The following is a 72,089-nucleotide window of genomic DNA, read 5'->3' as shown; positions in this document are numbered from 1 at the left end:
TTATCAATAAAATGAGGCATTTAACATTCTAAATTCTCCAAATCAAGTTGTCGCTAGGCCTACCTCAGGCACAACGAGGCTCCCAAATTAGGACGCGATTTACATTCTTGCACTATGTGTTTAAATATCGCAACACTTTCTTATAATCCCCACTGACTTGTTACCTTTTTGTTTTTACTTTTTGTTTATTTACTCCCCTCCCCAAAGGTTAGTTTGTGCACTCTGGAATCGTCATCATATTCCACAAGATCAAAGGGCCCTCCGCCCACTCCTCCTCCTAGTCCTATCAGAAGCAGGAACAAAGGAAAGATGGAAGATTTGAACAACACCAGAAAGGAGAACTCAACTGAACGGGTAGAGGTCACTCATGGTGCTCAGGTCTCCAAAGAAAGTGCGTCCCAACTCGAGCAGAAACTGGTGAGATTTCAGGAGGATCTTGATCAGGTTCGGAATCTGGCAAACTTGTCATTTTCACTCACCACTCCAGATATCAATTTTCCAAACGCTCAGAACCCCATGCCTCCACAAAACATCCCAAAATCACAAAACCATCCCGCTCATCACCACCACTGCAATACTTGCCGCACTCCACTACTCATCCCAAAACCTCTGAATTCCACAAATGACCATTTCCACGCCCACCATAACACCCCCATATATATGGATACCATGCCACCCTCCACCCAACCTATCTCAAGCACACCCGAGTCTGATGATAAAAACTCACTCATCAGGAACCTGGTTGCGGAACTCAAGAGATTTACTAGTCGAATTCAAGGTGTCGAAGGAAGTAAGGGGATTGAAGGGTTGAACTACGAAGATCTTTACATACAACCGGATGTCGAACTGCCCGAGGGGTATAACCTCCTAAGTTCGAGATATTTGATGGTACAGGGGATCCGAGAGTCCACTTGAGAACATATTGTGACAAGCTGGTCGGAGTAGGGAAAGACGAAAGGATTCGCATGAAGCTTTTCATGAGGAGTCTGAAGGGAGTTGCTCTGTCTTGGTACATTAGCCAAGACCTGAAGAAATGGTCGAACTGGGTGAGTATGGCGTCCGACTTTATGGACAGGTTCAGGTTCAACACAGAAAAAGCACCACATATGTTCTACATTCAGAACTTAAAGAAGAAGCCCACGGAAACATTCCGCAAGTATGCCACTCGCTGGAGATCAAAAGCTGCTAAGGTCAGACCTGCTTTAGAAGAAGAACAAATGAACAAGTTTTTCGTTCGGGTTCAAGACCCGCAGTACTATGAAAGGCTGATGTTGATTGAGAGCCAGAAATTTTCCGACATCTTCAAGCGGTATGGTTAAGAACTTTGAAGCTTTGCAAGCTACCAATAAGGCTTTACAGTCTGGTGGTACGTCTAAGAAAAGGGACGTAGGTGCCGTAATAGTTGCACAAATAGCCAAATCCCCTATCAAATACCAAGTCTATCCGATACCTCCACTCACATATCAGCCTACCCAGAATTACCAAGCACCCTCACACTCTTACAAGCTCCATCACCTACTTACCAATCACCCCCACCTCCTACATATCAACCTACTTTACCCAGATATTCCCAACCCGCACATGTCTACCAAACCTACAATGCTCAGTTATCCCACTATCAATCACCTCCTACACGTCAAAACTTTCCTAGACCTCGACCAAATTTCAACCGCAGACCCCCCAAATAGTATACCGCCATTGCTGAATCGATCGACCAGCTATACGAAAGGCTCAAAGCTGCTGGTTATGTCACCCTTATCCCTGCTATAACCCCAGAAAACCCTTTTCAGTGGGTCAATACAAATAAATCATGTGCATACCATTTCGGCATGAAGGGACATACCATTGATGAATGCTGCTCTCTGAAAGATAAGATCCATACTCTAATCGATAATAAGATCATTGTAGCAAAGGAGCCTACTCCGATTGTCCGCAACAACCCTCTGCCATACCATGAGGGTGGAAGTGTTCACATGATTGAAATAGAGGATGATTGAGATCCCAAAGGATCGATCGATTTAATCACAGAAGGTGACGAACCAAAGAAGCCAATAGTCACCCTCAATCCGATTGTAGTCCAGACTCAGCCTTTCAGGGATGCCAAGGTAAACATGTTTGTACCACTTGAGTTTGAAGCACCCCCCCCCACACACACACACACAAAGACGCCAAAACCAATTGAGGTCGAATTTGGGGCTCTGGCAAACGCACCTGCACCATTTGAAGTTGTTGTGCTACCTTCCAAAGTACATGTTCCACTCGGAGTAAAAGTGCCCATTCCGGTATCAATGTCAGCCATAACACCATTCCATACAAAGGCTATACCATGGGATTACACAACCGAGGCAAGAAGAAAAGGGAAAGCCAAGTTCGGGAAAACTGTTGCCGTACAGGGTATGACAAGAACCGGTAGGGTATATACCCCGGAATATTTGGCTGAATCAAGAAAGCAGGCCTCTGGACGGCCAACCATCACTGAAACCGGGCCCAATAATCTCTGGCGAAAGATACAAGCCAAGGAGTATTCAGTCACTGACCAGCTGAACAAAACATCAGCACAGATTTCTATCCTAGCTTTGCTGCAGAATTCCGACACACACAAGAATGCCTTGTTAAAGGTACTGAGTGAGGCATATGTACCAAGCAACATCACCGGAGGAAAAATGGCAAACATGGTAGGGCAGGTATTGGAAAGTCACAAGATCACTTTTCATGAAGATGAGCTGCCACCAGGAGGGTTGAGTAACAACAAAGCGTTGCACATCACCGTGCAATACGAAGATTATTTTATCACTAGGGTCCTGATTGATGGAGGGTCCAGCCTCAATATTTGTCCGTTAGTAACACTCAGAATATTGGGAAAGGGTCTGAATGAGATCAAAGACGGGGCCATCAATGTCAAAGCTTTCGACGGTTCCCAAAGATCCACCATTGGGGAAATCAGCCTGTGTTTGCAAATGGGGCCTACTTGGTTCGACGTTGATTTTCAGGTTATAGACGTGCCGACATCTTACAACTTGCTGTTAGGACGGTCGTGGATTCATGTCGCTGGGGTCGTAGCATCAACACTGCATCAGGCGGTGAAATTTGAGTGGAACCACCAAGAGGTGATCATTCACGGCGATGGTAGAAATCCCGTATACAGTCGCCAAACCATCCCAACGATTGGAGGAAGGAGAAAGATAGGCAGGGAAACCTATCACCACATCGAGTGAGTCAACGCCGTTGACAAAGATAAATGGTAGGACAACAAAATTGAAAGCATATTGAACTGGAGTGGATATGAGCCTGGCAAGGGACTTGGCAAGAACCTCCAAGGAATCGCCAAGCCGATCAAACTGAAGAAACATGGCACCACTTTTGGTCTAGGATATGAGTATACTTGGGAGGAATTCAACAATTGGTCGCCACCATGGCGTGGTCCATACTACCCGCTGGAGCAGCCAATACTACATTTGGAGCAGACTTTCCAGCCAGCCGATGTTATCTATGGGTCGGAAGAAGAGGAAGCACTAGCAGCAGTGAGAAATTTGTTCCTAGAAGAAGATGACATGGATTGTTGTATCATTTTCGAGGAGGAGGGGGAGGAAGGTCCTTCCATACAGGCCGTAAGCCGAGGAGCACGCCTCAACAATTGGACTATCAGGACCACTAAAGCTCGGAAAGCAGCGGGGTAGCAAGGCTGAACAAAGCATCATGCACTATCTTTTATTTTTACTAGTTGATTTTCCTTTCGCATTTTTGAATTTTCGCAATAAGATCTTCCAATGTTCAAAACAGTTATGAAATTTATCAAAGCATTTCGGTTTCCTTAAAAATCTTAGTCTTATTATTTTATCTCATTACTTTACTTATATAGCATTAGTATTACCTATCTTGATGAACCAATGGTTGTAACATGCAACGAGACAACGCAACAAACAGACATAGATTCAGAGGAAGATGATATACCAGAAGAGAATGTTAAAGAGGTTGAAAATTTTGATAACATACCTAAGTCCAACCTGGACGAGACCGAGATTATTAACTTGGGAGATGCAGAAAATATCAAAGAAACTCGGATCAACGTTCATTTGTCACCGTCAGAAAAGGAAGAATACATAGAATTTTCGAAGGAATATGAGGACATATTCGCCTGGTCATATGATGACATGATTGGTTTGAGCACATCTATTGTGGCCCACAAACTGCCAACTGATCCGACATGTCCACCGGTAAAACTAAAGCTCAGAAAGTTTAAACCCAACATGAGTTTGAAAATCAAGGAAGAAGTCACTAAGCAGGTCAAGGCTAAGGTCCTCAGGGTAGTAGAATATCTGACATGGTTAGCCAATATTGTGTCGGTGCCGAAGAAGGATGGGAAGGTCAGAGTCTGTTTCGACTATCGAGATCTCAATCGGGCTAGTCCGAAGGACGACTTCCCCTTGCCGAATATACACATCCTGATCGACAATTGCGCCAAGCATGAGTTGCAATCATTTATAGATTACTTCCCTGGATATCATCAGATCTGGATGGACGAAGAAAATGTTGAGAAAACGGCTTTCATTACGCCATGGGGGATGTACTACTACAAGATGATGCCATTCGGGTTAAAGAATGCAAGGGCCACCTACATGAGGGCCATGACTACTATCTTCCATGATATGATACACCAGGAGATTGAGATGTATGTAGATTATGTCATCATAAAGTCCAAGAAAGCCAATGACCACATGAAGATTTGAGGAAGTTCTTCAACAGACTGAGAAAATACAACCTGAAACTGAATCCCGCAAAATGTGCATTTGGGGTTCCTGTCGGAGAACTACTTGGGTTCATTGTGAGTCGTCGAGGGATAGAACTGGATCCATCTAAGGTCAAAGCTATTCAAGAACTACCACCGCCAAAGAACAAGAAGGACGTAATGAGCTTTCTAGGAAAACTTAACTACATCAGCCGGTTCATAGCATAATCTACGGTCATCTGTGAGCCGATTTTTAAGATGTTAAAGAAGGACGCCGCTACCACATGGACTTATGATTGCCAAAAAGCTTTCGATATAATCAAGGAATACCTATCAACACTACCAGTCTTAGTTCTGCCTGAGCCGGGTAGACCTCTATTACTCTACCTTGTAGTATTGGATGGAGCGTTCGGTTGTGTTATGGGGCAACATGATAAAACGGGGAGAAAGGAGCAGGCCATCTATTACCTCAGTAAGAAGTTCACCCTGTACGAGGCTCGGTATTCTCTGTTGGAGCGCACGTGTTGTGCTTTGACTTGGGTAGCTCAGAAGTTGAGGCACTACTTTTGTGCATATACTACATATCTCATATCAAGAATGGATCCCTTAAAGTACATCTTTCAAAAGCCCATGCCCCCTAGCAAGCTGGCCAAGTGGCAAATCCTGTTGAGTGAATTTGACATTATCTACGTGACTCAAAAAACAATCAAAGGACAGGCACTAGCAGATCACCTTGCTGAAAATCCCGTGGACGGAGAATACAAACCCCTGAAAACATATTTTCCTGATAAAGAGATATCATTCATAGGAGAAGACATTGCAGAATCCTATGACGGTTGGAGAATGTTTTTCGATGGAGCAGCAAATTTCAAAGGAGTTGGCATAGGAGCAGTCCTAGTATCAGAAATCGGTCAGCATTATCCGGTGTCTGCCAAGCTCAGGTTCCCGTGCACCAACAACATGGCCGAGTATGAAGCCTGCATCTTAGGGCTCAAGATGGCCATTGACATGAACATCCAAGAGTTGCTAGTAATTGGGGATTCAGACTTGCTTATACATCATGTCCGAGAAGAATGGGCGACCAAGAACTCCAAGATACTCCCTTATCTACATCATGTGTAGGAGTTGAGAAAGAGGTTCACAAAGACAGAATTCTAGCATGTTCCCAGGGTCCAGAATGGATTTGCCGATGCATTGGCTACCCTATCATCCATGATACAGCATCCAGATAGGAACTTTATTGATCCCATTCCGGTAAAGATCCATGATCAGCTAGTTTACTATGCTCATATCGAAGAAGAAGCAGACGGAAAGCATTGGTTTCATGATATCAAGGAATCCTTGGCAAAAGAGGAATACCTAGAGCTCGCAAACGTTATTCAGAAGCGCACGCTTCAGAGGTTATCCAACAATTTCTTTCATAGCGGAGGAATCCTGTACAGGAGGACTCCTAATTTGGGATTATTAAGGTATGTTGACGCAAAGGAAGCATCCAAGCTATTAGAGGAAATTCATGCAGGGACATGTGGTCCACATATGAATGGCTTTATTTTAGCAAAGAAAATACTCCGAGCTAGTTACTTTTGGATGACTATGGAAACAGACTGCATCCAGTAAGTCCAAAAGTGCCACCGCTACCAGATACCCACAGACATGATAAAGGTGCCTCCAAATGAGCTTAATGCAACAAGCTCGCCGTGGCCGTTTGCCGCCTGGGGAATGGATGTTATCGGACCAATCGAACCTGCCGCATCAAACGGGCACAGGTTTATCCTAGTAGCAATTGATTATTTCACCAAATGGGTTGAAGCAGCATCTTACAGGGTAGTGACTAAGAAAGTCGCGGTGGATTTCGTCCGCGACCGTATCATGTGTCAGTTCGGAATTCCAGAGTCAATCATTACTGATAATGGCTCTAACCTCAACAGTGATTTGATGAAATCCACGTGTAAAACCTTCAAAATTAAACACAAGAATTCTACAGCTTACAGACCTCAAATGAACGGAGCCGTAGAGGCTGCCAACAATAATATCAAGAAGATACTAAGAAAAATGATAGAGAAGCACAAGTAGTGGTACGAGAAGCTCTCATTTGCTTTATTGGGATACCGCACCACAGTCCGCACATCGACAGGAGCAACCCCCTATATGCTGGTTTACGGTACAGAGGCAGTCATTCCCTCCGAGGTGGAAATTCCCTCATTAAGAATCATACAGGAAGCAAAGCTAGATGATACAGAATGGGTGAAGAATCGTTACGAACAGCTAGCTCTTATAGATGGAAAGATAATGGATGCAGTTTGCCATAGTCAACTTTATCAGAACAGGATGTCCAGAGCCTTCAACAAAAGAGTCAAGCCGAGATAGTTCTCACCGGGGCAGCTGGTGTTAAAGAAAATCTTTCCACATCAAGATGAAGCCAAAGGGAAATTCTCCCCCAATTGGCAGGGTCCGTACATGGTTCACCGGGTTCTAATAGGAGGAGCCCTCATACTCGCAGAAATGGACGGAGAAGTCTGGCCAAAGCCGATCAATTCAGACGTAGTCAAGCGATACTATGTGTAACCTTTATGCTTTCTTTTATGATGTAATTTGAACTACGCCTGACCTGATTCCCGTTTAAGAGGGGATACGGAGGCATCCCTATAGGTACGGTCACAATTCAATAAAATTTTCATTTCCCTCGCTATTAGAAACTGGGGCAGAATTTTGAGGAGGACTCTCAAAATTCCGAAGTCGATTCCAGCCATTTATCATTAACGGCCGTCAGGAGCAGCAACCTAGTAAACTGGGGAAGAATTTTGAGGAGCAAGCGAAGTTGCAATGTCTTGAACCAAGTCGCAGTCGTCGGTTCATCTAAAGAAATTATTCTTAATTGTGCACTTATATTATGCTTTTACTAAATCATGCATGTTCATTAATAAAATTACCTTGTTTAGCAATGCTACCCCAATGATACGTACAGTATCACCAGATCAAAGTCGAGCAGGCCAAGCAAATCTAGCGGGGATATGAACTAACTTTTCCCCCTTTACAAACTCACGATTTTTCTTTGGATACATGCAATTGAGTTGTAAAATCATCAAATGTACTATACGCTCACTCACAAAGTTCAGGAATACAACTCTCCGAACCGTTGCACTTGCTCGCAACTGCTATTCACACAACAGTGTCTCCAGCAGGCACAATATCCCCAACAATCACGATACCGCAATCCGCTATCAGCTAAGAAAACTCTATTGCCATTTTCCATTTTTACTTCATGCATAAGGCTACCATTCTGCCTTTCGATACTAAGCTCTGTCTCCATTTGCATTCTCTGCATTGTATAAGGCTATCATTCTGCCTTCCGAGGTTAAGCTCTACCTCCATCTACATTGCATAAGGCTACCATTCTGCCTTCCGAGGTTAAGCTCTACCTCCATCTGCATTCTTTGCATTGCATAAGGCTACCATTCTGCCTTCCGAGACTAAGCTCTGTCTCCATCTGCATTCTCTGCATTGCATAAGGCTACCATTCTGCCTTCCGAGGTTAAGCTCTACCTCCATCTACATTCTCTACATTGCTACCATTTTGCCTTCCGAGGTTAAGCTCTACCTCCATCTGCATTCTTTGCATTGCATAAGGCTACCATTCTGCCTTCCGAGGTTAAGCTCTACCTCCATCTGCATTCTCTGCATTTCATAAGGCTACCATTTTACCTTCCGAGGTTAAGCTCTACCTCCATCTGCATTCTCTGCATTGCATAAGGCTACCATTCTGCCTTCCGAGACTGAGCACTGTCTCCATCTGCATTTCTTGCATTGCATAAGGCTATTATTCTGCCTTCCAGGACTAAGTATTGTCTCCATCTGCATTGCATAAGGCTACTATTCTGCCTTCCGAGACTAAGCACTGTCTCCATCTACACTTGCATGGCTGAAATATCGCCGTTTTATTTACGTTTTGCATGGCTGAAATATCGCCACTTTATTTACGTTCTGCATGGCTGAAATATCGCCACTTTATTTACGTTCTGCATGACCGAAATATCCACTTTATTTAAGTTCTGCACGGCTGAAATATCGCCACTTTATTTACGTTCTGCATGGTTGAAAGATCGCCACTTTATTTACGTTCTGCATGGCTGAAAGATCCCCACATTATTTAGATTCTGCATCGGCTGAAAGATTGCCACCTTCTGCATATCATGGGCTGAAATATCGCCAAATTGTTCGAAGGCGCCATTGTTCGGAAGCACCATTTTCATAGCCCGAGAACGCCATGCCATGGCCTGAGGACCCCTTTTATCTTTTGCATATCATTATTCAAAGGCATCATAGTTCGGAGGCATCATTCTCATAGCCCGAGAACATCATTTCATGGCCTGCGAATCCTTTACTATATGCTTCATGGCCTAGGACATCATGGTGATGTCATCCTAACCGTCCAAAGACAGTATTCATGGTCCAACGGGAACTTGCATCATGTTTAAATTTCCGCACAATACATATGGTTCATTTGCAGGTAAACTGGCGAGCAATGGCCGTCACAGCAGGAGCAATCCCGCTCCAGTTCCCGCAGCCCTATTAGACTTTAACCATCTATCCTTACCCAAATATCACGTCTGTCTTGGAAAATCTCCATCGGCATATTCCACTGACGGATCCTGGACTACATATGGCCTGATTCCTGTAAGACCAGGGATATGTAGGCAGCTCAGGAGCCAGAGCTCGGTCAAATTCTTCAAACCACTCCGTTCGGTCAAAATTGACCATCATATCTTTACCCGATAACTCTTTCATCCTTCCCTGGTAAAAGGGGCAGCTGTTGATATACAATTTTTCCCTGTATATTTTTATATGCAAAATACTTTCAAAATAACAGGTATATGCATATATAAGCATGTCCCAAGGTTTTACTATTTTTCTCTTAATTTTTATATAGATTTTTAAATCTATTTATTGCCCTATTTTACCAAGAAAAACCCAATAATTATCCCCAAAATTATTATTTTGGGTGATTCACTTATTGGATTCTCATATTTATATTAAAATATAACTGGCATAATTTTTGCATATTTTTACAAATTTGTTTAGCATTTTTAAAGTAAAATTGCATATAATTGCAATTTTAGCCTATTTTAAGATTTAATTGTGTTTATAATTATAAATTTGATTCCAGTATTTTTAATTTAATATTTACATATTATTAGTTGATTTAGTTCCTTTAATTTGTTTCCAGAAATTATTTTAATATTTTTTATAAAATAAAAAGGAAAAAAGTGGCTATTTAAATACTAGCCCTACCTATTTAAATTTTAGCCCAAATCGACCCCCCAATTAACCCCAATTTCAATTTCAAATGGACCGGCCCAATTCCTAAACTACCCGCCCCTGATCCAATTAAGTTTAACTCGTCCGCCCCCCCATTAAATCCAGGCCATTGATCAAAATGATCAACGGCCACAAACCCTCATTTCCTTTTTTAATCTACCAACACCCCTTAACCCTAAATCAGTTCATCTAACCAGCCTCCTCTGAACTCTCAAACTCTCTCGAACATTCCCAAACCCTAACCGCCTCTTACCACCACCTCCACCTTGAAACCCACCAGAATCCATGGCTTTTCAGGCTATGGGAGTCTTATACTCACTTTCTCTTACTCCCACGCGCCTGATACCTAAAGATTCGAGGCCTAACCTCAAAGTTTGCACCCAAACCTCTGTCGATTCAAGGTTCCACGGCCATCTCCGGCTTTACTCCAGCGTACCATGGTGGTTTGAGCCTGATTCCGACCTCTCCGACTCAAATCAGTGACCTTTCAAAGCCTATCTCACTTCTAGGTTTTTTTTGAAACCCTAACCCTTCGAGGTTTTCTCCGATTTCCTTAGATCCGTTGTGTATCTGTGCTCTCCATGAGTTTTCAAACGATTTCCCTAACTTTTCTTTCAAAAATTACTTTCAAAACCACTTCGTTTCCGATCTAGGGTTTTCTGAAAATGTTTAAGTGTTTCTCTGACTTTCTCTCCCTTGTCTTTTATGTTTATTTGCCTCTACTTGTGTTCTTATGTTTTCTTCTACCTTGTATGTTCTTCTACTGAGTTTTTACACCCCGTTCTTGTATGTTCTTTTACTGAGTTTTTGCAATCCGTTCTTGTATGTTCTTCTACTGAGTTTTTACACTCCGTTCTTGTATGTTCTTTTACTGAGTTTTATATACTCCATGCTTGTATGTTCTTCTATCATGTTTTCCATACTATGCTCTCATATGCTTTTCTACTGTGTTCTTATATTTTTGTCTTCTACTATGTTCCAACATGTTTCTCCTACTGTATTTTCCTGCTAAGTTCTTAAGTTTCCTTATTTTCCTTCTATTAAGCCCTGTTTAAGTTTCTTCTGAAAAATCTCTTAAGCATGTTTCTTTTACTATTCCTATCAGTGTTTTTCTTTTGAGTGCTTCTACTGTGTTCCGCATGTTACTTTGCTATCATGTTTTTCTCATGAGTTTCTGTTGATGAAAGAAACATGCAAGAGGACTCTGAAACTATTTCAACTACTTGCCTTCTCATCTCTGTACTTGATTCAATGTGGAAACCCTAGAATTTGGGGGTTCCGCCAAGCTTGATTATGTGATTTGATTGAACTTAGGGTTTATTTCAAAACCCCTAACTCTTTCAGACCCATTCCTTGCTTTCATATGACTCTGACCTTTTGCTAAACTTTTCTATACTAGATTTTCTACTGACTTTACAATGACACTACAGTCTTCCTTCATGCTTAATATGTTCACATGCTCCTTATATATGATAGACTTCCCTTTAAAATAGCTTTTGAATTTGTGATTAATTCCTACTTCCCTCTGAATATGGGTCTAATTGATTCCCTTTCCATTGTTACCTAATTTCCTTAAAGTTAAAAAACCTTTCCCATCTTTGACTCGGTTCATTCATACAAAATCTCAGACCCTTTTAATTTACTGGTTGTTAATTGAGCTTCTTACCTTATTCGCACAAACCGTGTATTTCAAAAACCCTGTCCTTAAATAACTTTTATGTATTCACCCCTAATTGCCTACTTTGCACAAAGTGTTTGATTAATTTCTTTCCTTAATTGGTTTATACCCGTTTGAATCTGAATCCCTTAACTAAAGAGACTCTTGTTCAATTGATTGACAATCAACTCTTTAATTATTTCTTACCTTATTTCTACTTGATTTTTACACTATAAAAGGCATGACCTTTTTCACAAACACAGATTTCAGACTTCACAATTCACTATCTCTTCTGAACTCTCACTCACATAATAGAAATCTCTCTTCTTGTCTGCACTGAGGTTTTTACTAGACTACTGCATTTTTTTCTACTTGTTTCTTTGAAACTGGTATGTCCTAATTTCAAATTTCAGCATCCCGACAATGTGTTTACTTACAACTTTCTGCATATATATTTACTTTACTACTTCTGCAGAGTTAAATACTTAAACTAGCATGTTGATTCCCTTTTGCTTGTTTCTGCTATGAATCCTTATTCCCTATTTCCCTTTATGTGCTTTGAGTTATAGTTTAAAATATGGCAATATACAAGTTATTGTCTATGGATTGAACTTGATCCCTTAGGGGATCCTAACCTCTAAACAATGTATTTCGGTAGGCTTATGGGTGTGCCAGCATCTCCCATTGTTGGGTTATGCCCACTAGCCTGCTTTTTACCTCTTGCAACTCCCCATTCCCTATATCCCTATGTGTGTTGTTTCCCTTTCCCTTTCCCCCTTTCAGAATTCTGCACTTACACTCTCTCATAGTTCCTAAGTTCTGCCCCCCCCCTCTTGTGAGCCTTGCCTTGAGACCTTGAGTTCCCTCTGAACTTGGACACTTGAGGGCTGGCCCTTCCACACTGCACTTTAGCTTAATATGGTGATACATTTGGGTGTAAGCACTGCCCGGAGTTCTTATGAAACTCTTAGGGAACTCTGACACACTCAAGTGGGAGAAAGGCTTTGAAACGTGTTCTTTGGAGTTGGTTTACTTCATACTTTAGACAGGAAGTCTGAATCAGGCTCTCCTTGGTTGTAATTTTCAATTTCTGATGCATTTTTCTTTATTTTATTTGGATTGTAATAACTTGTAATAACTTTTAGGGATGGTTAGTGAAAAGGGAAGGGTAACCATGCATGTAAAAAAGGGTAGATAACCTGCCTATAGGAGTTTATGAACTTCTGCATTCTCATATAGATACCATGTCTATAGGAATCTTGCATTCGCGTCTAGATACCATGTCTATAAGAATTTCTGCATTCTCATTCATAGATAGCATGTCTATAGGAATCTTCTGAATTTCTGCACATCATGTAGGTATCCTGCCTATAGATTCTTTCTGAATCTTGCATATGCATTCCTCATCAGGCAAACATGTTCGTAGGTCTTAAATAACCAACTGCAACTAGATATCATGTTCATAGGCTTTAAACGAAAATCAGCATCTAGATGTCATGCTTATAAGGTTTTTGCATTTTTTTACTATGTTTATAAGAGTGTCCAAAATCGACAACAAATAGAAAGCATGCCTATAGGAGCCTTAACCGAATCTGAATCGTTTCACTCGCTTATAGGTCTAAAACCAGTAACAACGACACATGTTTTTTTGCTAAAACCCGCCTTTCTTTAATAACAGACGATTATCTTAAATCAGTATGTATTCATGTTTGTTTCATCATTTCTGGAATCAGTAAATATCATGCCTATAGGGGTCTTCGTCTAACACTTAGGCAAGCCATAGGACAGTTTATAAACTGAATCAGATTTTATTAACTATAACCAGCAGGCAGGCCTGATTCGGGCTTCTTATTTGAAATATGCAATAAATCAGTCTACCCCCAACTTTTAAATCAAACCCTAATCAGTACGTGTAAGACATGCTAAACTATATGCTTTTCTTTTATTTAAGGAGGTCTGTTTGAGCCCTTTTATTTGTTTATATGCTTCCCCAAACTTGTTATATGTGTTTTTCTTGTCGCCTTAGTATTTTACTTTTTGAAACTACAAATAAGCCCAATACCTCCTCCATTTAGGATTAGTGCCTCCGGGGTTGATAGGATTAGGGCGGTAATAGCATGCAATAAGTAAACGAGACCATTCCGCGCTTTAATACCTTAACAGGGTGGGAAAGGGTAGACATGAATATGATGACCACACGATAACATCACGTGTAGCTCCTCACTGAGGAGTGATTACCGGATGTTGTGTGGGGTGATCCATATTATTAATAAACCTAAGACCCCCCCTTCCCTTTGTTTTCTTTGTTTCTTTTAAATCTTTTTAAACCATTTCTTTTAAGAAAATCAACTCTTTTTAGTTCCTTTTTCTTACTTTTGTTTATTTGTAACCATTACGTGAAAATCCCCTCTTATTTGAAGCCTTTATTTGCCTATGTGTTATTTGCACTAAAGTCACAATAATTGCCTGGCCGGGAACCACACTAGTGGATCCTGAGGGGTGCCTAACACCTTCTCCTTGGGATAATTTCAAGCCCTTACCCAATCTCTGGTTGTTCAAATCAAACCCCTCTTAGTGTCCTAATGCACTTTAATCATTAGGTGGCGACTCTTCAATTCAAAACCCAATTCCCGAACGGGAATGAGTTGTCTCCCAAATGTCATGAACTCGATTTCGCGAAAAAAAGGGGCGCAACACCCCTCTACTCTATTAGCGGTACACCTAGCATAGCCAGCATCACGGTTTTAGCGTAACAATCAAGAATAGCATAATGGGGCGACAACCAGTCCATGCCTAAGATAACATCGAAATCTACCATGCTGAGCAATAATAAATCAACTTTGGTCTCAAAACCACTAAGAACAACCAAACACGACCGATAAACGCGGTCCACAATAAGAGAATACCTTATAGAAGTAGAAACATAAATAGGGGAACTCAAAGAATCTCGAGATACGCCCAAATACGGGGCAAAATAAGAAGACACATAAGAATAAGTGGAGCTTGGATCGAATAGAATCGATGCATCTCTATGACAGACCAGGACAATACCTGTGATGACAGAATCAGAGGCGACAACCTCAGTACGGGCAGGAAGGGCATAATATCTGGCCTGGCCTCCCCTTCTAGGGTAACATCTACCTCCCCGACCTCCACCTCTAGCTGGCTGAGCAGGTGGGGTAGCAACTGGTGCTGGAACCATAGCCTAGGAACTCTGCGGGGCACGCTGTGGCTGAGAAGTCTATGGAGGTGCACCCCTCCTAAGTCTGGGGCAATCCCTCGCCATATGGCATGTGTCACCATACTCAAAACAAGCCCTGGGAGGGTGTGGCGGCTATGACTAGCTCGGGCCAGGTCTGCTGGACTGACCACTGAAAGCACCCCATGCAGGAGGGGCACTAGATACTGGAGGTACATAATAAGGCTCCTGAGGTCTAGGAGGATCTAGAATACCACTGGCTGCTGGAAGAGCTGAATGAACGGGGCGACTCATATAACCCCTACCATAACGAACTGCAGCTGGAGCACGGGCACCAGAAAAATAGCCCGACTCTCGAGACCTCTTGGCCTCCCTCTCATCTCTATCCCGAGCATGCATACCCTCCACTCTCCTAGCAATACTCACTACCTGCTGATAAGAAATATCCATCTCCAACTCACGAGCCATGCTAGATCTGATGCTGCGAATGAGCCCCTCAATAAACCGGCAAACTCTCTCACGAACTGTAGCAACCAAGGCTGGTGCATGCCTAGCCAAGTCAGTTAAATGGACATCATACTCTGAAACAGTCATAGTGCCCTGGCGTAAATGCTCAAACTCTGCACGCCATGCGTCCCTGAGGCTCTGAGGGACAAACTTTCTCAGGAACATATCTGAAAACTGAGTCCAAGTAAGGGATGCTGCCTCAGCTGGACTGTCCAACCTAATAGTATGCCACCACTTGTAGCGGCTCCTCGAAACTGGAAGACAGTAAAGAAACCCCGCTCGATCCTGATACACCCATAGTGTGGAGGATACGGTAACACTCCTCCAGAAATCTCAGGGCATCATCTGATGCTAAACCACTAAATACAGGAGGCTTATACTTCTTGAACCTCTCAAGCCTCCGTTGCTCATCCTTTGAAGTCACTGCCCTATCCTCGGGCTGAACTGGGGCCACCGGCTGTACCGGTATAACCTCTGGGATTTGATCAACCTGGACCCGCTGCTCAGGAGTGCGGGCGACAAGAGCCTGTGCTCCTCCCCCGACCTGGGATATGGCTGCAGCAAGGGGAATCAACCCTTCTTGAGCTAGAGTGGTTTACATGCTCACGAACTGTGCAAGAGTCTACTAAAGAGCTGGAATAGTAGTAGCAGTAGGTGTATCAGGTGCCTGGACTCCGGTTGGAGCTGCTAGTGGCTCCTCTATGGTAGCTCGTGCGGGTGCTCTGCTACACCACGGGCACGTCCTCGGCCTCTACCCCAGCCCCGACCTCTGACAGCTCTAGCAGGGGGCGCAGGTGCTTAGTCATCTCCGATAGCACGTGTCCTCATCATCTGTGAGAGAATAGAAGACAGAAGTTTAGAATTGTGATACCAAAATCTCGCACGACAAGAAAATCAAATGAAGTGGAATTTTCCTAACAGTTACATAGCCTCTCGTAAATAAGTACATACGTCTCTGTACCAATCCGCGAGACTCTAATAAATCAGCTTGTGATTCATGACTCTTATGAACATAGAGCTCTGATACCAACTTGTCACGACCTGAGTTCGCCCTCCATGAACTATTGTGATGGCACCTAGTCTCTATGACTAGGTAAGCCTAACAATTTGCGGAAGAAGGAAACAAAAGATAAAACTAGCCAAAAACTGCGGATAAAACATAAATAAAACGTTTAAGATGCCGCTCCACATATACAAATATAAACTCTCAAACTGAAACAACTCCCAAAACCTGGAATCTCATGAAATCACAAGTTGTTGAATAGCTACAAGTGTTCTAACTCCAGAAGGCCTAAACAAAAGTAAATACAGAAGAGCTAAAGCTAGGGGGAGAATAGAGAGGGACTCCTTGGTCTGCGGATGCGGAAGATATACCTCAAAGTCTTTGAAAATCGCCTCGCCTCACTAATGGTATGGATGAGCCGAAGAACATGGATTTGCACACGAAAAACATATGCAGGAAGGAAATAAGTACACCACAACGGTACTCAGTAAGTGCCAAGCCTAACCTCGGTCGAGTAGTGACGAGATCAGGGCCCTACTGATTATAGATGAAAAACAAGTTAAAACAGTATAAAATACGACAATATAATTAAAATGCTAACAGGCTATAACGAATAAAATCACAGAAAAGAATATAACGCAGTACACAAAAATAACAACAAGGGATCTCCCGGGATATCGTCCCGTAGTCCCAAACGTAAATGTACATAGGATCTCCCGAGATATCATCCCGTAGTCCAAATCATAAATGTCCAAGGGAAACTCCCGGAATACAAATATGTAGTCCCAAAGTAAATATCCAGTACGGGGAATCTGTTGGGTGTTGTCCCATAGTCCCAATCATAAATGTGCAGAGGGATCTATCAGAATGCCGATCCATAGTCCCAAAGTAAACAAGCAGGGGGATCTCCCGGGATATCGTCCTATAGTCCCAAAGTAAACACATCTCAGAAAGTATACAGTTCTATTCAAGAATTAAATAGGAATTTCTACCCTAACATGCTGCACAGAGTACAAAGTAGGTAATTAAGGCAGGTAAGACAATTAAGTCATGCAGGCATGCTTTTTCTAATCTAAACAAGAGGCTTCAAGTACAAGTATTTGTTAAATTACAAGAAAACATAGGTATTAGCTTAATGAAAACGGAATTTTCAACAATTAGCCCGTGTATGCACTCGTCACCTCACATACACGACACTCATATAACAAAAATACCAAACCCTAAGAGGAGTTCTCCCACAAAAGGTTAGACAAGCCACTTACCTCGAACCAGCTCAATCAACTCGAAATCACATTCTTGCCACGAGTACCCAACTCCAAATGGCCCAAATCTATTCAAGGTAATTGCATAATATAAATATAACTTCAAGTAACTAATTCAACTAATTAATTCGAAGCTAACACGTGAAATTAAGAAAATCACCTAAAAAGTCCCCCGGGCCCACATCTTGGAATCGAATAAAATTTGCAAAACTAGAATCCTTACACTCTCACGAGTTCATACATACCAAATACATCAAAATCGGACCACAAACAACCCATTAAATCCTAAATCGATGTCTACAATTTAAAACCCTAAACCCCCAATTTTAACCCTTATTTTCCATAAATTTCTTGCCAAATCAGTAGAATAATACCATAACAACGAGTTTGGGTTCCAAAAATCTTACCTCCTCGAAGCTCCGTTGAATTCCCTCTCAAAAACCTCATAAAAAGCTCAAATTCCGGATGAAAATGGTGAAAGAATGGGCAAAAATCGCGACTGAAACCTTATATAGGTTCTGGCCCAGGGTTTCCGCACCTGCGGCCATTTCCTCGCACCTGCGATCCCCAGTGCGCATCTGCAAAATTCCACTTAAGCACTAGGCCGCACCTGCGCTTCTTTTAGACCGCAAGTACGCTCAACCTCTCGCACCTGCGAATTCTGGTCTCCAAGCACCTGGCCACATCTGCGGCTCCTCTATCGCTTCTGCGATCATTCACCTGCGGTCCCCAAACTGCAGGTGCGGTTATGACAGACTTCAACTACTGAAGCTGCTTAAAAATCTCCCAAATCCTTTCGTCAACCTTCCGAAATCATCCCGAGGCCCCCAGGACCTCAACCCAATATATGAACAAGTCATATACTACTATTCAAACTTGTACCAAACTTCGGAACACTCAAAAAAATATCGAATCATCAAAACACCCTCGGATTCAAGCCTAAGGATTCCAAAACATTCAATTTCCGTTTTCGATCAAAAAGTCTATCAAACCTCGTCCGAATGACCTAAAATTTTGTACACACGTTCCAAATTACACAATGGACCTACTCCAATTTTCGGAATTCCATTCCGACCATGATATCAAAATCTGACTATTGAACCGGAAAATTCAAAAATTCGACTTTCGGCATTTCAAGCCTAATTAAGCTACGGACCTCCAAAACACAATCCGAACACGCCCCTAAGCTCGAAATTACCTAACGGAGCTAACGGAACTGACGGAATTCTATTCCGAGGCTATCTTCATACTGCTCCAACTACGGTCCAAATTCTAAGCTTAAGCTCTCATTGAGGAACTAAGTGTCCCAAAACACTCCGAAACCCAAAACAAATCCTCCCGGCAACTCACAATAGCAGAAACAAACACGGGAAAGGTAGTTAATAGGGGATCGGAGTATTAATTCTTAAAACGACCGACCGGGACGTTACAAACCAATTGTATATATGGATGTCACGACCCAAAATTTAATTAGTCGTGATGGCACCTAACTCAACATGCTAGGTAAGCCCAATAACAGTCAACACAGTTCTAATAAAATAAAAGTGATCAACAAATGATATAACTGAATCTCAAATAATATCCCAAGTACTGGTAGTACAAGTCATGAGCTACTAAGACTAGAGTTTTGCAAAAACTGATATGAAATAAATACAACTTCTGTTTGAAATGTATATAAAAAGAATTCAACTCTAAAACTACCCAAGGACCAGTTGTAGCCAAATCCGGAAGGCAGATATATTTTCAGTGTCAACTCTCATCATCTACCGCTTCTCAGCTCCAAGATCTGCATGCAAGGTGCAGAAGTGTAGTACGAATACAACCGACCCCATGTGCCCAGTAAGTATCTTGACTAACCGGTGAAGTAGTGACGAGACTTTTTAGTTAAAAGATACTCACTGATATAACTTGTGCAGTAGAATTAAAATAGAAACAATACTAGAACGTAATAGAGAGGAGTACAAGAACAAATATGCAAAGCAATAAATGATTACTAAAAGAAATTACGGTCAATATTTCTCAATATCACGAAGCAGTAAATGATTACTAGAAGAAATTATTATCAATATTTCTCAATATCACAACCATTCCTTTCCTTAAAGCGATGACTATCAAACTAGAAAATCCAGAACTTTTATAGTGTAAAAAATGTACTCTGTTAGTTTTAAGGTTTCACGTATTAATATTGATGATAACAAATTAATATAATTATTAATCAAAGAATATTTACTTGTGATAATCTTATTTTTGCATAGGTTTATTCAAAAAAGAAGATGTCGGTAATGATCCAAACAAATACGGGAAAGAGAATATCATGTGATGAATTTATAGAGGAATATTATTTTCAGAGATTCAATCTGCAAACATCATGGAAGGAATAATATTTGAAAGTCATATTTCAAATATTGAATGGTTTACTACAATATCAGAAGAGGACTCTACGGAAATTATGGAAGGAAAGTTCTTAAATATCTTGAAAGGAAGGTTGCTAAAATCATGGAGAAGATCTATTATTTTGTGCACGATACTATATGGAAAAGATACTACAAGATCAAGAAAGGAATATTTCCAATATAAGAAGAATATATTTTCTATGGAAAGAAAATATATTATGGATGTAGTACAATCTATATTACAGAAAGAGATTATTTCTCAAAACCAAGAAAGGAAATTATTTTCATAGTTGTGGAGATAATAAATGGTTATTGGGATCTTCATATTGAAGACAATACTCAAAATCCAAAGTCAAAGGAAGAAGATCTTGAAATTCTCTTGGGTTATCTAAATAAGAGCCAATACTTGTACATATGGAAGAAAAGTTCAAGTGGAAGAATAATAATTCTGACAAAAATATATCACGTAGAAGGAAAAATATATACTTGCTACGAGTGTGGTATGACAGTGCTAGATTTGCTACAAAACTAAGGAAAGGAAGATGTTGAATGAATTACTACAAGCTATATCTTGGAAGCAGTAAATCAAGGGATCGTACTTAAGAATGTGCAGGCAGAGAATCACCAAGCTCTTTCAAGGAAGAAAAATTCAATATATATCGGTGCATGGTTGACAACACTTCAAATGGAAAGCTTTCATTATATGGATATACAATAATATTGTCTATTTCACAAGGAAAGAAATCAAAGCTGGAGCTTAAGGCATGGAATCCAGAATATCAATAAATTGGAAATATATTTGATTCCATTAGCAAGACACATCATCAATCAATAGGTACAAGCTATAAGGAATAAATTTCAATAAATCGGTGATTGGTGGAAGGATTTCAAATTAGTTTGAAGGTGCAAATGGAATTGAGCAAAGGAATTAATAGGAAGTCACGCTGGTATCTACTCAATCAAAGGAGAAAATCTTCTGATTGAATATTATCGAAATCAAGGGGTCAGCAAAATCAAGCCCAACGGTCAAAAGCTATCGAAGACTATAAAAACGAGAGACTGGGAAAGGAGAAGATATGCAACCTTCTATACAATTGTCTACCCAACTACAAGTTCTTTGTTCTACTCTTAACAAGCATTATAATTTACTTTTAGATTTATTGTGTACATAAAAGAGAGAAGAGAGACAGAAATATACTGGAGAGGTAGTGTGTCCGAGAGGTTGTGTCATTGTTCGTTTTTTTGGCGAGAGAGTGAAAACCAAAGGGTCGTTGTTGGTCAGCGAGTGGAAACCAACCCTGTCAACGTTGGTGATGATTGTTGAAAACCACAAAGGTTGTACTCAATTCAATACACAAAGAGCTCTAAAAGACAACACTCTTGCAACCCAAGAGGAGTGGATTAGAATGCCACGTTGTTCCGAACTAGTATAAAAATTCCTGGTGTTATTTACTTTATCGCTCCCATATTATATTCTGTTCTTTTACTGTTATTGTGATTAAATTTGTTTAAATCGAAAGGATTAACAGTTCCGTACAGGCTGTCTCCGTATAATCGACTAGGTCTGAAGAATAGTCGACTAGAAACATAAAAAGGCTACAATTCACCCTCCCCCCTCTTGTACTTTCATACTCAAGATATCAATTTAAATGACACAACAACACTCATTATGCATTTATCTCTTCCTCACCAAAGCATATGTATAACAGTACCAACCAGGTGAAAGAAATGCCAATAACGGTAACGACAAAGTGGAAAATATACAGGTACTAATAACGAACACAGCAGTACATATGGACAACGGTAACAGACTAGGTGGGAGGCATAGAAGTAATGATCGCAATTAAGATAGGAGAACATAAATTTCACTAACTAACATAGTAGATGGCTTATATGAAAGTGCAACAAACAAGAAATGACATAGATGTAGATATAGCAAACAACTCCGAAATGGAGTTTTGATGGTTCCGATAGCTCCATATGGTGATTTTGGACTTAGAATTGTGTCAAAATATCAATTTGGAGGTCCGTAGGTGGTTTTGGCTTAAATTTGCGAAAGTTGGAAAGTTAAAGGTTTGGAGAGCTAAGAAGTTTGACCGAGAGTTGACTTTGTTAATACCGGGCTCAGATTTTGGTTCTGAAAGTTGGAATAGGTCCATTGTGTCATTTACCTTGTGTATAAAATTTGAGGTCATTCGGGGTTGGTTTGATAGGTTTCGGCATCGATTGTATAATTTGGAAATCCATTAGTTTCAATAGGTTTGAATTGTGGTGCAATTCGTGTTTTTGATGTTATTTAATATAACTTGAAACCTCAACTAAGTTCGTATGATGTTTTAGGATGGGTTGGTATGTTTGGACGGGGTCTCAGAGCCCTCGGGTGTGATTCAGATTGAAATTAGATTGAATTTTGGACTTGTGTAATTGCTGGTGTGTTTAGTCCTGGTGCCATCGCACATGCGTGAAATTGGCCGCGGGTGCGACTGGCAATGCGCAGAAGTGGAGGTGAGTTGGGGACTGTTGGATCGTAGATGAGAGAATCTGCAGAAGCGGAGTAGCTTTTGCGGGGAGGAGACCGCAAAAGCAGAATTGAGCAAGAGGTGAGCTGGTCAGGTATTTCCTCAGAAACGCATCTGTAGGTGTGTTTAGAACACGCAGATGCGATGCTGTAGGTGTGGTCTTCAGACTGCAGAAGTGAAGAGGCAGAGCTTAAGTGAGTTCTGCAGAACCAGAGAGACGAAGCTTAAGTGAGTTCCGCAGGTGCGGAGATTTTACCGCAGATGCGGTTACGTAGAAGCAGATGGAGTATCGCAGGTGCGAAAGTCACGGGAGTTATAATTCGAAAGGTTTCCAAGTTTTCTTCATTTGTGGACTTTGCAAGCTCGGCTAGTGGCGATTTTTGAGAGGGGTTTCACTAGATTTCAAGAGGTAAGCATCTTTTGATTATTTTTATTCATTAATATTGAATACCCATTGAATTTTTCACCTAGATTAGGTGTTTTTGAGGTGAAATTTGGGAATTTTTTTACTCATGTATTAGAGAGTAAGATTTGGGGAGCTAAGTGTCGATTTGTGGTCGGAATTAGATGATTTTGATATGGTTGGACTCGTTATTGAATAAATGTTCAGATTTTACAAATTTTATCGGATTCCGAGGCGTGGGCTCGAAGTTGATTTTGTGGGTTGACTTTTTGAATTTGGTTAAAGAACTTAGCTTTATCATATGAGATATATTCTTATAGCTTGTATTGATTATACTAAGTTGTTTGTGGCTAGATTCGAGTCGTTTGGAAGCCAATTCGCGAGGCAAAGGTTTGTTGGAGCATTGAGTTGCACATTTTGAGGTAAGTAACACTTCTAAACTTGGAGCAGTATCTGCTTGGAGACTTTTGAGATAGCTGCTTTGACGCCCACAGACCTCGACTCTCCTTCCTTTCAGTTTTATTTTGTACTGTTCTATTTTTTCAGACAGTTGTATTAGAGGTTTAGTCTCTATTGATACTTAGTAGCTCATGTACTCTGTGACACCAGGATTTTGAGATTTTATAGTTGAGTCGCAATTGTTCTTATCAGTTATTATGAGATTTTCACTGTTAAACTTATTACATCATGCTTTTAATTTAAATTGTGCAGTTATTTTGTGATTGTCGGCTTGTTTAGTAATGTGATAGGCGCCATAATGATATATTGAGATTTGGGTCGTGACATGTGCTAGCAACAAATATAATAATATTATTTTATTTGGATTAATAAATAAATTTATTTGACTAATTAAATGCTTTATTTTAATTATCACATAATAAAGTAATTAATTATTTAGCAAAGATCAGAACATTCGTTAGTGTGCGAGCTCATAAGTTCAATACTAAGCCGGTAGTAAATTGATCATATCAATATAGCAATCAAGGGTGGAGTCTAGAAATACTCCTTAACGACCGAATAGAATGAAGTACACAATTTACTCTCAAGAACCAGTAGAAAAATAATGTGGTAATTTCTTTTGTCCTTATAGCTCTAGTTCACCCTAGGATATGATTCAACTATCAAATCCTAATAGGCGACCAACTATGTATTCATGTCAAATATAATCGACCATTGAATGACCTAAAAAACTCTTTTCTTCCTTCATTAAATTGCATGTCCAAGGTTTTAATTTGGTCATTTATAATTCATGACAACATGGAGCTTAAACTCATTGCTAAGAGTTGACAGATTCTATCTTGATCAATCATTAATTCTACAAGTATTTAATCGTACTCAATATCCTTTCAACTATCGTCCTAGGGCCCTAGATGTCTAGTATCAAAGCATGATAAATAACTTATCAATTACTATGACGATCTCAAGTCAAATGAATCTCTTATATCACATTATTCAAGAGAATATCCTATTGACAGTTTATGGTAATTCTAACCATTAGGAATTATCCAATGAATTGGTTCAATGATCATATCTCTATATACATCATCTATCTATGTGATTTAGTTAATGAGATCAACTAATCTCTATCTCATGGAGACGATCACATAAATATTGATCTAACAGGATTTCTAATGTCCAAATTAATAATCTTATGATCAAGAACAAATTTAGATTAAATTATAAGAAACTTCACTCTCATTACCATGATCTCCATCACGATGACGAATCTCAAAATTTAATCAAAGACCTTATCAAGTTAATCAAACAATTAATAATAACTATGATAAAAGAATATCAAATGCCATATATTTTTATGTCAAATAATGTTCATAAAAATATGTTCGAATCATCAAATATGAGATTAGATCTATGACATATATCCCTAACATATTATATATTGCAGAAAACTTGTGGTATGTGATCAATAGATGTTCAAGCCCTCAATTTGGATAGCGCACGTACTTTGACCAGCTACTACAAATTTTTGAAGATTGTTAGCCTGAAAAGAGTTCAAAAACTATGCTATGAAACTTATGAAAATTAGATCATCAAATAAAAAAAAATACATACCTTTTTGTGTCTATAATAATAATTATAGAAGAGCAATAGAGTTGGTGTAATGCAATCAATGAAATTTATCACAATTCTCTTTTATTAATAACTCCCTAAATTGCTCCCCGGCAAGAAAAATATACTATTGAGAGGATGTTTTCTTTTATTTTCTTAAAATTTAAATTCATTTTCATTCTCTATTCGTGTTATCCTATAGTTTTATTTTGTTATATGGAGTATAATTTATGTACATATACAAGTGGTTTCATTTTCTTTTGTGTATGTGTAAGATAATGAATAAAATTTTTAAATGTATCGAGACCTTTTGATTGTTTGATTGTAATATTGACGAGATTGAATATAATTTGATATTCAGTGGTATGATTGCCTCTAGTGGTAAATTGGATGACTTCGAAGGAAATTTTTCAGGATATCATTATCTTTGTACGCCTATGAGGAGCCAATTTATGATCCAATCATTGAATAGATTCATGGACTATCTATATTGGTCGAAGTGCACCATTAGCTATTTTTTGGGCAGTTGTTTAAGTTTTAACCAGGTTTTACAAATTATTTAAGTTTTAGCCAATACTTAAGAAAAGACACTGCTTGCTTCACTTCTTTTTCTTCTCGCTCATTGCCTGCTTCTCTTCTACGTCAACTAGGATTTTATCTAGCAACCAAGCATGGCTCTCATATCATGTTCATCACCTTATTACTACAAGAGTACCAATTAATATTTGAATGGGGAATTCAAACTTAGGTACACAGGTTTATGAATATATGTACATTTTAGTCATTTAAATCGTTAAAAAAATACATCAAATTGGCCACTACTATTGTTGCTTCTTTCTTAGTTATTCTTTCTTCTTCTCAAATGTCCTGAATAGAACCACAACAATTAAACTTTAGGACACAAGCCAGAAGTTTGAACTACACAGTTCAAACTTCAAAATATAATGTCTTTCAAGTTTTAATTGAAAAAAATTAAACTTGAAAACATAATGTCCTAAAGTTTTAAACTGGAAAATTAAATTTAGGATAATGTCTTGAAGTTTTAAACTAAAAAACTAAACTAAAGGATATTGATGTGTGGCTATAATTCCATAGTTTCGTACATTATATGCCTTGCATTTGACATACTTTAATGATAAATTACGCTTTATTTGCGCGTAATGGAGTCTATTTTATGTGTAGGTGAATTGGAGATGAAAGTAGAGCAAAATGGATACTTAAACGTTGAAATTGTGCGCGAGAACAGTGAAAAGTAGAGGCCATGCAAAAGTCAACTCAACCAAGGCTTGGCGAGGCCAGCCTAAGGCCAGGCTGAACCAGGCTTTAGCCTGGCGAGGCCAGCTTAAGGCTAGGCTGAACCAGGTTTTAGCCTGACGAGGCCAGCCTAAGGCCAGGTCCAGTACGAGTTTTGAAGATTTTATTTGTTTTCCAGCTTGACTAGGACTTGACCTACACATTTAGGTCTTGTCCTAAACATATAAATAGACCTAAAAACATTACTTTTGAGGGACTTTAGAGAGACGGAGAAGAGGAGATCGAGTTTGGACACACTTTTTGACCTAAGGAGGCGAGAACACATTAGGAGCAAGGCGCAAAATTCTTCTACGAGTTTTTTACTTCATTCTTCCTATTTTCATTATTGGTTATGAATTCTAGTAGTGTAGTTATTCATACTATTATGAATAACTAATTTGTTATCTAGAATTTTGACGGAACCTATTGGAGGATACTTTTCCTATTACGATTTTCCTGTTACGTTAATATAAATTTGCTGTAGTATTTTCTCTATTCGTTCAACTACATTATTATTGCTGTTAATTGAAGGGCCCTCAATCGACTGTGCCTATTTAGTATGTATTACTCGGTAGAGAGCGCATATTTAGGTAGTTGTTGAACAACACCACTCCTAACATATATGATGGATCAATACGAAGAGTTTAAATGTGGGATTAGGGGTAACAAAACCTTGGGTGCGATCTGAGCGAGTCGTACTTAATGCCAGCTAGCGTAATTCGGGAGAATATGTCTAGTAAATTGTGGTAATTACTCGAGAGAGAGTTACGACAGTCAGAGAGCTCATGATCGGTAGAGAATACTTAGGCGAATTTATAGAAAACGTAGCGGGAAGGATTCCGACAATAGGGGAAATCATAACTCTAGACCTCCTTAATCTTGTCTCTAACCCTTAGTATCTTTAGTTGTTAATTTACTATTTTAATTTGTTAGTTAATTAGTTAAACACAAGAATCTTAATATCTATAAGTTAGGAATTATTCAAGCTTGTCTTCTTGGTGATAGTGAAAAACTATAGCTAAGCCTTAGTTCTCTGTGGGATTCGACTCCGGACTTGTAAACCGAATTGTATTTGCAACGACTGCTTAGTCCTTTTTATAAGGCATAGTTGGGCGTGATCAAACATATTGTTATGAAGTTTGAGGAAGCAAAGATTATAAAGAAATATATCCACCCGCTTATTAAGCTGTGGCTAAATATTAAATAATTTGCAATGATGGTTAATACTTAAACACCAATCGTAATAGTGGCTACATGGTGCCCTTCATACCGATATAGCCATATTTACAATTGGTAATTAAAAAATAGTCACTTTTCATATAAAGATAAAATTTAAAAAAGACTCTTAAAAATCCGAAAATATTCCAGCATAATATGCCGCGTTTGAATTTTATAGTGTGTTAGAGTTCATTATAATATGGTGAAAATTATATATATGCATGAGCTCCATAGTCCCACATATTATGCTGGAACTTTTCGTGTGTTGGAATTCCAATATAATATGGGGGAAGTTTATACACAATAGCTTCGTAATTCCGTATATTATGCTGAAATTTTTCGTATTTTAGTAAAATATTATTAGTTACTTTTTAACGACTTCACAAACATGAATTATTTTTTAATTATCAGTGCGAAAACTGGTTAGGCCGTGCTCGTTTTACCTTCCTACATCTTGTATTGGCTAATTGGTCAAGGCCCAATATGGAGGCCGAAAATGGTCTTCTCCCAAAAACATAGAGCGCAGGCTTTTCAGCATTCCACTTAAATCACACTCCTTTTGTTTCTAGAACTAGAACAGATATTAGCAGTCTCATCTTATCCCGCGAAAAAAAATTATACTCCTGAAGTAATTCTCTACACAATGTCTTATGTACCTCCTCACCTGAGAAACTCTTCTGCCGGCAAAACCACCACTCTGAACAGTAACGGCGCCGGCGCCGATCACTTCTCGTCAAAACTCAGCTCGCATCAGTCCAGAATTCATTGCAATGGCGAGCTCGACAAGTTCTCGTCCAACGGATACTCTAATTCATCTCGCCGGAGCTCCGTTAATTACTCGACGACATCGAGAACGGCCATCCCTGACCCTGAGTTTCCCCAGTGGAAGCCTTCCGAACGTGTTCTCCGTCTTAAATCCGAGCAGGTTCGAATATTCAGTAGCACCAGGAAGTGATGTTATTTAGGTTATCAGTATTTGAATTGTCCGTTTCTATTTTCGGTTAAAGTGTTACATTTTTTTTTATGTGTTCTTAGGGTTTATGAAAGTTTGCTGAACTTCAATTTATACACTCTGAAAGTTAGTTTACTGTTGCAAAATTGCTGTTTAATTCTGTTTGTGGTGCCTTGAATTAAGCAAAATGAGAAATAAGTTTGCATATATTTCGTTATATGGACTTGGGTTGTGCTGAGAAATAAGTTTGCATATACGCAACCTGTATCATATTAAAATGCTGCATGATGTTTGTGCCTGTAACATTCTTTAGTTTGAGGTATATTTGTGTCATTTCCTAGTGCACGAGAATTTTACTTGTATCTTTAGGCCTTCACTGCAATATTATGATTATTATCTTTGTTATATGGACTTTTACATGCTAGAGAAATTGTTATATTGTGTTAAAGTTTGGACATTTCTGTGGTAAAATATCAGTAGTTTATTTAGCTTCTAAGTGCTGCCAATATCTGCTAACTGCAATTTGAGGAAATGCAATGTATGAAAAGTTTAATTCCTGTTGACTTGCATGAATTGTCAATCTGTTATTGTTTTAATTGGTGATCCTGGTTTACGTGTTTGATTGGCCTTTTGATGTACATTTTTATCTGCAGATAGAAGAGATTCGATTAAGGCTTAACGTTGATGTAAATGTTGCCCCAGGCTCAAGTTCTGCACCTGCACCTATTGAATCATTTCCTGATATGGTTAGTTGAATAATTAAATTCATCGTTGACAAATCCCTGTATTTACTTTTTAATTTAAGGGCATAATTAAGTTATTTGGATCCTGCTTATTTGTTCTCCCTGCAGTGCTTGCATCCTAGCATCATGAAGGATATTGAAAAGCATGGCTACACTGCACCGACTTCTATTCAGGCTCAATCCATGCCAGTTGCTCTTAGTGGAAGAGATCTCTTGGGTTGTGCTGAAACTGGTAGTGGGAAGACTGCTGCGTTCAGCATACCTATGATACAGGTTGCGTATTTCATTTCCATGTCATATTGCGAATCTGTCAGTGTTGTACTTGATCTTGCTTATATGAGATGCTTCAATTGTTGTGATGTTTAATAATTACGATAGATGTTATTCTCTTTCCATGCAGCACTGTTTGGCTCAACAACCTCTTCAACGTGGTGATGGACCTTTGGCATTAGTGTTGGCGCCTACGAGAGAGCTTGCACAACAAATAGAGCAAGAGGTGGATTGCGGCACTTTAAAATTGTTGCATTTTCTTCATATTCTGCATATATTTGTTTCATTTTTCCTTTTTCACTGTGGTTTTACGCTCTCAAATTTTCCAGACCCTTGGACTTGCTCCTATTTCTTTTTATTATGTAATCGATCAATACGAACAACACTAGTTTCTTTTTCTCTCTTTTCGGTTTCATTGAAAACATAAAAGGCTCTCTTTAATGTGGTGCTAATTGACTAATAACCATATCAAAGGGACCTGAAAAACATAATGGCTTGCTACTCTACGCTTGCTTCGCTTCTTGAACCTCGAATAAATGGTCATCCTTCAAAAGCAGTCTTGTTTAGTTAATTACATAAATTACTAACTTATGCTACTGAAGCATGCTGTTTCACCTTGCCTCTCTTTTTCGTGTTGGTTTTAATTAATTAACAGGGTCTCAATGATTCACAACAGTGTACTTCATTATCACTAGGTTCCAATAATGCATTGCTTTGTTGATTTGGTTTTATTACTGTTCACAGCCTCCTCGTCTTACTTTGAAAATAATCCTCATAACCAATAATTTCGCATGTGAATTTAACCGTGTTCATTATGACCAATATATATAGTAGCCAGACATATATAATATCATGGTGTTAGACAAGAAAAATCTCAATTTATTTTATTTTGCCTTGTAAATATTGTGTCTGTACTTGAACTGCTACACATTGTCTTTTCAGGTTACGGCTTTCAGTCTGTCACTGGATTCCTTTAAGACCGCAATTGTTGTAGGTGGGACAAACATTAGTGAACAGGTAACTTCATTTTTTAATATCATTATTAGGGTGCTCTAGTATCTGCGTGGTTCATACATACTACATGAGAATAAATAAAGCAGATATCTCTTCTTTTATTCTTGAATTTATTTTTGGGTTGTGCCTTGGAACAATTATTTCATCTTTTATGTTACATGATGATGCAAGTCTAGCCTTGTCATATTTTGTAATTGTGGTTTTTATTGGATGCAAGACAGAGGTCTGAACTTCGAGCAGGAGTACATATAGTGGTTGCTACTCCAGGAAGACTTATAGATCATTTACAGCAAGGAAATACTTCCCTCTGCAGGATCTCGTTTGTTGTTTTGGATGAGGCTGATAGAATGCTTGATATGGGGTTTGAACCTCAGATAAGAGAGGTATACCTTCTATTTCAATTTTGTTTATCTTTTCTTTTCAAGTGAACATTATTTTCCATTTTTCCTGTTAGGCTCATCACCTATAACTCATGTTCTATACTTCCCTGATGTTGTGAGGAGTATATTGCTGTTTTCTGATTTCTTTACATACATTTGTCAGTCAATTTAGTGGCTGTTTTGCTACTATAAACTACATAACAGTGGTTGATAATACATTTACATTATTTTATTCGGCTGGTATCTTTTTATAAAATCGGAAAAACCTCTCATGTCATTTGACTCCTGATTACCATTTGTTCGTTGGCTATTGTAATTTGTTATAGAGACCAATTTGGCATCAAACTGGATTGTTTGGTCTGTGGTTCTAGACTTATTTGATTATGAAACACCATAAATGACAACTTCCAAATATTACTCTGTCATAGGTGATGCGAAATCTTCCAGAAAAGCATCAAACACTGCTCTTCAGTGCCACCATGCCTACAGAAATTGAAGCATTGGCACAGGTTAGGTTTCTATTTACTTCTTCCTTGTATTAGTCAAGGTATTTAAAATAGTATCCTAGTGGGCTTATTTTGTGGATGCTAGGACTCTAAGATAGCATGGGTAATTCTAAGCATGATCAGATTCCATGTTGACATCTACCAATGATATACTATGCGAATACAATGTCGGAACAATGAGAACAAGGTCAAGCTAGAAATTACTATTCAATTGACAATACTTGTTAGAAGGTTTAAAGCTACTATACTATAGAAAATTCACTTTAAAGAAACTGGTGCAGGCTGAATGTTGAATTCTGTTTGAGGTCTTGTTCATAAAACACCTACTTCCGTACTTAGCTTTTCTCCAACAATGTCATTCTCCATGTATATGCAATTCATCATTACTTAAAGATCTTCAGTTTTGATAAACACATGATGGAGTCAATGTTATTGTTCTGTAAGAGAGGTTTCAATTATCTCTTTTTATTATTACAGGATTACTTGACTAATCCGGTGCGAATAAAAGTTGGAAAAGTTAGCAGCCCGACTGCAAATGTTTTCCAGATTTTAGAGAAGGTACCTGAAAATGATAAGGTATGTTTGGTGCTGAACTTAAATAGCAAAGAGAACAGATTAACTTGCATTGCTTTTAATAGCTTCAATGTTACCATTTTTTGTTGCAAGGTTTTTTTTTTATTCGTTCTTGCTTGTTACTTGTATACATAGTAGTTTGAGTTATGCTTCTAACGGTGTTGCACTCATGATTCTTTGCCCATAGGGTGTGTCTTCCCCGTCTCTGACTTTCATTTTTTGATAAGGATAAAGAATCAATACTAAAATCTATGTCATCATAATAGTGGATACATCCACATTCATGTTGATACAAGCTATATATATGTGTGTGCTTTTGGGTGGGTCATAGTGGGTTGTTAGGCTTGACAAGGCTCTCCAGCCAAGAGCTCTCTAATGCATAAGGAGTTAACTCTTACTGCGTGAAGTGTGATGAAATTCTAATTTCCCAGCATAAGTGGTGAACCTTTCTGGTAATATTCTGAAGTTTGGAAGGTGATAAAAGGTGTTAGCTCTATTTAATTTGAATCTTTGCATATTGTCATATAACTCGTGAAGCAACTGTAATTCAGGAGGAACTGCAAACATCTTGTCAGAGAGTTCCGCTGTCTTTTCCCAAATGTTTTATCAATTAAAAAGGTACTCACCCTATTTATTCATTGTTTGGGAACAACTATGGTGAATCGACAGTAGGTGCCTTTGCTGGTGGGAGATACCAGGTACCCAGTGGAATAGTCAAGGTGCGCTCAAGCTGGCCCGAACATCGTCGTAACAAAAATAAATAAACAAGAGGCAAAACAGTAATACGATTCTTATTGAGATCTCAAGGGATCTTCCATTCACTAGGTTCTACACATATTATTTGAGGGCAATCCTCCATGCTATCCTTTGTTTTGTCTATTTACCAGCAACTCCATGGTGCTTGAGTCTTCAAAATGCAACTATAAGCGATTCACTTTTTGGTCTATCCTTTGTTGGATAATTTTCTGAAATATATGAAGGGTCTTCCGGGAATATAAATATTGTTCATTTTGCAGTTGTGCCAAAGACCAAATATATATCAGAAATGCTAGAAATTCGAAGTTCAGTTTTACTTATGTTAGATTTCTTTTACAATTATTGTTCATGGGGAAGACACAGTTATGTCATAAACTATCTTGTACTTGAGGTCAATCTTATATAGTTGGAAAAACAAGCTTTCAAGTGTAGATATTAAGTCACCAGATCTATGGGTCTTGATCATGCCTGTAGATTGACATTGTTGTAATGACAAATCTTGTAGATTGACCGACTTTTGGATTTGTTGGTTGAGGAGGCGGCTCAATCTGAAAGATCTGGTCATCCCTTCCCTTTGACCATTGTATTTGTGGAAAGGAAGGTAAGATCTTTTGAACTCTGATTTTCCTTTCTGCTTTTGCCCTATCCATGCTAAAGCTGCCTTTTCCAAGAATTCCCTGCTGAAAATTACAGAAGATCATTAAAGGAAAAAGTGAAGGATAATAATTTGAATCACCTGGTACTTTTTAAGGTGTGATTACCTTCGGGTTTCTTGTCCAATCTTTATTCTTTGTGTTACCTGCAAGGTAACAATAGTGATCTTGCAAATGTTAATAGTCAAACCGACCTTCTACCTGCCATGTGATCATGGTAACCTCTAGTGTCACATTAACGAACCGTGTGAAATGGGTTTGTTGTGTATGGAAAAAGTTAATTGTCTGTTGGCTAAGCTACATGGGCTTGAATAACAATAGTGATCTTGCAAATGTTAATAGTCAAACCGACCTTCTACCTGCCATGTGATCATGGTAACCTCTAGTGTCACATTAATGAACCGTGTGAAATGGGTTTGTTGTGTATGGAAAAAGTTAATTGTCTGTTGGCTAAGCTACATGGGCTTGAAAAATTCAACTTCTAAATGTGATAAAACCTGGTTCGGGATAGCCAATAGGATGATAGTTTATTGCTAACGAGAGTGTTTCATGGAATCTCAGCTGTCTGCATCAAGTTTGTCAGAGACTTGCAAGAGCTATGACTAAACTGCCATAGCGGATTTTGGGTTCTCATAAAAGCTAGGATGCAAAGTCCTCCTATCATTCACATTGTTGGATTTAACCTAGGGCTGGGGAAATGTCGCCATAGATCATTAGTGCCCAGCTTTTCAATTGGAAGAAAAATGACAGAATTATAAATTTTCGTAACTGTCCTTGTCACATATCTTGAAGAATTGTTTCTGTTTACTCTATGAGACTGTATTTTTTTTAAACGGTAAGATTTGTATTCAATATAGCACAAAGATAGTGCTAGAGGATTCTGTACCATATGAGACTGTCTACTTAGTTTTAAGTCGTACGTGATTGCGCATTGCATGATTTAATTTAGTCTTTTCTGGGAGTGGGTTCATCTTTGCTTCTGATTAGTCTATCGTTAGTGACTTTAAGCTGTAATATAGGAAGTTTTGTGGTTTAAAAAAATTATTGTTCAAGATTTAGATATCAATTTTATGCTAAGTTACTAACATTCCTCAACTTTAGCTCTGCAACTTTATGGTACCTCCAACTTCAATTTTTTTCTGAAGTGCGGATTAGCCCAAAACATCTTGTTAACACTTGACATATTAATAAGAATATAAAAGAGTAGGCAAATTTAGTGACTCAGCCAGCTAAACTTCTAAACATCATTTTTAACAAAATACACTTGTTTATGGGGGTGAAGAAATGTGGAAAATACAAATGTATGTGTTGAGAACTAAACGCCCGAAGTCGGGTTGTTACATTCTATATGAGCTCACATTGACCATGCCAATCCCCGCCATAGCAGAGAGTCGTGTCAGGTTGATGGACAGCGAAAAATTAGTCAATTTATGATGGATTCTCGGAATATTAAATGCGTCTAAATGGAGTGGAATGGATTTTGAAGATTTATATTATCAATTTCAGCTATATTGGTATCCCGACATAGTAATTTTTGCATTCATGCTTGACTGCATCTTTCAGTCCCGCATTGACTTCCAATAGTAGCCAGAGATTTGGAGGAGTCTGCCAGGAATGCAGAATATCCTATTTTTGTTCTTTTGATGTCTTTTAATAATTAATTGATCGACTCTGCCCCTAGAGCTTTGGTCTAGTGGTAAGAGCGCAACAAGTGATATGTGGGTTACGCGCACATTACATGTTCAAATCATTCCCAAGATAAAAGCCTGGTATTTTAGTGGAGAAGGGTAAAAGGGCAGGCCCATTATGTATCAAGTTTCTAACCGTGCGCCACTAGCTCTCAGGGATTTCTAGGTTATAAAAAAAAAAAATCAATCGTCGACTACTACTTATTTCCATAGTTGGGATTGTTTATATGAATTCACCGTATTTATTCCGTGCTATTCAGGTCCATTTCATTCCAATGCCGAATAAAAGATCTTTGTAGGCAAATTTGGTGTACTGTTCTTAGTTAAGTTCACATTGGACAAGGTTGTAATTTTTTTAACAACTTCTATCCATGTGATTTTGTGTTGGTATTTATCTTGTACCTTTTCATCACCTTCAATCATCTTTTTCTTAATGTCTTTGAATACATAAAAAATTAGTTTTGCTCAGTAAATGCTTTGAAGAAAAGGAGGATAAAAGAAGAGATGGGTTCAATGCATCAAATTTTGGCTCTACATTTCTAGGACGTAATATAGTCTGGATTTAATGTTGGATCAAATTTAACTCAAAGAGAAAGATTATCTAGTTGTCAAGCTGAGCTATAAAAGTTTCATCGACTCGGTGAATCCAAATTAAGCTAAGGGAGTTCAAAAGCAAGATGCTAAACAATGAACTATATTTCAATTCCAAAAAAATTGGGGGTCGGCTATATGTATCATCTGTACTTATTGGTTACGTTTATGTTTATTGCATTTGATACTATATAATTTGTCTCAATAGAATGAGGGTTCTTTAAAACTGCAGGTTCATTAAATCTACAATTCTCTACCGAACAAAAAAAGAAGAAAGAATCTACACTTGTCGCTATACGAACGTACACGTTCTAACTAGGAGAGGAAGACTCGTGACAAACATGTACATAATGTAATCGTAACAACAAAGCCTATACTCCAACTAGTTTAAATTGTCTATGTCAATAGGCTCTGTTCTTAGTTAAGTTCGCTTATCACTGTAGATTATAGGTCTTTTTAGGCAATCAAGACCCTTTAAGTTGTTGAAGAGTGCCTCACACTGCATGTCTCTCTAATTAGGATTTCCATGCATTTTCTTTGACAACAGATAGTATTAGTTTGATGTTTGTAATGTATATATTTCTTTGATTTAGTTGTTAGTGTTATGAAGGCGCTGCCTGGAATAAACCTAATTAGTCAATTTGACATTAAAAGACAGACGTGAATTGAGAAAAGAGTATCTCTACCAAAACTTCTGTCCCGGTAATTTAGTTGAATACTTGTTGCATTTAAATGAAGTGGTAAGGTGGTGTTAACTGGTAAGTATCATACATGTGAAAGTGCGCAAGGGCAGTAAGGAGTTTATTATTAAAGTAACATAAAGTTAAATTTGGTGGCTAAGTTGGGGGCTGTTCAATGTCTGGTTCTTAAAGAAGATATGTAAGACACTTGTATTTTTCCATTCAGCTCCTGGTTAAACCAATTTTTAGTGTAAAAGATTTCACCACTCACCAGCACTTCTTGCTCTGCCTTCATCTGTCAGTGGCTGTCACGAATCCGATTTGCTACATTCTGAGTCCATCTTATTCGTATAGGCACAGGCAGAGACTCATTAGAAAAGCTCACTGTGCACACTTGACACTTGAGAAACTCCTTAGGATTAGTACTACTACTTTTTTCCTTTTTTTTTTTGGATCAGTTATTACAACTACTATGCTGTGCCACTTGATTTTTCGGGATGAGGGTGCTGACTTCAGTAACACAGCTTGTGATTCCCTAAAGGGGACAGTAAGACTGAGGATTCCTTTGATCTGGTAGTCTTTTCCCCTCTTAGAACTGTATGACTATCCCTTCCCTTCATATGCTTTTGTGGATAGCTACGGGTTTTTGAGCTTGTACATCCATATGGCCTGACTGATAAGTGATTTTAATTCGTGCACGGCTGTCTTAAAAAATTTGATTTACTTTCCCAAAGAACTTCAGTGCTTTTTTAATCTATAAATGCATGCTTTTAACTATGCATTATGCACCATCATCCTGCAGACGAAGTGTGATGAAGTAGCAGAAGCTTTAACGCAGCAGGGTTTGCTTGCAACTGCACTTCATGGTGGTCGTAGCCAAAGTGAAAGAGAGGCCGCCCTTCGTGATTTCAGACACGGTCCTATCAATATCTTGGTATGATTAAAGCATCTAATTTTGTAATATTTCAAGGATTTTTCACTTGTAGAATACAGATTACTTGTGAATTTCTATGTCCCTGGCTTATGTCAGGCAATAAGAGTATATATTGCCAAGCAACATCAGTTGGTAGTGCTTAAGGGTGTGAAACTATTTTGTTTTCCTTTGAGGACAAAGTATGGTTTCTTGAAATCGAATTGCCTCTTCTGTCCTTTATTCTTTTCTTTTTTCCCTTTTCTATCAGTCAGTTTTATTTTCAGAACAGGACTGAATACAATTGTTCAAGCTTCACCCCTTTTTGATGCAAAAAGATGATCAAGGTTGTTATTTGTTAACTTTTTAATTGTGGTAAGAAGAAATCTTTTGTGGGTGTTTGGACTATGCTAACTCTCTACGTGTTTGTTTGGTCTGTTTTCCAATAAGATTTCTTAAATAAAACCAATTTTCTGACCCTTATAAACAGCTTTGAGTTGCGGAGACTTTTGGAACAGAACAGAAATTTTTTAACTGCAAATACTATCTTAATTTTCAGTCAACTTCTTCAAAATGATTTACGAAAAAGCTGCACAAACACCGCCTTAAAGTCCCTCTTTAAGAAGGTAAGTGGAAAGCAGACCTTTGTTATTTGATGAATTACAGGACCAGCATAAAGTGGTGATGCCTTACACTGAATTTCTTTACACCAGATGGAATTCTGAATGCTCATCTTTATCTGGCACGAGAAACTTTGTACTCCTTTACAAATTAGATTACTGTGAATAGAATCATTTTTATCCAACTCGTATATGTGTCTGACCAAAACTGTCCTATGAGAAGGGTCACATACAAGAGCGGACAGTTTTCTCTGTGATGTAAATTTGGTTCTTCTTGGACCTACAACATTGGGTTTTGGAGACTCACGTTCTACTGACTTGAACTAAGAGCACTTTGTTATCAATATAGATACGACTGTAAAGAAAAAGGAATTTTTTGTACCCTCAGTACAACTTGTATCCATATAGTCTCATACAATGAAAATTTTATATTTGAATCGATGCGCTAAATCCCTTTCAATTTGGTTCTTCTTGATTGAATTCGAATGAAATAAATTGGTTCTTCTTGACATTATTTTTGGTGCTTTTAGAACTTTCTTGTATCTGTGCAATTAACTTCTTACGATGCATTGGCAGGTCGCGACTGATGTTGCATCTAGGGGATTGGATGTCACAGGAGTTGCACATGTAATTAACCTAGATCTCCCAAAGGTATATTGACCTGCAAGAAAAAAAAATTCTCTTTCAAGTTACATTTAGAAGTGCTTATTGTGAGAAGGCACGGGAGAAAATATGATATATTGATATTGTGTGTGATGCAATACAAGAGGTGCTATTTATAGCTACTCTATACAAAGGGGATACTACTCCTATTCCAATGTAGGACAATTACATAGCTATCTCTAACATTTACATAGCTATCTCTAACACTCCCCCTCAAGCCGGAGCATATAAATCATATGTACCGAGCTTGTTACATATATAATCAATGCGAGGACTAGTGAGAGACTTGGTGAAAATATCTGCAAGTTGATCATTCGATCTCACAAACTTCGTAGTAATATCTCCTGAGAGTATCTTTTCTCTGACGAAGTGACAATCAATCTCAATGTGTTTAGTTCTCTCATGAAACACCGGATTTGATGCAATATGAAGTGCAACTTGATTATCGCACACAAGTTTCATCCGACTGATTTCACCAAATTTCAACTCCTTGAGCAATTGTTTGGTCCAGACTAGTTCACATGTTGCCATAGCCATTGCTCGGTATTCTGCTTCTGCACTAGACCGAGCAACTACATTCTGTTTCTTACTTTTCCAGGACACCAAATTTCCTCCTACTAAAACACAATATCCAGACGTAGAACGTCTATCAGAAGGTGATCCTGCCCAATCAGCATCCGAGTACCCAACGATCTGCTCATGACCTCGATCCTCAAACAGTAATCCTTTACCTGGAGCCGATTTTATATACCGGATAATGCGGACAACTGCATCCCAATGACTATCACAGGGAGAATTCATAAACTGACTTACAACACTCACAGGATAAGAAATGTCGGGCCTAGTCACTATGAGATAATTTAATTTACCAACCAGCTGCCTATAGCTTGCAGGATCGCTAAGCGGCTCCCCCTGTCCAGGCAGAAGTTTAGAATTCGGATCCATCGGCGTGTCAACAAGTTCGCAACCTGTCATCTGTTTCCTCAAGAATGTCTAACACATATTTCCTTTGAGAAATAACAATACCTGAGCTAGATTGAGCAACCTCAATACCTAGAAAGTACTTCAATCTGCCTAGATCCTTAGTTTGAAAGTGCTGGAAGAGATGTTGCTTCAGATTAGTAATACCATCCTGATCATTGCCCGTAATAACAATATCATCAACATAGACTACCAGATAAATACATAGACTTGAAGCAGAGTGGCAATAAAACACAGAGTGATCAGCTTCACTACGAGTCATGCCAAACTCCTGGATAACCGTGCTGAACTTACCAAACCAGGCTCGAGGAGACTGCTTTAGACCATAAAGTGACCGACGCAAGCGACATACAAGGCCACGAGACTCCCCCTGAGCAATAAAACCAGGTGGTTGCTCCATATAAACCTCATCCTCAAGATCACCATGAAGAAAGGCATTCTTAATGTCCCACTGATAGAGGGGCCAATGACGAACTGCAGTCATGGATAGAAAAAGGCGAACTGATGCCACTTTAGCCACTGGAGAGAAGGTATCACTGTAATCTAGCCCAAATATTTGAGTGTATCCTTTGGCAACAAGACGTGCCTTAAGTCGATCAATCTGGCCATCGGGACCAACTTTGACTGCATAAACCCAAGGACAACCAACGGTAGATTTACCTGAAGGAAGAGGAACAGGCTCCCATGTACCACTTGTATGTAAAGCAGACATCTCGTCACTCATAGCCTGTCGCCATCCTGGATGAGACAATGCTTCACCTGTAGACTTAGGGATGGAAACCGAGGACAATGAAGATATAAAAGCATAATGGGGAGATGACAGACGATGATAACTCAAACCAACATAATGAGGATTAGGGTTTAGTGTGGTCCGTATACCTTTTCGAAGTGCAATCAGTGTACTAGGAGCAGGATCCGCAGTAGGAGCCGAGTCAGGTGCAGGACGAGAACCAGATGGGCATGATGTAGGGCGCGAACGACGATGATAAGTCAAGAGTGGTGTTCCTGTGGCTGGGGAACTAGGAGGGATAACACTGGACTCCTCAAAAGTTGGTATGGGTGAAACCTCTGTGGTTGAAGGTGGAGGAGGATTACTAAACTCCTCAAAAGTCGGTATAGGTAAGACCTCAGATATGTCATGGTGGTCAGCAGAAGTGACATCAGTTGTGAAGAAAGGTTTAAACTCGAAAAATGTGACGTCAGCTGACGTAAGGTACCTATGAAGATCAGGTGAATAACAACGATATCCCTTCTGAACACGAGAATAACCAAGAAAGACACACTTGAGAGCACGAAGAGCTAACTTATCTTTCCCCGGGGCTAAGTTATGAACAAAACATGTGCTCCCAAAAACCCGAGGTGGAAGAGGGTATAAGGCTGACTGGGGAAACAATATTGAATGTGGAATCTGACCCTTGATGGGAGATGAAGGCATCCTATTAATCAAATAACAAGCTGTGAGAACTGCATCGCCCCAAAAACGCAGCGAAACACGAGACTCAATTAGAAGTGTGCGAGCAGTCTCAATAAGGTGCCTATTCTTTCTTTCTGTAACCCCATTTTGCTGAGGGGTATAAGGACAAGATGTCTAATGAATAATTCCATGAGAAGACATAAACTGCTGAAACTGAGAAGATACATATTCTAAGGCATTATCACTGCGAAAAATGCGGATAGAGACACCAAATTGGTTTTTGATTTCAGCACAAAAACTCTGGAATATAGAGAATAACTCAGAACGATCTTTCATTAAGAAAAGCAAAGTACATCTTGAGTAATCATCAATAAAGCTAACAAAATAACGAAATCCCAAGGTTGAACTGACTCTACTAGGACCCCATATATCAGAATGAACCAAGGAGAAAACAGACTCTACATGACTCTCAACACTACGCGTAAAGGAAGCTCGGGTATGTTTCCCAAGCTGACACGACTCACAATCTAATCTAGACAAACTGGATAAACTAGGCACCATCTTTTGAAGTTTGGATAAACTCGGATGTCCTAAACGTCTGTGGATTAGATCTCGAGGATCTGTAACTAGACATGTTGTGGAAGGACTGAGCGAGTTAAGGTAGTAAAGACCTTCTGATTCACGACCTGTACCAATTGTCCGTCCCGTACTGCGGTCCTGCATAATAAAAGAATCATCAATAAAATATATACCACAATTGAGGGCACGAGTCAAACGACTAAAAGATGCAAGACTAAAAGGACAACCAGGAACATAAAGAACGGAATCTAGGGTGATAGAAGACAATGAGTTGGCTTGTCCAACTCCTTGTGCCTTAGTTTGACATCCATTGGCTAAAGTAACAGTAGGAAGAGACTGTGAATATACAATATTCGACAAAAGTGATTTATTACCAGAGATATGATCAGAAGCGCCTGAGTCCATGACCATGGTCCAAGAGTACTAGACTGGGAAACACAAGCAAAAGAATTACCAGCAATAGGAGTGTCAGTCTGGGCAACTGAGGCTACTTGTGGAGATGTTTGCTTACTTGCTCGATACTGAAGGAGCTCATTATATTCTGCTTTAGATATAGAAAAGCCCTGGTTACCTGTAGTCTCGCTCTGAGCAACGTAGGCATTTTTGGGTGGACGGCCATTTAAGGAATAACACATTTCGCGAGTGTGTCCAAGTTTGTGACAATAAGAACACTTGGGTCTAGATCTCCCAAAATGACCGCCTCCTCGTCTATTTTCCATAGCTTGAGATGCCCGAACATCCACTGTCTGGGATGCAAGAACAGAGGAATCAAATATCTGTGATGAAATCACTGGGTGACTTGGTGCTGCAGCAAGGCGAAGTAATCGAGAGAATAATTCATCAACTGTAGGGACAGTCGGACTCGCCAAAATCTGGTCTCGTACTGAATCAAGATCATGAGGAAGTCCAGCGAGTGTAAGAACTAGAAACATTTTCTGTCGCTGCTCTTGTTGTTTTGACACACTAGCAGAATTTGGCATCAATGTCTCAAATTCCTCCATGACTGCCTGTACCTGACCCAAGTAAGTAGACATATCTAATTCTTGCTTCTTTAAGTTTGTCATCCGTGATATCACATCATAGAAGCGAGATATATCATTAGTGTATAACGTACGAGCCTTTGCCCCAACCAAATAACATGTCTGGAATGGCCGAAACAAAGGCATCAACTTAGAATCAATAGAACGCCACAAGATGCTACATAATTGAGCATCAATTTTTGCCCAAAGCGCTATCGCCTTTTCATCTCCTTCGCTAGACTGTTTAATCAGATGATCTTGCACACCTTGACCTTTACACCACAACTCGACAGATGAAGCCTAAGCTAAGTAGTTTGAACCTCCCATTAAAGGTTCCGAGGTAATCATAACATTAGAGTTTCCAGAACTCATGCTTTTAGACCCAAAAACATCAATTCCCAAAGACATCTTGTAAATTATTAACAAATAAGAGAAATAATCAACTGTAATCCACTGAAAATAGAGTAAGGAACACTGAACCAGAATAGTAAACTACTGTAGCAGTTGGAAAGTTACTGTTGCAGCTGGAAAATATTCAAAGTGGTCGGAATGAAATAAAAACAGTAGGGGTAGGATCGGAATTACCAGAAGACCCAACTGTTCTGAAGGAACTTTTTCAAAAAATGGCCGGAAGTCAACTTTTTGAAATCACTATTCACGTCGGAAAAATAAAAAAGTGGTCGGAATTTGGTGTAACCTGGATGGGTAGGCTCGGAATTGCAAGGGAAACAATCTGTCCTGAAGAGTCGTCGCCAAAAAATGGCCGGAAGGTGGCCCACGCAACGTTGGAACTTCGCCGGAAAATTTTCTTTGGACAGCTACATTACCGCCGGAGATTTTCACTGGGATTTGGTCGCCGGACAGTGACTACTCTTGTGGTAGTGTTGGATTTTGTGCACAACACTGACCGAGACAAAGCAGACCCAAAACAACTTTGAAAGTCGCCGGAAAAAAAGGGTTCCGGTGACTGATTTTACTTCCCGGAATCGCTGGAATTTATGGACAGCGATAAATCTCTCACGATAGCTCTGATACCATGTGAGAAGGCACGGGAGAAAATATGATATATTGATATTGTGTGTGATGCAATACAAGAGGTGCTATTTATAGCTACTCTATACAAAGGGGATAGTACTCCTATTCCAATGTGGGACAATTACATAGCTATCTCTAACATTTACATAGCTATCTCTAACACTTATCATGTAAACACACTATAAAAACTTGCTAAAATTGAAGGTACAACTTTTGGATAGTTAATCCAATCTTATTAATAATAACATAGATTTAGAAGCTTCACTTGCATAGACGAGCAGTTCCAAGTCTGATTCTTTAGTTCTCTTCACAATGTTATTCTACTAACTCTGGCATATTTTTGATAGTCGTCTTAAGTTCTCCCCTTAGAAACTCTTCAGTTATCTACTTTATATAGGTCTAAAAGTTCAATTTGTTACCTTTAGTATGAGTAGACAAGACCTCATGCTGATGGCTTTCTGATCCCACCTAATTATTAGACTTTTAACCAGTTACCAGTGCATGGAACTTGCGAAACGTTGATATATCTGATCCTATGTTAATTTAGACCATGGAAGATTATGTACACCGGATTGGAAGGACTGGTCGTGCAGGATCAACGGGCCGAGCTACTTCATTTTACACTGATCGTGATATGGTGTTTCCTTTCTCTATACCTACTTTGTCTCTTGGCTTGTTCTAATAATGATGTTGATGTTTTGACTCCTGCTGTCTTACTTGGTTTAATTTCATAGTATCTTGTGGCACAAATACGAAGAGCAATTGCTGATATCGGTTCTGGTAATGATGTGACCTTTGCTATGGGAAAGGTATGCCTCTTTGCTTCTTATATCATTCTTCTGTTCGTCTCCGTATCTAATTCCCTCACGCTCTCCATCTCAGAGTACTGCGTGGTTTCCTTTTTCTTGTCGTGATGAGCGTTTCTTAGCTTTCATTTATTTTGTCTACCATTTTGGGTTCCTCTTTTTTTATTTGTTTGTCTCATTATTAGACTGCTAGAAGAAAGGAGAGAGAGGCTGCAGCTGCCGAAAAAGAAGCAAGGAGTACATTGTCTAAACTCTCTTTAGTGGAGTCTGCGGTAAATGTGGAGGATAAATATAGGCACATGATTACCCCAGCGATGATCAAAAAGGAGGGAGCTGCAGATGATGCTTGGGATGACTGATGTTTGCTGTCAACATCTTATGTGCCTCTATACTGATGGATTGAAGCAGTGGCAAGCCCGTGAAGCTACAATGTGTGCTGCTACAATGTTTGGGTGTGTAAATCTGTAGTGCAAGAAACATCTAACATGGAAAAAATAGAAACCAGAAAATATATTAAGGAGCTGCTAGCCTCGACACCCTTTTTGTATGTTGTATTGGTGTTTTCACACGTGGTTCTTGTCAATGAAGGGAACATTGAGCACAGTTTGACAGGTATTGAAAGTCAGGCGGGAAATAGAGTTTCATTTACGAGCAAAAAAATGACTTTTGAAGTCTTAATTCCATTGTCTACAATTTTGTTGTTGATTTGGTCTTACAGCTGTTTATATTCTTTGGTGCACGTACTACGTTCAACCTCTGAGCGCAGGTGTTGGTGATGATCCATAGGAGTGAGATCCTTTGGGCTACAAACTATTAGAAAGTCTGTGGAAGGCTATAGTGACGACACTTCTGTTGGGATATTCTCGAGCATTTATTCAAACTGCTTTCTGCATTACGCCTGCATGGCCCTGAAGAATAAGAAAATAGAAAATTTATCAACCAAAAAAAACGTAAATTAGAAGAAGGAAAAAGAGTAAAACATTACGCATAGGATTTATTTTAGCGTAACAAATGTGACCATGATAGCTGGCAATTTCCACGACCATAATGGTGAGCACGAGTGCAATTCAGAAAATTGTGATTTCAATATATGTTGCTGTAAATTCTAGGCTAGCACCCGAGCAACTCGATGCCGCACGGCTTTTGTGTCATTAAGAGCACATTTCATTAACTTTGAATAAGTTGGATAATATCGACTTCTGAAAAGAAAAGAAAAGAAAAAAAAAGTTGTATTTAACTGACATATTTTAGCAATTTGCATCAAGCTCAAACTTATTTCCTGTGAAAGAGTTGGTGATTGCATAATGATGATTATGTAAAACCAAATAACAAGGCGCCAATCTATAGCTCAGTAAATAAAGTGTCAGTTTCCTAAGAAGAAAGTCTTAAGTTTGACCCCTGCATGGCGCGTTATTTTTTTTCTAAAATCTGTTGCCAATTGGCTTTAGCTTACGGAGCTTTTCTTGTCATCTAAGCACATAGATTTATCCAAAGGAGGACCATTTATCACTCATACCGTAAAAATATACCATGACGGGTATATAAAAGTTGAATGAGAAGAGTACAACAGATTCTGTTCGAACCATGAAAATGTATGGGAGAGTAGCTGTGTATAATAAACCACAACTCATATTCCTGCAATTACAGAGCCACATCACTGAAAGGCAAATGACTACAAAAGGAGCTGCCAAGCTCACCATTGAACAAAGGAGAACTGATCCCTAAACCAAAAGCAAAAAAGGGTGACAGCGAAACGGTGTTTTGGACAAAAAAGGGATGAAAAACAACCCGATCATAACGTTTGCCCACCATCATTAATGGACTTAGGATGCCATTACAGGTAGTCTCTTATGTTCCAAAGCCTGCCGAAGCCTTTGGTAACCATTTCTATAATGCTCGAGAGAGAAGCAAAGCTGCCTAATTGCCTCCCGTTTCTCTTCCGCTCCTTCCAAAACTATTTCTTTTTGTCTCTCTACTTCTCTTTCCAATTCTTTAACCCTAGACCTCAGCCCCTCCACCATTTTACGGGCCCCTTCAGTTTCAGAAATCAACGCGACATGCTCAATGTGCAGTTGGTGCAAATGGTTGTTCATTTGATCAATCTGATCATCTTTAGAACTTAGCTCTTCATCAAGGCAGGCAACTCTGGCATTTAGGGCATCTTTCTCTGTTACCAGTACGTCATACTTCTGGGATAATGTGTCAAGGCTTCTGTTCAGTTCTTCAATATGGCTATCCCTCTCAGCAATGGTAAACTTTAACTGCTCGATTTCAGATTTAAGCAGCATCTCCATTTCTTCTTTCCCCGCTGCAGTTCGTCTAACATCCTCCTCTAATGATTGGCAGCGTAGATCCATTTCTTTGATATTATCCTCCAAATATGTTCGTTCCTTTAATAATTTGGTAATCTCCCCTTCAAGCTGCATGTTTTCTTCTGCTAAAGCCTTGTTGGCATTTGATATTGATTCTTTCAGTCCTCTGATTTCTTGATCACGGTCTGACAAATTGGATTTGTACCTCGCAATTCGGTCCTGCAGCTTTGAGACTTCTCTTTTCTCTCTCTCAAGTTTGGCTTTCCAGCCAGAAACATCTTTCTGTGCTGATCCAAGCTGATCCTGAAGTAATTTATTGGAGGATCCGTTGCTTTTAAGTTCCTCTCTTAAGCACTCCACCTCCTTCTCTGAATCATGAAGCTTCTCTATCGTGCTCTTCAATTCTTCCTCAAGTGTACGGATCTTAGATTCTGGGTCCAAAACTTGTGGTTCTTCCTCTGTCGCATTCTCCTCGTCTGAAATTTTAGCTTCCTGTCCTACATTAAGCTCATGGATGTTCTTTGCATAGTCCCCTGATTCATACCTCTGAAGCTCAATTCTCAATCTGCTAATCTCTTCTTCTGATAACCGAATCTTTTCTTTTGCATTTCTAAGTTCATCATATCCGGCTATTCTAGCGAGAGCATTCTCATTGCCGCCAACATGTGATCCCCTAAATGAGCTTTCAGAAATATCTTCCTGATGCGCTCGAAGCTTCTCTTTCACGTCGCGGAGCTCAACCTCCAATTCACTAATCTTCCTACGCAACCCTTGGTCATCATCATTGCTCAGTGTACTTGAGTAATTATTGATAGACGAATCATCTGATTCTGATTCAGAATCTAATGTTGACGATTCATCTCCTTCCTTACCCAGATCCGAGCTGCTTCCACCTGTGCCAAGAAAGAATTCAAATCCAGCGGCACGAGGACCAGGTTTAGGGCGGCTAGGCCTCCGATCTGGAGAGGGCAACCTGGAGGGTGGTTCAGAACCTACGTCAGAGATGCCTGACCCCTGTGATTGAAGATCTGAAGGAACATTTTTCCGGAGCTCTCCAGTTACATGATCATAACGCTCGGCTAATGACCGGTACATGCGGTAGAATTCCTCAACTAGTGTGACCAATTCTGGCCTTTTCTGATAATACATTTCTGCCCTTTTAGCAAATGAATCTGCATCCTCTTCAATGAGTTTCAACATCCTTTTTACATTCTGGTCCATCTCTGAAATAATAGACCTATTTGTCATTTTCTTGTATGCCATTTTCTCCATTCAACATAAAAAATTCTAAGCAACGACTTGGTAATTATAATTGCCAAATTAGGTGTTTTTACAGTGCATTTTTCCTCCTTTGGGATGAATGGATGAAACTGTCTAAAGTTACTATCACAAACAAGTATGGCCACCGCCTTTTTTACTTTTTGTTTTCTGACCATTTTAGTTAATATAAAAAAAATATTTAAATGTAAAATATAGAATTGAGGCATTTTACTCGCTATTCAAAACACATTTAGCCCCAGTTATAACAATCTGACCAAAATTTAAAGAGGTTGGATCATGAGTTATGCTGTTATTTGACGCACCATCTTAATCCAACCAGCTCATTATGCAAGAGTTACGATGAAAGGATTTGAGAATAAGGTTAAAGTGAATAAGCTTACGTTCAAGATTATCTTGCATCCACTTGGAGTTTTTGGGACTAATGTGGCTGTCCCACCACCAAGAGTGTGATTTCTTGGACTCCATCCTCCTCATCTTATTGGACTTTACCTGAAAAGAAAATAGGACATCCAACAGCAAACTCTTAAAGACACAAAGTACACTAGCTAGGGTCAATATATTCATCAGAAAGTAAAAAGAAACTCAGACAACATGTTCAAAGAGATATCTTACAAAAGTTGATGCCATTCTGTCCAACTTGTTATCCCCTCGACTCAGATAAGCAGAAAAAAATAGCCCTGCATAATTATGAACACAATATATATCAAAAGTCAACCTCATCAGGAACCTGTTTCTTTCTTGCTCAATAATATGTTTTAAATGTATGCATCTCTACTACGATATTTGCTAGTATACCATTTAGAAAGAAAAAATATATTTTATGGTCAATATTATATTCTATCGTCAAATATATCTATATCGCCCCTATGGAAGATAAGATACGTGAAGCGAGGCTTAGATGGTTCGGGCATATGAGAAGGAGAAGCCCAGATGCTCCAGTGAGAAGGTGTTAACGGCTGGCACTGGCAGGTAGGAGAAGAGGTAGAGGGCGACCTAAGAAGTACTGGGGAAAAGTGATCAGGCAGGACATGGCGCGACTTCAGCTTACCGAGGACATGGCCCTTGACAGGAGAGTATGGAGGTCGAAGATTAGGTAGAAGGATAATAGGTTGTCGTGTGTTTTTCTGATCTATTCCAGGTTTATTAGCTAGCTGACTAGTACATTGTATTCGATTCTTAGAATGCCAGTATTAAGGTTGTTTTAGTACTATCTTCCGCTTCAGTTTGCTAGTAAACTGTCGTGTTACTGCTTGTGGCTATTGCTATTGCTACTGCTTTCTTCCATTTATTTTTCCCCGCTCCTTACATTGTTGATATCATTTTTTTGGCCTTGTTGTTGTTATTTACTTGTTCCTATTCTTCCTCTCGAGTCGAGCATCTTTCAGAAACAACCTCTCTGCCCTCCAGGGGAGGGGTAAGGTTTGCGTACACATTACCCTCTCCAAACCCCACTTGTGGGATCCCACAAGGTTGTTGTTGTTGTTATATATATATATAATCGAGGGACATCAAATAGGTGATGTATTTATCTTTTCCCTCATTTTTTTTTTGTATTTTCTCCTTATTTTGATTTATGTGATATTTTTAAAAAGCCCCAAAAACCACCTCTGCAACGTTTGGTCCATGCTAAAGACCGAAAAGTCACGTCTATCACACAAAACATTAAAGAAGTATTTCAGTTACTAATTCATTTGTGTAGTATTCATTGTATGTTACCCTATTATAAATCAATGCCTCATAAATAGATCAAGGTCAGTTTCGAATTACAATAAAACAATCGTTTCCAGAGCGGCTCCGCTCCATTACAATTTGCTCCATTAGATGTCAATATAGCTTTGAATAACTAACATAAGATTAATTTCTTAAATAGAGGAAAGCTAAAATCTGTGCAAAATGATACCCACTAGTTACTATGTATCTATTAAATTGATTTTCCCCCCTTATGATCGGGTGAGTATATATATTTAGCAAGTGAATATTATTATTCCTTATTTTTTAGTCTAATTAAATTGTTCTGAAGTAAAAATTGCTGAATACTATACAGAGGCAATGATCCATTCATTCATCAGAGATGATCATACAGTTGTGTCAATTGTTTATGTATTTTTTAGTTTTTATAATATTTAAATAGAGGAAAGCTAAAATCTGTGCAAAATGATACCCACTAGTTACTATGTATCTATTAAATTGATTTTCCCCCCTTATGATCGGGTGAGTATATATATTTAGCAAGTGAATATTATTATTCCTTATTTTTTAGTCTAATTAAATTGTTCTGAAGTAAAAATTGCTGAATACTATACATAGGCAATGATCCATTCATTCATCATAGGTGATCATACAGTTGTGTCAATTGTTTGTGTATTTTTTAGTTTTGATAATATATATAAATTACTTTCTTACTATTATATTGGTACTACAAAGTACGGAGTGTTAATCATTTTTTTGATATTAACATATATGAGAATTTTAAATTAATCTTACCATTACTGAAATTTTGAACATAATAATAGAGAATTAATAAATAAAAAAATCTCATCCTTTAAAAATTAACAAGGACACGTGTTAGTTATTCAAAGCTATATTGACATCTAATTCAGCAAATTGTAATGGAGCGGAGCCGCTCCCGTTTCCAACTATTCAAAACCGATCGAAATGTCTCATTAATAAAGAACCGTTTCCTTTTTGATAGAACTTTAAAAGCCTCACAAATTTTTCTATCAACTATAAAGCCCATAAGCCACCATCAGAAAAATAAGAAAGAAATCTGAAAAAAGAATAAGGAAGAAGAGGAACTGTTCTGAAGAGGACTTGGAAGCACATCTACATTTTTCCATTTTTCTTACATTTTGGAATGTGGTATGTCTGCTTCGATTATTTTCATCCCTTTCGGTTTGATTCTTTTGTTGGACTTTTGCTATTTAATTTCTGTATATAAAGTAGGATGTGTGATTATATTTAGTTAAGACATTGCTAATACTGAAGGCTTTTGTTCTTTCCATTTCGGTTTGATGTTTAGTAGAAATTTTTGCTTTACTGATGGGTTTTAATTAATTTTGTTCTATTGTGTTTGATAGATTTTCATACAATGAAAACTCCAACATCTGAAGGCAAACCAATAACAAATGTTGCCCATATACACGAGCAAAAGTTGTACTGACTTGAAGTTTTCTCATGCTTTAAACTCTGGTTTTTTTAATTTGTATGTGTAGGACTTCAAGTTCTCTTCTTCTTTGATCATATTTTTTTTGTTAAATTTGTTTCTGTTATTTTCTCGGATTTGCTGTGCAGGTGCTTCTTTGGGTGTTCATAATATGCTGTTCTTCTGCTAATGATTATGCATATATATACATGGAAAGAGGAATAACCATAAAGTTAGTTTTTAATGTTATGATAAAGTATAGGAAAAAAAAAGTGTTTGTCCTTCTTTCTTTCTTCTTCTTCTTCTTTTTCGTGCAACTCTTGCCATTTTGAGTTTGAATTTACCCTCTAATTATTAGCACATGTTAAAACCAAAGAAAAAAAATTGCAGAACCGTTTCCTCTTTAGAAGATCTCATGTAATTATTTTTTTATTTTTTATTTGGGTATAATTATTTGATAGTTATCATTTGTCAATAATGTAAAATTATTTTCTTCTCGGTTCCGCACTTGCGAGTACATTTTAACTATAAAATGTATTCCTCTTTTTTAAAAGAATAATAGAAGTATAAAAACGAGGGGAGTCGATTGTTCAATTGGACTGGATGTGATGTAGAACTTATGAGAAAATGTGATCTTTCTTTTCAGGAACAAGATTATGACATAGATTGGGAAAGAAAAGCAGGGGAAGAGTAAAAGGGTGGCTGGCTGCTCAACGAGTTTTCTATATAAATGCATGTGTGGCATGACAAAATCTTATCTTTTTCCTCCTTTTTACCGTTTTCCTGTCATATTTTTTCATTTATCTAACTCTTAAAATTGTAAAGTCTAAGATTATTCAACTTTTCTCCTCTATAATTGTTAATTTGTTATACATTTTAACGATTCATATATTCTTTCACGGTTTCAAACTCCTCATCTCCCCTACAATTATTTATTTGCTTGATATATTGACATCCATTTGTGTATTCCTTAAGGGGCCGTTTGGTATGAGGTATAAGAATGTATAGTGTTGGTATAAAAATTTAATACCACCTTAATACTTTGTTTGGTTAGCAAACCAGGTATAAGTTATCCCATGATTAAATTAACACCGGGATAATTATACCTTATAGAGGGTGGACTAATTAGCACCGGTATAACTTATACATTCTTCTTACAAATTATGCAATTGTCATATTTAATACAACATACCAAAGAATGGATAAAAAATAATCCCAGCATAACTTATACCCGTATAACTTATCCCGGCATAGGCCGTATTCAAACCAAACGACCCCTAAGAGTTTTCTTTTCATTTTTACCTGATATTCTTTTTTTTTCTTTGGGTAACCTATTTGACAAATAATGATCAACCAGAGGAAATGCATGAATGCATCCCTCAAATTAGAACTTCATGTTTATAATTTTCTTTTTGTGATTTCTCCTTATTTTCTTCAATAAAAACAAAATATTTTATCCGTGGAAGAATGAGAAGGTAAACTAAAAGACGAGCCTGATGACAACCTTTGTAATGTATTTGTGAAAATCTCTTTTACTTGAACATGTGAAGTCTTTGTGGATTCCTCTGGTACACGCAGCCTTTTGATACTAATACCGATTAGTATTTATTAACTCTGTAATAAATATTAAACAATATTGTAGAGTATTAATTTAGGGAAAACTAAAATGGTAATTGTGGTCGCAAATTTAATCATAATATTTTCAAGTATTTTATATTTAGAATCTTGATTATATTATGCTCATGTAATTAACTAATGGAACAAGATCTTTTAGTATACCCTTACATAACTTTTTTCTTTACAAAATTGAAAATAAAATAAAAATATGAGTATAAATAGACACTTTTACTATAAGTGACTTATAAAACGGTTTATACATTTTACTCGAATGTATTGAAAAACGTACAATTACTTTGAAGATGTTAATTAAAGAGACACAATTTTAGCTTTTATTTGCTTAATTAAATTTATTATAGTATTATTAAAATTATTTACTCTCTCCATTCACTTTTAATTGTCCATTTTTTAATTTATACTCCCTGTATTTTATAATTTTACCCATAATAATGATAGCATTTCCAGAAGTTTTGGGAAATGATTTGCGGAATGAGTAGTTAATGATACTGGTAAAACTTGAAAAGAAGATTGTCTTTCTCGTGATTTAGTATAGTGGACAAATAAAAATAAAAATGTATTTTTAGTATAATAAGAGTGAACAGAGGGAGTATAAACAATATTTAATTTGAAATAAAATATAAAAAGATATAACAATTTTCTCCTTCTTCAATACTCCCTCCAGTCCACGATAGGTGACCAATTTGCTTTGAGAAGATTTCGTAACTAGGCAATGTGGAAAACAAAATTGCAGATTTTAAGTAATAAAATGAATATTTCAATTGTAGCCATGAAAAAATTACCATCTTAGCAAATCCCTGCCAGAAATGGAACCCTTATTTTTTTAAGCCTAAAATCTCGCCATAACAACCTTTTTATTCTCAATCCCTATATCAACATGATGCATCCATTCCAAAAAATTCCTAAATATATGAAAGTTAATTAATGCTAACTACATTCATTTCATTAACTTATTTTCTCTCTTCACAAACATTATTTCTTCCTTTTAGATAATCATCAAAAGTTAGAAGAAAAAAAAAACATAAAGGACTAGCTTTGCAGTAGCATAAATAATACAATATATAAATTAAATATACCAACTATTTATATATAATATAAGTATGTGTCTTCAAACCTACCAGAAAAAAATATTGTTGCATTAATTATACAATCAATATAATTGTTAGACACACATCTTATAACATTTCATTGTAAAACTAATCCACGAAATATACCTATTATATACATAGTATATATATTAAATATTAAACATACGATATACAATGTATAATATACGTATAAACAATATATACATATACATATACATATATATTTCATTAAACAATATATATGACATACTGATGAAATAAATATATTATATTAAAGGTATATCTTGGAGAGAAAAATAAAATTATGCAGTATAAAATTAAACATTGGACAAAATACAAGAAGTTCCCACGATTGCTTCTTTTCAGTATCTTTAAGATATTTGGGTGGGTATTTATTTATGGAAGTGAAAAAAAGATTACGAAATGCGGATTGATTTAGATTGTGTATGAGAGAATAATGAAAAAGGGACTTTTTCTTAGAGCACCTTCAGAATCAAAATTCAAAGAGAATGGCAAGTTTAGATTAATGATGAGAGAGAATAATCTAATAAATTAATGTGGTTCAATAATCCCTTGAATTGTGCTTAGTGTTTACGTTTTAAAAGTTAAATGCCATGTAAAGAATCTTAAAAAGTGCTTTAACGATAAATGAATGTGCTATTTTTAAATAAAACAAAAGTAATGTTATTTATATAAAAACTCTTTACAAAGGGACTAACACCTATTAAGGAAATACTAAATTTTAGACAAAAATAATTAGTGTAACTAAATTACCCTTAATTAAATGTTGCAGCATAATTTAATGTGAGGAGTAAAAGACTTTTTAGGAATACGTACATAAGGATAATTTTGGAAAAACAAATTAATTTTTTTCTTGATTATATAAATTGACCAAAATAAAAAAGCAAATTGGTCACTTATTATAAATCGGAGGGGTAGATTATTCAGTGAGAAATAAACGTGTATGCATGCGTGTGTTCACTTTTTTTTTTTGGGAATGTGTGTTTTATACAATACTTCCTTCATCTATTTTACTATATTACCCCTAATTAATATTTGATTAGACACACCTTGATCCATGGTATAGATATAAAATGGTAGATTGTCTCTTGATTTTTTAAATTGGACAAGTAAAAGTAAATATTTTTTTAGCATAGACAAGTAAAAATAGACCAAGAGAATAAATACATTTGTTTCTTATTTATGGTACTTTAAAATTTTCTTATTCTTCTATGTTAACTATCAATTGAATTCATATAATAAAAAGAAATATTTGACGGTAGTTTTGAATGATGGCAGGCCGGTGGAGGAAAGAAATTGACAAGGCCCAAGTCTGTTGTGGATCTCGTCACTAACTGGGCCCACAGGACATGAATTGACAAAGCCCATCACAAACAACAAATAATACGCACCTCCTATCGTGGATACCACGCGTTCACAGTCCCACGGAGAGATAATCAACCGTGAAAGAAATATCTAATCCCACAGCTGTCGGACGAACATCGCCACCTAAATTCACGCGTTCCTCATATCACGCCTGCCAAAAACAACAAATCGTAACGAAATTAATTTTAACGGAAGATGGGTATTAGATAATATAAGGTACAGTAGAAGTAGGGCGGTATGGTTAGTTCATACCCAAAAATGAGATAAGAAATGTATGAACAGATAAAGATTCAATAAATGATGATAAAAATCCTCAAAGAAAAGGGCTTACCTTGGTGTTGAAGGAGGAAGAAACGAGGGAGGGGGCAAGCAAAGACAAGAAAATCTAATGATTTGAGAGGAAAATGCTAAAAACTCTCCGGAGAGATGCTTTAATATGTAGGGGTGGGGGAAGTGGTGGGATAGTGGGGGCCGATATATAAGGGATATGGGAACTGGGGAGGGACCAACTTTCCAAACTAATCTCAATTTGTTCACATGCTCGTGCCCCTTCTTTAAAGTCAATACTATATTTTACTCCTTCTCTTATTAAATAATCATTTTTTTTCCTCATAAAAACCGTGTCATGTATTTTTATAAAACAGGAATTTATCTATCAATAAGAGAAAACTGACAGTCCATCAAATGACAATCAATCTGAAATATGACCAAGCAAATAAAGCTACATTAATACTCTCTTCGTTTCAATTTAGAGATGATATAATTTAATTTAATATGAAATTTAAGAAAAAAATTAAAACTTGCGGTCTTATAACCGTAAGGGTAAAAACTTTGTAGAACCTTGACATTTGTATAATTATAAAAACTTCTCATTAATAATAAAATAAAGAGTTTAAAATTAAATTATTTTCAATTATAAAAATAAGTAATTCTTTTTGACATAAACAAATAAAAAAAGTGTCTCATTAACCGAGGGAGTACTATTTACCTTGTGAACCCCAAGAAGGGTGATTATAAGTTGACCCTTCGTTTTGAAAGATCCCAACGGGCCAGCTCACTCTCTTTTTCTTCCTTTTTATTTCTTTAGTTATATTTATGTATATGGTAGTAAAATAAATTCACATGAGGATGCAATACATGGTGCCGAAGATAGAAGACGGTCTGGTCCGAAGGCAATGATTTCGAAGAAAATGGTATTCATAAAGGCAAATTAAATACATGTCATCCGGTAGCATTTAATGAAAAATATTCTATAACATTAACTACACGATCCGTTACAGAGAATATGTCATTCACTGACCACCATTACACGTTCTTCAATGACCCTCATAATTATCATTTAAGATGGGCTTGATCCTAGGACCTTGTTCCCTAGGTGCAACTATAAATAGTGAGATCTACAGTCATTCTAAAGGACACGAATTTTTTGACAAACTAATATTATACTTGTCACACCTCCTTTTTCCTACCCCGAGAGGGTATAAGGGAGTTTTTCCAATTAAAGGACAATCGAAACGGAATTTATTTCAATTAAAATTCAGATTCGCCACTTGGGATAGTTTAATGGTGTCCCAAGTCACCGGTTTAAATCCCGAATCGAGGAAAAGATTGACTATGTATTACAGTCCGCGAGCAAGAAATCCGAGTAAGGAATTCTGTTAACCCGGGAGAAGGTGTTAGGCATTCCCGAGTTCCGTGGTTATAGCACGATCGCTCAACTGTTATTATTGGCCTATTTATCTGATTTAAAACATTTTGAACCTATGTGCAATTTTAACTTTAAATCGCTTTCATTTGATTTTAAGAAAAATTCAACGTCACATAAAACGCGCTTTGAACGCGTCACATAAATGCACCCGCAGTTCTCAACACATTTCATATAACATTGTCGAGATTTGGATGTGGATCACATAAATGCGCACCCGAGTTGAGGAAGGTAAATTATTAAAATAGCACGCCTAAGCAACTACGCGTTTGCAACTTTGCGAGGGCCATGAAAATTCAACTAGATGGCACACCTCGAATTCTAAGGATTAAAACAAAATTAATTAAACGAGGGCCATGCGATTGTCATTTTTGTTTGGCATGGCGCACCCCACTTCTAATCTTGAGGAAATTCAAACTAAATGCTTGAGAGCCATGGCTATTTGCATTGTCTAATATGGCACCCCTCCTTTAACTAATTATATTTTTTTTTAAACAAAACTAGTTGAGTAAAGCTAAACAACAAAAAAAACTTTCAAACATTAAAGATCAATCAACTTAAGGGGAGGAATTTGCAATCACTAGCATGATCTAAACAAACTGAGATCGTAAACTTCCGGGCTACAACGTGAAGCCTAGAATCAAGAATACCGGAACAAGAGCTTGGCACGACTAGGCCAAGATGACAGCCCAAGTTATTGTCATAGACTTCAGCCATGGTATGGAATTTAACACGTTTAAACAATTTTACGATTTCAATTTATCAAAAGAAAAAAAAAATATGAAGACTTAGACTGAACTAGAGGTGTTTCCAGCATAAACCAAAATGATCCCTGTTTGAAATCTTTCATGGAACAGAACCATTATACAAGTAGTAAGGGAAAGAGTGAACAATGAACCCCTGAACTTATAAAAATCACACTTTAAACATGAGAAGACAAAACTTGGAAACCAAATGAGAAACAGAATATGGGCCAGGGGTGTTGGACCCCAAAATTTGAATTACTGCCTTTCAATCTTGACCAAGCCAAACCAACTTAACTAACCAACTAATAACTTCAATTCTCAGTTAGTAAACATCTTCAAAGAAGTACAAATAGTCCCAAATTATTTACATTAGAGAAGACTCAATCCAAACCTCACAAGGGCACATAACACTAATGACACAAACGCATATACTTAACAGCTAAACTAGAGAGCATACTAAGAAGATTAACAGAAGAACATGTAACAATTATCATTTTCTTCAAAGCTTGATTACATGTTTCTGACCCACACTTCATATGTCACTCAAGATCCAAGGACATACCTGGAAATCAAGAAGGAAGCAAGGGAATAAGGAATCAGTAGCAGCAGTAAGGTCAGCCCAGAACCAGTAAATTGAAACCACAGAATCAGTTACCAATACAATAGAACAGTAATTTCAACACTAGACCCAAAAACTCTTCAGAAAACCAACATCAATCCATTTTAAATCTCGTTAGTGAAGCAATACTGTTTTTAGAAGTTGCAAGAATCTGAAATTCTCTGAAAGTTCAATGGAACAGTAGAAAGTGCCTTTATTTTCTGACTTTTATCTCTTCAAACTTGTAGACATATGATTTTTGACCCTCCCCGAGATTTTTTATATATTAGCGTAAAATATTTAATTTAGGCATAATATAGATATTTTAAGTAATTTTGACTCTTTTACTTTATTTTAGTACAAGAAAACAAAATTACAAAAAATAGGTTCATTAATATTTTGTAGTCATTTTTAATCTAAAAAAATACACAAAAAATAATATCGTATTTTTATTTTAATATGATATTTGAAAATACAAAAATAGATTTGTTTTAATGGTTAGTTTTATTTTAGTATTTATTTGAATAGTAGGATTAATTAATAAATGAGCCCGTATTTTTAATCTCGTTCGCAGCGAAAGAATAGAACTTGGGCTCGAGCAACCCATCTTTAGGCCTAATTTTGGACCTAGCCCACAATTGCCAAGTCCATAATTCCTAGGCTCATACCCCTTAACCTAAAACCCTACCAAAACCTAGACTATATAAATAGAAAAACAACGAACAAAAAGAGAGGAACGGACAAAAGGCAAAACGCAAAGCTGCGCATGAAAAAAGAATGGAACAAAGAGATAACGGAGATGGGGATTGAACGAAAAGAAACGGATGAACAAAAACTGTGTATGAAGGGAACAAAATAAGAAAGTAACGAAAAAGCAGCAGCTAAAGAAGGCTGTGCACAAACGAGCGACCCCCAGCCCCTTCACGTTTTCTTCTCCAACGACCCCTTCCCCGTTCTTCTTCTTTGACCAACAACCCCCAAAATCGGGAACAACCCAGCTCGCCGGAGAAAACACCAACGACCTCGTCTCTGTCTGAAACTCGCTGGAAAAACGAGCTCCACCTGACGCGACAAACAGAACCAAGCGACCTCACCCAGCTCACCATCGTCGCTGGACCTCCGTTCACCGCGAAGCTGCCATTTCCGGTGAAGCTTCATGTCACAAACGACTTGCCATAGAATCCGACAAACCGGGTTCGAACCCAGCGGTAAACCTAGCTCCAAAACTCCCTGAAACTATCTCAAATCAGTGCGAAAGTCAGCTCGAAAACGCTACCCGAATCCATGTCGAGTGAATCTGTTCAGTTCTGTCGATGTGTTGATATGCTGTCCGAGATTTCGACTATTTTGAATTTCCGGCGAGATCTTCGGTCCGTCGAGGTTGCTGGTCTGAGGTCCATTCGTGGGTGACCATGTTTTCAATGTGAACGATTCACGGCTATATGCTCTGTTTAACCAGGTTGGTTGCTACTTATTTGAATTCTTAGAGCGCCGAGTTTGCATTTCCTTACAGTTTCTGTTATGTTGCTTTTAATTCATTTGAATTTGTACTTCTTATAAATGTTATTATGTCGGTTCTGTGCATGACCATTTTTATATACATATATAAAACTTTGAGAAGTACAATCGCCTACTTTTCTTTCCTTGACTTTTCCTTATTTATATTATGTTGTCAAGTTATTACTTGTATTTGAAGTTGAATAGTACAGTAGACGTATGTTTGGTTTTGGTTTGTGCTCAAAGGAAATCGACTGATTTCAAATAGAAATTTTGTGGCCTTATCTTTGGAAATCAATTAGTTTCATCAAAATTAGACCGACAGGTACAAAGTTTGAGAGGTCTTACTGTATTTTGTTGATCTTTTGAGGGATAAGTTTTATTCCATTGCTAAATCGTACATGGTAGTGCTGAGTTGTTGGTGATACTGTTAAAGAGAAGCACATTAGTATTTGTGGAATTCGATTGTGTTCGATTGTTATAGTTGAATACAAATCTCTGTTTTAAAGAAATTGAGGCTCGTGTTTACTCGAATTGGTTATAGCTGAACATGATTTTTTCACAGTATGAAAATTAGGTTACTATTCATCAACTGAACTACGTCAAATTAGATTAAAGGGATTCGGGTGCGCATTTATGTGACCCAAATCCAAATCTCAACGATATTAGAATATGTCAAAAACCACGAGTGCATTTATGTGACGTGGTTCGAGACGTGTTTTAATAACGTTGCAATCTTCTTTAAAAATGAATAAAAGCAGTTTAAAGTTAAAATTGCACATAGGTTAAAACCTGTATTAAAATCAGATAATTAAGCCAGATATAACAGTCGAGCGACCGTGCTAGAACCACGGAACTCGGGAATGCCTAACACCTTCTCCCGGGTTAACAGAATTCCTAATCGGATTTCTGGTTTGCGGACTGTTAAACAGAGTCATATTCTCCTCGATTTGGAATTCAACCGGTGACTTGGGACACCACAAATCTCTTAAGTGGAGACTCTGAATTTCTTAGTATAAATCCCATTTTGATTGTCCTTTAATTGGAAAAACTCCCTTTATTATACTCCCTTCTCATGGGTGTAGTGTAAAAAGGAGGTGTGACAGATCTAGCGACTCTGCTGGGGATAAGAACCCAGAACTTCTGATTCAGGGTTCAGAATTCGAGCTTAGATGAATTGTTATATTTGGCTTTATTTATTATCTGATTTTATTACATGTTCGGGCCTAATGTGCTAAATGTTGCTTTTACCGCTATGATATTATCTGAACTGTACATAAACTGCTACGAAACCCCTCTCTTCCCTCTCCTGAGGAGTGTACACTGGTCGTGACTTCTTTCTGTTAGTGTCAAATCCCAAATAAGACGAGGTTAGGACAAGTTGCAAAGCCGGATGATCTTTTGGTTACTGGTACGCAGCCCCCCTCGGCTTGAGTTGTTCGCTTGGGTAAGCCAGGTCTAGAACAAATAAACCCAGGTTTTAAACTTAGTATAACAAAGCCTCATGCCGGATCCCTAGTAGGAACGTTTGTTTGCATCATGTGCATTTTGACTTTGGAGACTCAACACAGGGGTTGGGTCTGTCTAGGACAGGTGTATCCAAGATAACAGACCATCTTGATGTATCCTATGTGCTACATGTTGCATTTCTTCAAGGGTAAAAGGGTCATTTGGCGGACCAATGATAATTGAGGGCGAATGAAAAAAAGAAAAAAAAGAGAGGCTGAAGTGTGAGGATGAAGTGAGTAGGGCCCAATTATAATTTTGTTACATTTTATTAAGAAAAAAGAGCATGGAAACTTCAAAAAGATATTGCACTTTTTATCATTTTTCAAAAATCAAAAATCGAAAAAAAAGAAAAGAAAATCCAAAAAGATTTTATATGTTTCATCATTTTTCGAAAAAAAAGAAAAAAATGTGTTTGCTATACGTCAGTTGTTTTTTCTTTATTCTCGCCCGTATCCAATCGGCCCGAACTACGCGAACCTGATTCTCGTCTCTCGGGGCGGGATACGTAGGCAACTCACATAGGGTCCGGTCTTCCTAGTAAATCTTAGGTTCTTGGCTTTGCGGGGTCATAGCCAAATTTTGCACTTCTATCCACCTTTTGGACAAATAAGCCATTTTTCAAAAGTAGCCTCAATTATGTCTTGCATGTATCTAGTAGGGAATGTTATCGTCTCACATAGTACTGGTTCAAGTTTTCTTATACAGGTGTGGATTTATTTATCGGAGTTGGAGCATGACGGAGCCCTAGGACATCTAGTCAGGATCACTGCATTCAAAAGTTGCTCGAGGAGTCATTTTATATTTTTGAATCAATTGTTCATGTTTTACTTTCTAGTCCCGTATAGTAGTATTTAGTCTTTTAGGTGATGTTAGAGTTTGTATTGTCTGGTTAAGTTTGTATAGTCTTTTGTTACTGTATTTCTTATTTTGCATTTGGAAATGTGTTACAAGTAAAAATCCAAAAAAAAAGAGATGTTGCATTTTATATTTCGTTATAAATTTTCTTTAGAATACTAATTCTAGAAATGAATTTTTTTTTCTTTTAGTACTTCTTTAAAAGCTTTCTTTAAGGTGTTAATTCCAAAATCCAAAAAGATTTTCTGTTGAGGTTTTTCTTTGGAAAATTGATGAAAAATGACTTGAAAAAAATTCTTTTATTTTTATTAGAACTTTAGAACATTGTACATATAAGAAAAAGAAAACAACAATACTTTTTCTTTGGTTTATTTTCGAAGTTTCTTCCTTAGGTAATCAAAATTCAAATCCAAAAACAGTTTTTTATCTTTTTCATTTCTTTTTTCGAAGTCTTTTCTTTAGGATATCAAGTGAAAATTCAAAATATTTTTCTTTGGTCTGGCCTTAAGATTTCCTTCTTAAAAAATCAAAAAAAATTCCTTAATAATTTCCCATGGAGTATTTATTTAAAAAAGAAAAAATATGTGCTCATTAAACTTGAGTTTAGAATCGGTTATAGAGCATTCAGTCTAGAAAATTCAAAAAAAAAGGCTTTGCTTCTTTTATTTCTCTTTTCTCATCGGATTAGTCATTAAGGTAAAAAGAAAAAAAGAAGATGAAAATAAAAAAGAAAACATTAGTTTATATGCTTTACTCTCGATCTCCAGAACTACGCAAAGATCTGATTCATGCGGTGTCATGATAGGTAGGCAACCTACATAGGGTTCGATCGAATCATTTTTTTATTATTATTAAAAGAAAAAGAGGAAAAAAGAGGAAAAAGGGAAAAAAGGGGGAAACGAAAAAAAGAGGTGAAATTGTGGGATGTGAGATATGAGAAAAAGAAAAGAGTGATGATGAAAAAAAAGGAGTAATGAAGGAAAATAGGCAAGCCAGCAAGTGCTAGAAAGCAAAGAAAAGAGAGGTTGAAATGAACAAATTGGGATGATGCCAACTGACCTTTGTACCCTCGAAGTCATTTTAGAACCGATAATTGCGGCTAGGTGCATTGCACATAAAATGAGATTATCTTATGTTAAATGCCCTAACGCTAACGTGATGGCTTCATTTTGTTATATTCATAGCAGAAGGGTGGTTGGTTTGTGGTTTTAAAGTGGTAACTCTTCTCTGCAACATAAAGTCAAAAGGCAATGACAGACAACAACAGAACTAAGTTGGTTGACACCGGCGCTCGAAAGCAGTTGGTTGAACAGGACAATGGGTTGGTTGAAGAGGTAAAGATGTTAAAACAACACAGGACTGACATGTATCAGGCTTGGATGACTGGGAAGGCACCACCTCCGCCACCACCTAGCTTCCTAGATACTGCCCTTACCCAAACTTCGGACACAATTCCAGATGATCCTCCATACTCTCCAAACCTACCCGCTTATCACAGCTTTCCCAACCGTCTTAGTAGCTCCATCACTCATCCTCCAATTACCTCTCCCCAAAATCACCCTCCTGTCACATCTACTATCCCCGACAATGAATACCCACTCAAAGCTCATGATGCCCAATATTACCCCTCAAAGGTTGCCCACAAGGTTCCTAACTCATACAAGCAGGGCCCGCGGGATGAACCTCATGTTGAAAATGAAAAGTTCACAGGAATAAAAGGGCGAGATGGGATACCCAGGAGGCCGAAAGGCATAGAACAGTCCTTAAAAAACAAGCAAGGAATGGGAGACCAGGGTAGCATGTCTTACAAAGAATTGTCTATTTCCCCCGACGTTCGTTTGCCTGCGGGGTTTAAAGTGCCAAAGTTTAATTTGTATGATGGGTGTGGAGATCCGGTAGCCCATTTGAGGGATTACTGTAGTGAAATGAGAAGTGTTGGCGAGAAAGATGATTTGTTAATGGCATACTTCAGTGAGAGCCTGACTGGGGCAGCTTTGGAATGGCATAATCGTCAAGATGTTGGTAATTGGCCTACATTGGGTGACATGGCTCAAGATTTTGTTCAATACTTTCAATACAGATCGAGTGTTACCCAGACCGCTCCTCCCTATCTAAAATGGAAAATAAGCCGAAGGAAAGCTTTAGGGAGTTTGGGCTCAGATGGAGGGAGCAAGCTGCTCGAGTCAATACCCCGATTGGTGAAGAAGAAATGGTTGAGCTTTTCCTACAAGCCCAGGGGCCCACCTACTTCAGTCATTTGATCCCGGCCTTAGGAAGTCCTTTCAAGATGTGTTAAAAATAGGGGAGATGGTAGAAGAGGGAATCAAATCAGGTAAAATCATGAGTTGTTCGAAAGACATTCAGAACATCCCAGTAAGCTTGGGTGGAAGAAAGAGAAACAGAAAAGATGATCCGATGGGCTTTCCTGATCAACACTTCTAGCCTCGACATCATCCCCATGGATATCCTGATGCACCAGATGATCCTTCCCAATGCCACTTCTCTCCATGGAACTCCCAAAATCGTACATCACTCTCTCAGTACCCAGCTCCACAAAATGCCTATCTACCCCCGCGAGCCTATTGAAAACCCCCTGGATCAGGTTTCCGGCCCAATCAAGCATTTAAAAATGAGTGGTTGCGAAAAAAGAAAAGGCTTACACCCCATTGGGAGTGTCATACGCCAGTTTGTTCCAAAAGTTGAAGCAGTTGGACATGTTGAAGCCGATTCATATAAAAATGCCAAACCCTCTATCAAAGAAGTTTGATTTTCCTCAAAGGTGCGCATATTGCTCGGATTCCCCGGGGCATGACATAGAGAAGTGTTGGAATCTGAAGAAAGCAATTCAGAAGCTTATTGATGCAGGTGACATTGTCGTGCAAAATCCAGATGCAGCAGACACTAGCCAAAGTCCATCGCTTGAGACGCATATGGTGAGTATGATTTGTTTTGCAAAGGAATATAAAAATTCTTCTGAGATCCTCGAAGGACCCACGCGCTGCAAAGTTTTCAGTGCTATCAGAGGTTGATCTTAAGAACGAGCCAGCAAAGGGAACACAAAAGCAATTTGTTAATAACAATGTGATGGAAGTTTGTGAAGGTCCTAGTAATGTTGATGCAGAATTCAGTGGATAAGATGCCGAGCTTGGCAATTGGAAAGACGCTCCAGTCTTGGTTAGCCATGGAGGAGTTTTGGTGGTTTATTTTATTGTCATTTCTGTTGTCCGGGTTATTTCAGGGTTGTAATCTAAATATTGTCTTGTGACTCAAACCCTTCTTTCCTCTTATTTTGCCTAGTTTGTTTAGTCTAGTAGCATGTTTAGTGTTGTCTAGGTTTGTTCTAGGTTTGTAGCCCCAGTTTAGTTTGTTTGTTTTGTTGTCCAAACCCTGTTACCATCTGTCTAATGCAATTTTCTGTTTTCTGTGATTTCTAGTCATCTTCGTTTAGTTCTCTTTTCTTTTATAGTTCTTTTCCTGTTGACTCTAGTAACATGACATGTATGCGTAATTCTCGGCCTGGTCTTAAAAATTCAGTTTAGTCATGAAGCAATGAATGAAACAATTTTGAAGATGATAGGGACATTTGAGGGAAACAAGTAAAGGCATGTTAAGATCACTTCAAGCCCGAATTGTGTGAAACTGGGGCAGATGGAATATGAAGAAACCCTATTGAAATGCATCATGCCACATCGGTTTGAAGCTAAAGGCAAGTTTGCCAAAATTGACAAGGGTTGTTCGTGGTAATGAGAGTGAGAATGTTATCCAATGGTGCTTTGTATGTAACAGATGTAGAAGGTGAATGTGTGAATATGGTCATCAAGTCTGGCGCAATCAAAAGATGTTACGAATGGTTTCCTTGGTTTGTTTAAATTGTGTAGTTTGCACTTGTCATGTTTTGGAGATTGGAATGACGAAGGCATTTTGTTCTGCTATCTAAACACTTTATCCTTTGTTACCCCTTTGAGCCTCATTTATTTTCTTTCATACCCCTCTTTCGGAATCAGTAACAAAGATTAGAAACACAAGCGTGAAAGATAAGTAAAGGAAAAAGAGAAAAGAAAAGAACGAAAAGTGAGAGAAGAAAAAATGAAAATTGAACAAAAAAAAAAGAAGAGAAAAGAAGAAAAAGAAAAAAGAAGAGGAAAAAGAAGAAAGAAAAAAAACAACAAAAAGAGAAAAAGGAAGAAAGAAAAGAAAAGAAAAGAGAAAGAGAAAAGAAAAATCACAACAACAGAGTAGTTCCTATGTCATGAACTACGTTAGACCTGATTCCTTTTAAGGATACGTAGGCAGCCTCACGGTTCGGTCTCATCAAAATAAAAATCCAAAAGTCCCCAAGCAAGAAACTAGGGCAGAAGTTGTGGTTGTTGTAAGAAATCTGATTCCGAAAGTTGTAATTTTGAACCCATGAGAATTGTTTTTGAGCCTTTGACATCCTTTCTTTTTAACCCTATCCAAAAGCCCACGTTACGGTCCAAAGAAAGACCTTTCGATCAGTCTTCGAGAGATGCCAAGTCAAGCAAGAAGAGGTAATTCATATCAGGGGCAATACTCTGGCCTAAGCAGAAAAATAATGAAAATGAGAGAGTCTTATTGGTGAAAACCCTCACGGGCACCGTAGGGCGACGAGAGCTGAGAGAAATCCAAAAATGAGAGAGTCTTATTGGTGAAAACCTCCGCGGGCACCATAAGGCAACGGTAAGTTGAGAGAAAGAACAGAATGAGAGAGGCTTGATGGTGAAAACCCTTCGGGCACTACAAATCGAATAAGGATTGTGAATCATATTGGATAATCGGAGCATTGAAGTCCAGTTTCATGGTTCAGGGGTATAACAAGAGTTGAACATCAGACTTGTTTGACAGATTAGGCCACTTAATCAACATGTGCATGTCATGGTCATTGGAGTTGGTATCCACATCTGATAGGTTTCTACTTTGTAGCTTTCTTGTTAGGAATCATCTTTTTTCTTTGCCCTTTACTCTGTTCCTTTTGTCTTGTTTACTTCCTCTTTCTGAGTCTGTTTGGTCAAAATAAGTGAGAAATGACTTCAAAATTTGCCACCATCTTTTCAATTGCACAAAACGGGATCTGGTCAGTACATCAAAGTGGCATAAGTTAGGAAAGAACAACAAGAGCATTGAGCTGGTAATAATTAACATGCTTTGGGATCCTTATGAAATACAAAGGTTTGGTACACATCAATTCAGGAACAATGCAACAGATGGAGGGGGTTAGGTGAACAAATCAAAGGTGTTTTCGGTGAAACACGACGGTTAGGTACATATCAATTCATAAACAATGCAACAAGATGGAGGGGTTTGGTGAACGGATCAAAGGTATTTTCTGTGGTGAGATCGACAAAAGGCATTTAATCAGTGACAAGCGAGGTCCTCCGAGCAGAAATCAAAGTTATCATGGCAAGTGAAGGAGCAACAGACCTCAAGGCCATGGACAGTGATTTAAGTCTGGAAAGAACAGCATGCGCACTAGGTGGATGGCAATTAACGTGCTTTGGAATTCATGAGAAACACAAAGGTGCAGTACACGTCAACACAAGAGCACGATGCAACAGATGGAGGGTGTTGGGTAGACGGATCAAAGGTATTTTCGGTAAAACACAAAGGTTGGTAAATGTCAGTTCATGAGCAATGCAACAGATAGAGGGAATTGGGTCTGAACGAAGAAGAGGTATTTTCTGTGATAAGGATGACAGAGAAAGTGGTTAGTCCATAAGCAAGCAAGGTCCTCGAGTGGAAATTAGTTATCATGGGAAGTGAAGGAACAATCGCCCTCAAAGTCAAGGCCACAAACCAACCACCACATTTTAAACTGACAATATTTTTCTTTGATTGAAACAGGGGCAGAAAAGTTCGTTTGTTTCTGAGGAATTCTCCGTGAAGAAAGGCAGTAACTAAACAGGTTTGATTTTTTGATTTTCAGGACCCTCCTGGAAAATGGGACCTAGTTTAAAGTTCAGAAAATAGCATAATCTAGCATAAATGTATCCCAAAAGAATATAAGTTGGTTTAGAAGTTTGCATGTTCGAGATAGGATTCAATTAGGAGTTTTCAGGACCCCCCTGAATAATGGGACTTAGCTTTAAGATTTCGATTAGATAACAACATTTAGCGTAAAGTCTGCTGTAGGGTAGTATAATTCAGCCATAAAAGTTATCACTCTTAAGATAAAATTGGACTTTTGATTTTCAGGACCCTCCTGGATAATGGGGAGTAGTTTAAAGATCCTCTTAGATAGCAAGATTTAGCAGAAGTCACACCTGTAGAAGTTATAACTTAGATTTTAAATTGTCGTTTAGTTAAGAGTTGTCAGGACCCCCCTAAATCATGGGACCTATCTTTCAAATCCTTAGTAATACTTGGTTATATGATTTAGTTTTACAATCACATCTGTCCCCAGCCACCAAACTGAGGTAGAAAATTTTCTTTGTTTTGTCTAGTTGAAGTTAGGAGCCATCCTGGAGAGCAGGGAATACATTCAAGCGTAATAGTTAGGAGCCCGCCTGGAGAGCAGGGAATACATTTCAAGTTGAAATCAGGAGCCCGCCCGGAGAGCAGGGAATACTTTCAAGCGCAGTAGTCAGGAGCCCGCCTGGAGAACAAGGGAGTACAATTTAAGTTTTAGCTTTCAAACTCTTTGTTTTGTCTATGTTGAAGTCAGGATCCCGCCTGGAGAACAGGGAATACATTTCAAGTTGAAGTCAGGAGCCCGCCTGGAGAGTAGGTAATACATTTCAAGTTGAAGTTAGGAGCCCGCCTGGAGAGCAGAGAATACTTTCAAGCGCAGCAGTCAAGAGCCCGCCTGGAGAACAAGGGAGTACAATTTAAACTTTAGCTTTCAAATTCTTTGTTTTGTCTATCTTGAAGTCAGGAGCCCGCCTGGAGAGTAGGGAATACATTTCAAGTTAGAAGTCAGGAGCCCGCTTGGAGAGCAGGGAATACATTTCAAGTCCAGCAATCAGGAGCCCGCCTGGAGAGCAGGGAATACATTTCAAGTCAGCAGTCAGGAGCCCGCCTGAAGAGCAGGGAATACATTTCATGTCAGCAGCCAGGAGCCCGCCTGAAAAGCAGGGAATACATTTCACGTCAGCAGTCAGGGAGCCCCGCCTGGAGAATAAGGTCAGTTTTTACTTTAGTCAAGCTTAGTTTATAATTTTCCTAGTCTATTCTTTAGTTTAATTTCATCATTGCATCAATAGTACAAGTGGTTTACAATTTTGCTAACTGTCACACCTTCTTTTTACCCTATACCCCCGGAAGGGCGTAAAGGAGTTTTTCTAATTAAAGGACAATCGGAACGGGATTTAATTGTTAATTATTCAGAGTCACCACTTGGGAGATTAATGGTGTCCCAAGTCACTGATTGAATCCCAAAACGAGGAAAAATATGACTCTGTTACAATCTGCCAACCAGAAATCCGAGTAAGGAATTCTGTTAACCCGGGAGAAGGTGTTAGGCATTCCCGGGTTCCGTGGTTCTAGCACGGTCGCTCAACTATTGTATTTGATTTTATCTGATTTTAATACATACTAGCTTATGTGCCTTTTATTCGTAAACCGCTTTATATCATTATTTATTTTAAAAGAATTGCGACGTCGTGAAAACACGTTTCAAACCACGTCGCAATCAATGCACCCATGGTCGTCAACATATTTCGACTTCGTCGAGATTTGGATTTGGGTCGCATCAATGCGCACCCGAGTTTAAAGAAGTAATTTAATTAAATCGCGCCTAAAGGTTCCAACGTAATATTATTTTGGGGAGAGCCGTGAAGTTCACTAAACGGCCCTCCCAAGTTCTAATCAGTTTTAACAACCATTTATTGATGGCCCCGCCTTTGTATTTTGTTTAGCGCTCATCTCATTTTGTTTTAAGAGCATCCTAAAGAGCAAACTACAATTTTCTGTTTAATTTGTCTCTAATAAATAAAAGAAGTCCTAATTAATTAGCACATTTAAGAGTTATTATACTTGGGTTCAGGAACTCAAATAAATCCAGACTCTCATCCATTTTGGATCTAGAACACAGCCTGCATAGAAAAGTCCTAACCCGGGTACACACGAAGGGCAGGCCAGTCATAGGCCTAGGCCCAGGTCTAAACGAGTACATAATGAGGATAGGACTTGGGCCGTCTATTAGGGTACCAAGGCCCAAACTGCCTGAGATGGCTTATCGCTAAACCAAGTGAAGCCTCGATTTAGTTCAACCAAACGCCCACTGAAATTACCCCTAAATTATTCTAAGTGTTCAATAATTATAGCAAAGGGAAAACCATACGCATCTACTCAAATTAAAGAGATATTAGTCAATTGAATTCCAATTCCATGCACAGACTAGTTTATCTACTGGTATTCCAGTGAGTTCTTAGATATCCTTAAGGTGAGAACCAAGCTAGAGACACGATTTTAATAACACAAAGCAGACTGACTATTTTCGAATTAATTCAAGCCAACATTGCTAGATAAGCTGGACTATTGGAATTAACTACTGAAACAGGAAATTGTATTCTACTACTCCCATAGATATGAAACGATTCACAAATCATTTACGAAATTATTCTATCAACCTATCATGTAACTAACTAACACTAGTGTTCACCTTATAGTAATCACATGAATCTGAAACATAACAGTTTATATAGTCCATTTAGCACAAAAAACAAGCAAAACTTAAACAATATCCATGAACTAAATATTGAATACATAGATCTGGAAATAAACTAAATCAGAACTCAATTCTTCAAGTAAATTCATTCTTCACATAAATTCATTTCTGCACATTTTCAGCTCATAGTCATCAGAGGTACAATTGTGTACCTGGATAAGGAAAAATATGAGAAGAAAAGAAGTCAGCTACTTTGAACAGCAACAGCAACAAAACTCAGCAGTATAGCATCACAGAACATGCTAGGAAATGATTTTGAAAACCAGAAATACAAGCAGACTCAACAGATCAATTCAACACACACTTGAAATGCACTTCTAGCCCTCACAGCTGAACCTAGATGCCTCTGAAACCCTGCTGGACCTAAAACCCAACTGAAATCCAAACTAATAGGCCCCAAATTCACCTGAATCAGTCGTTAATCACTTCTGAACACTTTTAGAAATAGAACCTCGTGCTGGAATGAAGAATGCCCAAGGAAGGACTGAGAATCACTAACACTAGTAATGAAATAGTAAAACTGTTTTTGATTTTTTGATTTTTTGATGTTTTATTTTTTCGTTTTTTTTCTTTTCTTGAGTATTGGAATTGAAATGCTAGCTGAAATTGAAAGCAAGGAGGAGAGCTTTTGGTGGGGATTTTTGGGCTAAAAGTTGAATCCCCTTCCTCAAGGCACTTGATGCCCTTTTATAGGTGACACAAAAGGGTGAATCAGATTTTAGGTTTCTCTTTTAGTCCCTCCTTTATTTTCAGTTTAGTCCCTTTATTTGTGACTTGCCAAACAAGCCAATCCCTCTATTATGCCAACATATACACTAAAGTACCATTCTAGAAGGCCCTAGGATGCTCTTCTACCCACCAAATACCTATACTACCCCTACCCTTACTTTGAAATTACTATTCTTAAAGCAACTACCCTTTTCTATGCCTAAAATGCCCTTCTATTAGTTTGAAATTTACAGCCCAATGCTAACTACACCAACCCCTTACCCCTGTTAAAAAACAACTGAAGTTAATCCTAATGAGTCTAAACCAGCTATAACCAATCAACACAACTAAAATCTAATCCTAACTCACCTAAATGCTTCAATTAGTACTATCATTAGACTGAAGTAAACAACAATTAAACGAAAGAAATGAACTAACGATTGACAAACAACACTGAAATTATAAAACTAACATCATGAACTGGTAAACACGGATTAAACACAAGATTGAGACTAAAAATAGAACATAATTGTGAACTGAATCACGAC

General features: G+C 38.1%; 2 protein-coding genes across 5 annotated transcripts; one reads left to right on the top strand and one right to left on the bottom strand.

Annotated features, from left to right (window-relative positions):
* The first annotated feature begins 28,036 nt into the window (after positions 1-28,036).
* Positions 28,037-45,070, top strand: LOC107800451 (DEAD-box ATP-dependent RNA helicase 20). Of its 3 annotated transcripts, XM_075222921.1 has the most exons (14): positions 28,037-28,488; positions 29,169-29,261; positions 29,367-29,531; positions 29,659-29,754; positions 30,471-30,545; positions 30,764-30,925; positions 31,351-31,431; positions 31,906-32,004; positions 33,263-33,358; positions 37,172-37,303; positions 38,476-38,550; positions 44,138-44,227; positions 44,325-44,399; positions 44,582-45,070. In XM_075222921.1, exons 1-14 carry the CDS (start codon positions 28,207-28,209, stop codon positions 44,753-44,755), a joined length of 1,695 nt encoding a protein of 564 aa, XP_075079022.1. In that variant the 5' UTR covers positions 28,037-28,206; the 3' UTR covers positions 44,756-45,070. The 3 variants fall into 3 exon arrangements, with proteins under 3 accessions (XP_075079022.1, XP_075079023.1, XP_075079024.1); XM_075222922.1 differs by lacking the exon at positions 44,138-44,227 and having other exon boundaries at positions 28,049-28,488; XM_075222923.1 differs by lacking the exons at positions 44,325-44,399; positions 44,582-45,070 and having other exon boundaries at positions 28,049-28,488; positions 44,082-44,227.
* An 809-nt stretch (positions 45,071-45,879) lies between these two features.
* Positions 45,880-55,779, bottom strand: LOC107831225 (protein NETWORKED 4A). 2 transcript variants are annotated; one of them, XM_075222920.1, is made up of 6 exons: positions 55,572-55,710; positions 55,267-55,391; positions 52,636-52,745; positions 48,602-48,666; positions 48,370-48,478; positions 45,880-47,931 (listed from the first exon to the last, which is right to left on the bottom strand). In XM_075222920.1, exons 4-6 carry the CDS (start codon positions 48,614-48,616, stop codon positions 46,220-46,222), a joined length of 1,836 nt encoding a protein of 611 aa, XP_075079021.1. In that variant the 5' UTR covers positions 48,617-48,666; positions 52,636-52,745; positions 55,267-55,391; positions 55,572-55,710; the 3' UTR covers positions 45,880-46,219. The 2 variants fall into 2 exon arrangements, with proteins under 2 accessions (XP_075079021.1, XP_016514459.2); XM_016658973.2 differs by lacking the exon at positions 52,636-52,745 and having other exon boundaries at positions 55,572-55,779.
* Positions 55,780-72,089: the final 16,310 nt, after the last annotated feature.

This window comes from Nicotiana tabacum, chromosome 10 (assembly GCF_000715075.1).
Source record: "Nicotiana tabacum cultivar K326 chromosome 10, ASM71507v2, whole genome shotgun sequence".
In the NCBI taxonomy this organism is placed as follows: domain Eukaryota; kingdom Viridiplantae; phylum Streptophyta; class Magnoliopsida; order Solanales; family Solanaceae; genus Nicotiana; species Nicotiana tabacum.
Note: the sequence above shows the minus strand (reverse complement) of the source record. Positions and strands in the feature narration are given on the sequence as shown.

Bases quoted from the DNA above. Each gene is read 5' to 3' on its own strand.
- LOC107800451 (XM_075222921.1), top strand. From the start codon at position 28,207: ATGTCTTATGTACCTCCTCACCTGAGAAACTCTTCTGCCGGCAAAACC. The intron at 31,432-31,905 runs GTTAGGTTTCTA...TTATTATTACAG, and splicing joins AAATTGAAGCATTGGCACAG to GATTACTTGACTAATCCGGT. The intron at 37,304-38,475 runs GTATGATTAAAG...ATGCATTGGCAG, and splicing joins ACGGTCCTATCAATATCTTG to GTCGCGACTGATGTTGCATC.
- LOC107831225 (XM_016658973.2), bottom strand. The intron at 47,932-48,369 runs GTAAGCTTATTC...CTATTATTTCAG, and splicing joins GATGCAAGATAATCTTGAAC to AGATGGACCAGAATGTAAAA.